Source organism: Macrobrachium rosenbergii, chromosome 7 (genome assembly GCF_040412425.1).
Source record: "Macrobrachium rosenbergii isolate ZJJX-2024 chromosome 7, ASM4041242v1, whole genome shotgun sequence".
Taxonomy (NCBI): Eukaryota; Metazoa; Arthropoda; class Malacostraca; order Decapoda; family Palaemonidae; genus Macrobrachium; species Macrobrachium rosenbergii.
Window position 1 is genome coordinate 8086291 of NC_089747.1, and position 72089 is coordinate 8158379.

Below are 72089 nucleotides of genomic sequence, written 5' to 3' on the forward strand. Positions count from 1 at the left end.
ACACAAAACAGTCAATCATAAGGTCAACATCTTGACAAATATAAGCTTGACCTCTAGAAAATGGTTTCATCATATTGAAGAGTAAATTCTGAAAGAATATACACTCATGAAGGAGACAGTATCCACAATAAATTTTACGGCTGTTTCTTTTCATACTGTTCAAATAAAAACAAAGTATGGAATTCAATGCATATAAGACAAAATGATCCAAAAATTTTGTACTTTCTTACCTTTAGTTCACTAATGACGCTCTGCACTAATACAAACACTACATTATTTGAATCGTTGATGTTTATATATGTTGCAATCTTGCAGAGTTTTACACAAGTAACAGCGGCAGCTTCTGTGAGATGCTTACTTATGTTATGTTGTACTAAAGCTCTTTTCAACTGATCAATGAACTGCTTTTTCTTAAAATGTCTTTGCGAACAAGGAGCACCAGCATCTGCATTCACTATTTCCTCTAAAACTTTCTAAAATGGAAAGAAAAACCAATATTTACTGTACTTCCAATACACTCTTGACTTCTAATGATAACCACTAAGCAAAATTGTTGTGGTCAAATATATTCAAGACATATTCCTCACCCATATCAATACAAATTCTTTCCACCTGTTAAAATTATACAATACTTTCAGAAATAACATGATAAGCAAAATTACAGCATACATACTGCCATATTACACAAATTGTCTTAATGTGAATTAGAAAATCTCAAATATATCCACAAAAATACTCCCAAGTCAGTGTAAATGTACTTGCAGTTTCAGTCCAGTCTGACTCTAAAATCACTTACCGGAGATAACACCAAGAGCATTATCTGAAATGGCCAAACCGCTGCTCTCCGTTTATTATTCTCCGCAATATTATCTAAATGTTCAAACATGACCTCACAGCATTTTGCTAGTTCTTCATTTCGTCTTTTCTGTTAAATAAACAGCAACCAGTCAGTCTGAACAAAATAATAAAACCTAATATTTCATAACTTAGTACAGTACAGTACAGTGTTATGAGTTCTGCCATTTAATATTTGTACAGTTAAGACTCTCTTCCTAACACTTACTGTTATTATTATTATTTGAAAGTAGGGTTCACCAAGCCACTAAGAAATTGCTAAATTCTAATACAACCAACTCAGAGACGTTAGACAGACGGACTAAAAAGGTACGAACAGGAAAGGATGAAATTCCAAAGAAGGCACACCGTATGCATTTAATAATAATATTACTTTAGTCATCACTGGGTTTGCTCAGTAATGGGCTGGGTGACCACATAAACAAAAAGAATGCCCTCAGCACAGAAATTCCTTTAACAGGGGAAAAAAACATTTGGTGGGGAAAAATTATTATTAGCTGATGCAACTAGACAAGTAGAAGACCAAAAAATCATGAGGGGGGGGGCATAACCTCATCAAGTAAAAATAATAATGATGATGATGAGGATAAGAATGATGACCGTGGTGATGATATGCAAGAGGGGTAATTTACCTGCAAATCTGCAAATTCACTGGGGTATGTATCCATCCAGTTCCATATCGCCTTCTCCAATGAGGTCATCAACACAATTTGAGTATTCTTCCGCAAACTTCGAAAGGTTTTTATTGTTTCTGAAACATCAAATGAACTCCATAAGCTTGTTGCAACTAAAGGTAAGTCAAGGTAGAGACAAATACTCTCATGTTAAGCCTTTCACATTACTAGTCCTTCAAACATTGTACTCAAATTTTACTCTAAATTTTCACAAAGCAGAAAGGAATATATCTCACGACTACTTACCATTAAGAAGCTTTACAAGCCTGTCTACATCAACATTGATATGCTGAATTAACTCTATATCACTATAATCTGGATTTTCTTCAGTACTAGAGGCGCTTAATTCCTGTAATCTGCAACAGATAATTGTGAAAGCTCAAGTAACTACATAATATTACAAAATGTTATACCCCCGTGAAGACTAGCTCAAGTACAATACACTAATGTGGAACTGCATAATAGCAATATATGAACTAAGTACAGTATATAAAAGGTGATATGGAAGAGCAAGGATTGGAAAAATAGATGTGACACTCATGTCAACTGCTATTCCAGCTACAAAAAACTTTCCCCTAATCTCAGAAATTTGTCAGAAAAAATCACAACCTCCTTGGAAAACCCAAAGGTTAGTAACTTGGTTCTGGAACAAATTCCAAATCCTTTTGTTAAATCACAGATTAAGTGGAAAATCTTTCAAAAATCTGATATAGTTGTGATGTACTAAATTATCTTTCAATTTAATGACACATACCAGCCACTATTACACAGCCCATTAACATAAGTACTTTATTTCACTGATGCCAAACCTTGTGAGTTTAAAGAGTCTGTAACACTATTTAGAAGGACCAAGTAACTCTGCCTTGGTTTTTCTCACATGCTGTTGTTCCCTGAATACTCTATTTTCATTAATCTGTGATTTTTTTTAATGTCCTTTCTGGCCTGCATTCCTTTCTGCGAATGTATTTACTGGGCAGTATTTGTGTTGATTTTTGGTCTTTTGTTGCTCATGTGCTTTATACACTTAACCACATCGGCACTTGAATTTTTTTAAATCTGGCATAGTTGACTGAAGGTCTCTTGGGCTTGCATTTTAATGCTTGCTCACTTTGAAGAAGAACCCTTATTATATCTAACCAATTCAGATGATAAAATACAATGGGAAATCCAATTTATCAAATCTAAAGCCTAAAAACCCTGAGGTAACAACTTTTCCCCCCTAAGAGGTGGACAAAACATCTTTGCTCACTAGTATTTATGGGGATAAAAGCATAAATGAACTAAACACTTGTAAATACTAGAGACTTCAATTATACTCACCTAGCCGATATTCTATTGAAGACAGTTAAGAAATTATTTAAGCTGAGTGCAAATAAAACCTTCGACGCAAGGTTTTTCAGCTGCACGACCATTGGATGGTCATTTGGCGGATCTGTTGGGATAAAATAACATTATAATTTACAATGAAAATCACAATTTTAAAAAAATTGTAAAAAAAAAAAGAAATTATCAAAATAAGTTCAGCATAGCCATCAATATGGAATACATAAACAGCCGTAAATATGGAATACATAAACATATAACAGCTGTAATTTGTTCATCTTATGATGTGAGTTTCACCTATTTTTCTCCTAAAAATCATTACAACGGCACTGCTATTCTATTCCTTCCTGTTTGTCGTATCACTTTTACCATGTACCTATTTTCCTCCTTTTATGAGGGACCTTGGATATTTCACAAGGCACTTTTAATTCTCACGGATAACTTTATAAGTGTTACCATCAACGGCTGAAGATTCCTCGTTTTTGCCACTCCTTTGATGTAGTTATGAACAGATGGAAAGCAAATAACTGTAAAGCATGAAAGAATATCTAAATCTCTAATTGTTTTATGGCCACATGTAATCAAAAGGCTAGTTCTTGGGATTTTGTAAACCTGAACACTGCACTAACGGTTCATGGTTTCCTACTTTACAGGAAATACAATATAAACATGTAACTATGAAAAACTGACTAGACTATCAGAAGTATATCCTTGGCTTGGCACTGTAATTTTCACATCAGACAAGGCACTGCAATTTTCACATCAGACAAGAGAGAAGAACATACACCCCAACAAAATCTTCTAGTCTACCATTGGCTTTTACACAACCCCTCAACTTTAGAACAGATATACAATACAAGTACATACCAATAAACTGGCAGGTTTCCCTAAGTAGAAGCTTCACATTCATAGCTTCGTCTCTTGTAGTATCCTTTGGTTGTGATGAGAGACATTTTTCTAACGTATCAAGCACTATTAATAGCGACTCATAATAATTTTTTTCTAAGTCAGGGCCGTGTGATCGCTGGAAAAAAGTAACAAACTGGGGATGATGAGTATGTAATTAATGAAGTCTTAATACATAGATTGACACAAAAATGTAGCCAAAATATGAAACATAACATATATAGTAATCAAATAATGCTTAAAATTACCACCTTACCATATCATTAACTTTCTGAAGAATTTTGTACAGCCCAGAAATAACGAGATTAAATTTATATCGACTGATTTGGATTAGGCATTCCTTATTTTGCTCTACATTAAATCTTGAATGTTGTGTCTGTGGGCCTGTCCGACATGGCAACTGAAAGAGAGAAAACATCTGAAGTTTGTGGATAAAAAAAATATTGTACTATTTTGATGCAGAGTACAGATACCACCTTACTTACAAGCATTTAACTGACAAACATTCAGATACAAACAAATGGGATCACAAATTAAAACTGTGTTCAGAACACTCCCCCTTGCCACCCGTAAGTTCAAATTTTGTTTTGCACACCTATTCTGTGTACACAGTACTGTATGTACACCTTGTTTTAGGAAGAAAAAATGTACAGTATTGTATTGATTTTATATCATACTGTACTTGAATAGGCATGAAGTGTACAGTAACCAATTTACAAACAATTCCACATACAAACGGGTTTCCGGAATGTAATTCGTTTGCAAGTAGGGTGGTGTCTGTACTGCAACTTCTTCGTACCATGTACCACAGCAATAAGAATTCTGGGAAATCAAATACTATGACAGATACATTTATGTACTAAATTTTTCTGCTTTGTTCTGTAAAGTCTAAACCCTACATAGTATTGGAAGAGAAAGGGCCAAATTTTACGCAACCAACCCTGTAGAAGTGATCGTGAAATAACATCTTCCATAAGAAACAAACTTATGCACCAAAGTGTTTCAACTTACATTCAAAGAAAAGGGCAAAAATTATGGTTTGGAGTTACTTTTTATGTTACAATTAGAAACATGAACAATAAAGATGACACCTATATGAGTACATGGATACTCAGAAAGGAAGAGCAATACAAAATTTAAGTGAATCAATTACCCACAAATGAGGCTGTACCTGGAGATAAGGTGAGATAGTAGTAATGATGCACAAAAAGGCAAATCTGGATTAGCTTAGCACAGTATCGCAAAGGCATTGGATGCAAAAGACAATGAGATAGCTTATTTTCCCATACAGTATTTGTAACAAAATATACTGTATAAATACTATAAAAAACAAAGTGAATCCCTTTCTCTCTCTCTCTCAAAAAAAAAAACACACAATGCAGTGGGTGTACTGTACTTACATTACACCACAAAATAACACCAGTATCAATTTCTTTTTCCTGTTTTGCCTAAACAATATAAATACCTGTAATAGCACTTAAAAAATAAAAAACTTTTTATCTCTAACTTACCTGTATGCACTGCCCCAACTCAAGAAACTACTGTACTTCCCTGACCTCCCATCCCCTCTAATAAGCCTTCTCAACCTACTTATGCCTTTAACAGTGTTACAAATATTTCATGCCTGCACAGCTTTGCCCACCATCAAAGTGCAGTTTTTTCAAATTTTATGGCATTTATGTATAATACACATACATCTTCGGTTGTAAGGGCTGGCTGCATGTGGATAAAGGTGAACGCGGATAAGAGAAAAATGGATAATCAAGGGATTGCTGTACACTGAATAACGTGTACATCCCAAAATGTTTAACATCTACATTAGATCATTCAATCAGCTGTACAATTAAAATGGGGAAAACAGCAACAGATGGAACTTATCATACTTTGTACTCTTGATTATCAAATATAAAAAAAATCCATTCCCATACTTATCATATATACTGTACATTATCACCTCAAATCTCAATAAATTAGCCTTCTGTGGGAAAATTTCCTAACACATGCCTTACACTTCAAAAATTATGATAAGATTTCTGCAAATTTCGTTCATGTTTTAAACTATGTTCTTCTCATGTCTAATTTCGAACTTAAGGAAAGCAACTAATATCACCTGTAGATTAGTTCCTCCTCTTCAAAAGCATGAGCTTACTTCAATGGCCCCTCCTGAATGGAAGTAGGCATTAATTGCTGTAGTTATTAAGGGCAATGATTTCAGATCTGACTTCAGGACCATATACAAGGTGAAGACTAAGTTCAAATTACACCCTACACTGAGGTCACTGAAGAGACCAGTTACATTGCATCATGATTTACCCAAATCACCCACAAACTGGTCTTACTCACGTTTGAATTTGTGGTTGTTGCAAACACAAGCCCATCAGTTTAGTAATGACTCCAGAAAACACTTAACTGTTGGATGTGCATTCTAAAAATTAATTTTGTTTAAAAAAAAATAATCATGGATTGGGGCTGGGGCCAGAGAGAGAGAGAGAGAGAGAGAGAGAGAATTGTGCCTCTACTAAATAAGGAATGACATTTAGGTAAATACATAACTTCTAATAAAACTCATTAAAATATCTAGCATTAAAGAAAATGTAATAAAATACTGTAGAGCTATTGCACTGCAAAACATGAAAAATATGATAAAAGTGTAAGATTTTTTCTGATTCTAGCCTTCAACTCATCATTTGATCTTTGTCTGAAAAGTTACTGATCATGATGGGATACGGACTTTTCATGTCAAAACAAAAATAAAAGGTCAGAATGGCAAGACAAGTTAACCCAAAAACCAAAAATAATGTATCTATACTGTGCCAAAAATTCTTCCAAAATAGAATACGTAATGAAGATAAATTTATTTTGATATGAACAATGCAAAACAATAGAAAAATTTTAATGAAAGTTTATTGCTTTTTATGACAGCAATTGCATGGTCAAGTGCCAAAAAATAAAAAAGTTCTAGTTCTTTTTTATGCCAGAGAGAGAGAGAGAGAGAGAGAGAGAGAGAGAGAGAGAGAGAGAGAGAGATACTGTAAACTGTACAGTTATCATCCACTAGGAAATATAATTATACAAGTAAATTCATAAACTAATAAAAAAATAAAGTACAGTATAGTATAATAAAAATGGCAGTAAAAGATGTCCTACTGTACACTGCACTCTATATGGATTAGTATAAAATGAAAATGAATCTCTGTGTGTTTTGAACACATCAAAGCACAAGACCAACAAGTTAAAACTTTATCAGACATGAAAACAAGAAATTCTGTCATGTGTAGAATGGATAAAGAACAACCAGTGGGGCTCCCTGCAACTGTGGACTAAGCATCCACCTGCTACTTCGGTGGCAAACAGTTCAAATCCCCAGGAAGGGAGATTACTTTTACTTATAACACAGCACACATATGTAAACACACATACATACACATGCACACATACACACACACACATGAAGTGAGCATTTTGTGATACTGCCATAATTTTTCTTTCCATTAAGTTTACATTCACTGATGAAAAAACTAGATAAAATTAGCATGGCCTAAACCATCCTAATGGTAATTTCCCCTCTTACACAGCCCAGCATATCTATCATATAAGAGTGCACAAATGGCCTGACCTGACTTGCAAAATGGCATGGGGTCTGATTTAGGCTATATTTGGTGCCCTCCTAAAAAATGCCTGGCCACAATCCGCTGACACCATGGAATCCTTCTATAAATAAACTTCATAGCTAATCGAAGGATTTAGCTTGCATCTGGTGTTACTGACTGGCTTGCCAAACTTTGGAATTCAGTTCAATTGGCTAATTGTCTTAAGTTCTTAAAGGAGCCCACTCATATCTCTGGTGATGTTCATGATAAAGTTCTAATAGATGTGTTAGCCATAGCCAAAGGGCCAAAATCTCTTAGTTCACTTACCATAACTATAGGCATCTTGGTCAGCCACATAGGCTATTCCCAGGGAACCTACTAAACAAAAACTGTGTGGTCATGCTTTGTACCAACTGAGAAGTAAGATAAAAATATTGTACAGTTGTAAAGATATCTAAAATTATTAATAACCCCTATCCCAAGAAGAAGCTGAGACTCCATCAAAACTTTTAGCTCATTCCATATCAAGGCAATCATCCAAATTCAGACTAAAAATCAACCTTGGCATGGCCATTCACATAAATGAGCAAACAATAAACTAACAAACTTCAACATGGAAAGACAAAACTACACCATTTAAGCACCTGAATTTTGTTTAAATCCACCATATTTAGATCCAGAACATTCACTATTCCTCCCTTACTGGCAAATACAACCTTGATAGAAAACTGCTAACCAACCCTAAGGATGCAGCTAATCTACTCCACAGGGCATCTGAGAATGAAAAGTTTTTAAATGGCAGTCCTCTCTCTCAAACCAACTGTCCTTAAGCACTTACTCAACATACAGGCTATGTCTTTTATTCTAAGGACATCAATAAAAAAAAAATCATAAATATCCCTGACAACTGACATGGAGAAAATCCTAGGGGTTTTTCACATCATTTCTTCAAAAGAGATCTGGGGTCATTAACCCAAATTCAGCAAACAGTATTTCAGTTTTTATTTTCAAAGTCTTTTCCCTTACTTAGATAGAAAATATGTAATACTGTGGTTATTCCCAAAGCTTGTTCCAATGCTGAAAGCAATCTCATTCATTCCAGTGAGTGTTCTTCAAGGCTGCTGGAAATCTGACCTTAAGCCCTTATACAAGTACCTTGACTCAAGGCAATAAACTAGCTTCCTGACAACCAATTTCTCTACAGGAAATGTTTAATCTCTATGAGGATTCCCCCGCAAAACCTGGGCTATATATAAGTACTGTAACCGAATCCATGACCACTCTGACAATGAATATGATCCTAGACTCCACTCTCCTCTGCCCTGTGCACTATTGGGCTGAATTATCAGGTCTCACTCTTTATGGCATTCCTAAAGGACTGTGCCCTGTTCCTCTGTATCTACAGGTTTTCTGGCTATCTGTTCCTATTCCCTTCTCATCCTAATGTCTAAACTGTCTCAATCTTTGAGATCTCACGTCTATTTTCCATCCGTTAGTCACATCTCTATGCCACTTCCTCACTTCTAATACAGTACAATTATTTTCCCAATGGACTCTGGTCGTGAATCATAATATTCTATAATCACACCTTTATGAAATCTTTACCATTTACTCTGATAGTTTCCATATTCCCAAAGCATTTGCAAGTCTATGCTCTCTTAACTAATGAAAAATTGTCTAGCTACAACTCCATTTCATCCAAACTACAACTAGTCTTTTTATTTCTCTTTTAATCCCTATTTCCCAGACTACAGTGACGCCAAGGCAACAGAAACATTCTGCCGCTTCTAAGACCCGCCCATTTATCACAACCTGGCTCATTTATGGCTTGGATACAACCTATGCCCCATACTGCTTGGTCAAAGTTGATTAAACCAAATGTTTAAATCAACAGTAAAAGTATTAAATGATTAATGGATTCTTATAAGTTAGCATTGCAAAATAAATTGTTATAGCCTAGGTTAGGTTTGACAGGGTAGTTTGGGACTAATCTTTTCCAATTTCCAACCTAGGCTGGGCCTACTCCATTTCATCTACGCTACAGCTACTCTTTTTTTTTTACTTCTCTTTCAATCCATACCTCACAGACTATGGCAACCCCAAGGCAATAGAAACATTCTTCCACTTTTAAGACCTGCCCATTTATCATAACATGGCTCAGATACAACCAATGCCTGATGACTCCATATACTACCTCCCAAATTTGACTACAATCAAATGCTAAAATCAATGTTAAAAGTGTTAAATGATCAACTGACTTTTGTAAGTTTGCATTGCTAAAGGAGTAGTTATAAGCCTAAGTTAGAAAGCCTATGTTAGGTTTGACTGGGTAGTTTTGGATTAATCATATCCAGTGTCCAACCTCAGGTAGGCCTCCATACTAGGCCTATAGGATATATAATTTCCACACAACTTGCCATGTAATAACCTGTTGCGTTATAACACGCAAGTTTCAAGTTAAGTTTTAACACCTGCTTTGAACTCATACGAAAAGTAGCATTTCAGCACGAATTAGTCTACACCCTGATTAAAGCATTTGTTATTGGAGTAGACATTCCTGTACCTTTAGGCCTACAGCAATCAAAGGGGTTACTGGAAGGAAATCCCACTTGTCAGGTCACATAATTCTAGGATGAGTTGGGATAAGCTATACCGATCTTAAGTTCATATTTAGGATGCATTCTGATAAGTCACTTAGGCCTACCTACTACAGCTTGCTAGTCTAGGCCTATGTAAAATTTTGAAACACAACATACTAAAGCGATTATCTGGTTAGCCTAAATCAGCATTACAGGAAACATGGACATGTAGCCTAACCAGCCTAGTCTTGTTCTAGTTATGTTGGGGTAGTCTTGGCCTACGTTAAATTATTTTTATGAGAAAAATATAGGCCTATGCCTAACAAATATAAGACTTAAAACTGTCATATGTCAATTCTGTTAGCAGAAACCTCGTTTTAGAGATTAACGGATCTAAGCCACTTCAGGTGCTGGGCATAATCTATAATACAACTAAGCCTATGTTAATTCACTAAATTAATTTTGCCATGTTCTATCCTAGGCGTAGGCCTATCCACAGAATAAAATATCAAGCTATACATTCTAGTGATAAAAGCTTCAATAAAACATTAAACCATATAAGCTTAGAATTATTCATTGCATGAATTTAAATCCTAAAATACACAAGACAACTGCAACTCAAGCCTAGCTTTCGCAACTTAGGCCTAGCCATTGCAACCCAGGCTTACCCTTTGAAACTTAGGCCTAGGCTTTGCAAATTAGGCCTAGGCTTTGCAAACTGAGCTAGCTTTTGCAACATAGGCCTAGCTTTTGCAACTTAGGCCTAGCTTTGCAACTTAGGCCTAGCTTTGGCAACTTAGGCTAGGCCTAGCCATTGCAACTTATGCCTGTCCATTGCAAATTAGACCTAGCCTTTGCAACTTAGGCATACCCACTGCAACTTGCACCTAGTGTTAGCAACTTAGGCCTACCCTAGACCAAGACCTCTCGAAAAAACAAACAATCCTAACACAAGCTATCCTACAAAAATCCTAAACTGCCAATAGGGTTTTGAGGCCTGACATCCTTCGACAACAAAATCGGTCTTAGGGCACCTCATCCCATCCTTCCTCCCTTCGGAGGGGCACCCCGTCAGGCCTCCCCCTACTAAATGTCCTTCGACGGGAAACTAGGCCTAGGCCTAATATCCTTCAACGGGCGTCTTATAATGTATCCTTCAAAGGCAAACTAAAATACCCTTCAACGGGGCGTCTACGAAACGTCCTCCGACGGGACCCTCGAATCCCCTTCGAGGGGCGTCTCATCCTGCATCCTTCGACGGGAAACTAGGCCTAATATCCTTCCACGGGCGTCGTCTCCTGCATGTCATAACAGCCCCCAGAACAAAACCACCGGACGTAAGGCAAGGGCGCAGCGGGGCCGAAAAAGGGCGTGATGAAAAGGGCGTGAGGATGAATTTCATTCATAGCCAGAGAGAGAGAGACCGATCAATAAATCCTCCCATTCATTCTAAAATATCAAAACAAAACCCTTTAATAATAAGTGCTGCCACTTCCTCCGAAGGGCTCACCACCAAACCAAGGTTAGGGAGCGCCCCTCAGGCCGCCCTTTCTCTCGTTACCTGTTCTTCGAATCTTATGATGAGAGCCGTGACCCATTCTACAGGTTTTTGGGTTGCCATGCTGGGAAAATCGGGCAAGAACATACAGATACGTTGACGCACAATTACTTCGAAATCGCCATATTGAACCACTGGTGACGTCACGGGAGTGGGCGGGGACATGCGTGCGGGCGCCATATTTAAACAGGGCAGACGCGGAATTAAATCGCTCTTAATAACTGCTTCAGGTGAAGGGATTGTTTTTTTTTGAGTTGGCGAAACATCAACATAAATATCCCGGTATCAAAACTTGGAATAAATGCGTTCGGAGTAATGGAGTGGACGCGCTGAGCGGAATCGTATGGCTGTGTGTGGCATCAACTACGGGCGTAAGGCAATAATCACAGGAAGTGAGGTCTATTATTCAATTTCGCCCCTCTACTTTACAATAAAATCCTGTACGAACGAAAGAACTCTTTATCTAAACATATCTAAGAGCGTGCTAGACATAATGTAATAACTGTATGAGTATTATGGAAGGCTATATATATATATATATATATATATATATATATATATATATATATATATATATATATATATATATATATATATATATATATATATATAATATATATATATATATATATATATATATATATATATATATATATATAATATATATATATATATATATACATATATATATATAATATATATGTATATATATTATATATACATATATATATATATATATACATATATGTAATATATATACAGTATATATATACATTATATATATATATAAAATTAATATAAATCATGTGTGGAACAGGATTAAATTCATGACGCACGTCAGGATCGAACCCAGGTCTTTTGATATATATAATATCAATTGCTTATTACACTTACACAAGGGCCTCATAAGCATCTCATCGAACCACCTATCTAGGTCTTCCATTTTCCTCACATGGTCAGACCATCTCAGAACACTCTGATCAGTCCTTTAACCTCTTCACAGCCAAAGCATATCTCTAAATCCCTCACTATTTCAATTCTTGCTGTGCAACACCCTCTATGCAAACGATTCATCTTAACATATTTAATCTATTTTCTTTCATTCCTATTCTTTGCCTGCACTTCACTTCCATAAAGGGGATTTGGTTCAACAATCACTTCATACATTCTATCCTTGGCTTTTTTAGGGACTCCAAGTCACTCTCCTACATTCTGCACAAATCCTGCTACCTTCTTTGCTTCATCAATTCTGTGACTCCTAGAATGGCATATAAAAACAGATCTTCTTCGTTTTAACGTGCTTTTATTCCCATTTTTATATGGTATTAATATTATATTTGACAGGGTAAAACACAAAACGAATGGACCCTCTGACAATTAAAATTGTTAACGTTAGGAAAGGAATGACATTTACAAATCTTGTTTTTCGCAAGATGGCTGATCTTACACTTGGTAATTTCCTAAATGAAAATTGGCAGACATCGTTTTGTTGTCATCTGGACAAGATGAACCACGCCCATAAGATATATCCATTTTACATATTGCTTTGGAAACAAACGAGTCAAATTTGTAATCTACATTACTAGGCTGATCATTAATCGTATCCTTATCAGAAATTTAGTTCATAAAACTAGACTCAGTCATATTATGTTCCAACATAATCTTAAAGCATGTAAACTTTTATCATCTATCTAATCAAAAACAAGATCACTTTCCCTAAAATGAACGATACACTGTTATCCTCTACATATCCTATATATGATTTATGCTTTTCAGTTCTTTTGTCCAGTAATTTACTGGTTTGGCCAATTAATAATTTGTTATTTGATTAACATGGGATTGACCGTATCATTAGTTATTTTCAAGTGTTTTCTTAGAGCATTTTTTGTTTGCGTTATTGCTCTTAAATGCCGCTTTATTACTAAAGATTTTTAAAGCACGTGGGGACAACAGGGAAAGAAAAACAGTAAGAAAATGAGAGATTAAATTAAGGAAAAAACAAATCTTTATTTTAAGGTGAAATTCCACGACAGAAGGGAAGATTATGTACAAGAACGTAAGAGTTGGATACATTAGTCGAAATGAGAGAGAGAGAGAGAGAGAGAGAGAGAGAGAGAGAGAGAGAGAGAGAGAGAGAGAGAGAGAGAGAGAGAAGACAAGGAACTTTAGAGAGAATAGGTACTTTTGCTATGAAACCACACGAAGAAAGAAAGGTTAACAGACATGGATTTTGGATTGAAAGATAAAAATGAAGAGTCTCCCCGAAGCGTGAAGTCCTAGGTCTATGGACTAAAGATTTATATCCAGAAAATTATTTCACTGTACTCAGAAAACCACGACATATTTCACACCACAAAGCCCTGATACATATACAAGAATTCAGGAGCTCAGCTGCTCATGTAATAGGAGTCCTCAATTTTTTAGTAGGGCATTATGAGCGTACTTATGACCTTTGAAGGGAGTTCAGATGCAACCAAGGTCTAGACCGAACTCTATAAGACTATGAATACAGTAAGGTATTATTACTCCGAGGAGTGTTTCTGGTTATTTCCCCTGATACGGAGACCGTTTCTTCAATCTACCTTAAACAAAAGCCTTCAGGCGGTCGTAACGGATTGTTAAATTGAGCAGAATGAACCTTACAAACGGAAGTGGCGTCAAATTCAGGAAGTGGGGTATCTGGTGACGCTTGAATTTTCTGAAAATGGTCTCGTCTTATCTCTTGCAGACACACACAGAAATGAGAGAAAACATACACCAAATATATACATGAGTTTAGATAATGTAACCGCTGCTAGTCAAGTGAGCATAAAGTGGATAACGACGTTTGTTCATAATAAGCGGTGCTAGCCATGGCAGATGACAGACAAGGGGTAGCCTAATAAACGAGTTCCGAGTGGCACAGTTGTGGGTGTGTCTCCACGTGCTTGTAAGTGAAAAGGAACAAGAAACGTCATCATTCTCGAGTAGGAGAAAAACGAAGAGGACTAAGAAGATATCCCTCTTTGTCTTTCTTTCACACACACACACACACACACACACATGCACGCGCCTATCCCCCCTTGTAAGGAATAGGGTGTTGACCTTCCGGTTCTCAACAAATCCTTTCGGGATGAGCTTTTTTTTTTTTTTGTCCTCGTGCCCTTCTCCACCCTGGGTGCAACATGTCGAAGCTGACTAACCACCTGGTACCTAATGAAGGAAACTGGGCTCGAGTTGTTCCCTCCCTCCCATGGAATAGATCCATGGTCTCTCGCCGGAGAAGCCTGCAGTAGAAAGTGTCATTTGATTGCCATTTCCGTCGGCCTATAAATGACAAGAAAAACAGCGAGATCTCGGGATAAAGAGAGAAACCTGTAGTAATATCGGTCTAGCTTTATTTAGCCCAACGGAGAAAAGGCGTGAGGACGAGAAAATTCTAATAACCAGTAAACATGGGCCTACAGTATATACAAACATCGATAGAATCTAAAAAAATCTAATTATAGGACTTCACAGCATCAAATTCAGCGGAGACGTATCCTTGAAATTCCGTTGTTTTTTTACACCGGATGTAAACATCCATTGTTTACGATTCAGATGAAAACTGCGGCGTAAGAAAAAAAGAAAAAAGCCGAGTGGTTTTGGCGGCATCTTACAGGAAACGTTTCCACCGATAAGTTTATGAATGAATCGACGCGTGTTCACAGGAAATCCCTAGTGACAAGAAAACAGACAAACATCAATGGCGTGAGTTCATTCTGTTTTTTTTTTTTTTTTTTTGTACTGACTATCATTCTTAGATTTAGATTTTGCAGAACCTCTCCCCCGCAAAAAAAGTATTAGTAACAGTAATGCAAAAAAAATAAAAGCATCAATACTGATGTATTAAAGAAACACTTAGCATATGTGAACGTCATATATACTCAAACGAACCTAAGTACGGTGTCATGTGGAATATTAGATAAGATTTGACGCCACTGGTTGCGCTGTAAGGACATTATTATTATTATTATTATTATTATTATTATTATTATTATTATTATTATTATTATTATTATTATTATTATTATTATTATTATTGAAGGCGTAATTAACCTCTTGATATTGAGAATTCTGGAATCTTATGAGCTCGATACAGCGAAAGTGCCTTCTTCAATCATTACGTCTTTTCTAAATAGTTTGAATTTACTGAAATTTCACGAAGAACAAAGTTTTCCAATAATAAGGTATTAAATCATTGTATATTTAACTCTATTGGAAATCTCGAAATAATTGAAATGTAGCTAAGTTAATTTCACGTATCTTCTTATACATCTTAACCATATGCAGGATTTGGTCTACATTGAGTGACGTTAACAAGGTGGAAAAGAAAACAAATATTGCGTGTAGTGGCTAAGTTATTTGTACATTTCTTGCTTCCTTACTTTGTTTCCACGACTGTAATTCTTTGCTACTCTGCATACTGAATGTTTATCAACTATCTTTTCTCTCAAAGGTCAAGTGCTTTAACCAATGTTTTTTTTTTTTCTATAATAAACCAGAAAGAAAAAGAGTAAAAATTAGCAACCAGCTGGTGTTGTGCCTACTTGCCGCTGCTTTTCTTCTGAGCTTTTTGCAGAGAGCCAATGTAATGATGAGGAACAGTGGCGTAGCTGGCATTCCATCAGTTGGGGGGCCCTATGTGGGGCCTAGATATTTTTTGGGGCCTTAAGAAAACGGTAATTATTGTACAACACCAGTGCAGTGCGGCGTTTTTTAAACGTTGTGGTTAAAACTCGCTTTCGACCGTCGTAGGACATGATCACTAGAGCGAGAACAAAGGGTTAAAGTTTAGCTAAAAAGGGAATTTCAACTGAGGGAGCCGGGGGAGGGTGGCCCAAGAACAGCACAACGGAGGGTCGGGTCACCCATAGCCCCCCAATAGCGACGCCACTGATGAGGAATAGCGATTATAATGTTTGTGCAGGGTAAAAATGCTCCTAAAATGGTGACGATGTATTGGTATAAATTAGCACCAACTCTTCTCAAGTTTCTAGGGAACTTCTCTTTCAGTCTTCAGAGAGAAAAAACAAAAACGGAAAGGACAAGAAATGTTTCAGTTACTGCTCATATAGCAGGCAGACTGTCACATAAACACTTTTCATCAGTGAAAATTCTTTGATTTGGTTTACTGTCACAGACTGTAGGCCTATATATAGAAATTAATCAAATTCCCTCCAACTGTTCTGCTTATTTAAATATTTATTATGATAAATCCACCTACTATTTTTGTAATATATGCCATAATCATTGTCCCGACAATGCATTACAATGACATTGTTTCTGTAATGAAGAGGTAACACCAGTTTCTCCAGTATGAGATAGATCACAAAATTTAATTTTTTAAAACTTTTATACACCGAGGGACGAATCGTCATCTGGATTCTAATTTATAAAATTTACTTTTAATGATGTTATTGAAATGAAATACAAATGAGCATGAGTGGTTTTCTATGCACATCTTCAGCATAGGCCTATAAAACAGTATCACAATCTTTCAAAAAGAAAAACAACAGCTCCAGTAAGACCACCGGGCAGATTCTTATACAGTCTTACAGTAAAGAGAACGAAAAACCGATCGAAACAGGGTAGAATGACACTATGATGATTAGAATAAAGACGAAAATCCACGATAGGATTTGCTGTCTAAACATGTGGAAAGTTTTCAGGTGCTTCTGGGAGCCACTGAGCTCTTACCGTAGTTATCGGCTGCAGCTGAACAGATTCCTGAAAGTCATTGGTATAATTTTTAAGACATTTAGACAAGAAATTTATAGATTAATTGCATCTAAATTGGTTCTTTATTCTTCTTCTGTGGGTAACCTACACCAAAACCCAAGTGTTAATACGATAATCTTTGGGCAATCTGACTGGTAGCAGGGGTGGCCGGGCCGCGGGGCAGGGATTGAGGGCAACTTAACTCTTTGCCAGTCGCAAGCCCGGATAAATAAAGAGGGTTGGAGTTAGGTAGGGCTTAAATCCGTAAAACACCTGCCAACATCAATCATGAAATTAGCTTTTCAAGACAACAACAGCTTGAGGAGGCTCAATAAAAAACCTTGACCCCGAGTAAGGATTAATCTGAGCAGAAGAAGAGCGCCATTTGGATCCTCTGTAATACTAATAGAGGGTAAATAATACTGGCGTTCTATGGTTATAGTACCATCATTCTGATGATATTAAAACACTAGCAACAATAATAATAATTTTAATTGCTGAAGAAATTCGGATAAGTCACGATTTTACAAATTCTCGCTCAAAGGGGAATCTACTCAGGTTCTGATGGCATCGCATTCTCACCCTTATAACATTAACCTCGTTGAAACTCCTAGAGAGCTGGAAATTTTTGTGTCCAGTTTCACGGAGACTCGATTGGGCTTGGCTATACCAAATTAATTTTGTTATCGTGTTAGAGTTACCAGCTGCAGTGACTTTAGTAACTTAGTAGGCTACCATTATAACTTAGGTTCTCCTATCATAGTCCTATTGTGTGAAGTCAATTTAAAAGCTCTGTCTTCGAAACTGTCATATTCATTCAGTGTGCAATTCCGAAGTAGAAGAAGAAAAATCATACGTGAGATAAGTGGATAACTTCACATTCTTTATGTAACAATAATAATGATCATAAAAACAGAGACTGAAATGAATAGATGTTGTCTTCATTATAATGAAAATGAGATTCCTTAAAAAAACTACAGGTGTTAATATTATTTTCTTCGCTGGTTTGAGAAAGAACGAGAATAGGTATCTTACCTCGAATGAAAATAGTACTACTAATGTTAAACAAAACAGTCGAGTCCAATGGCTTGTTCACTTTGTTATTTAGAGGATATACTTTAAATTTATACCAAAGAATTCATCTCAGAAATTAACTCTTGCTATAATCCATAGTATCTAAGGATCTTGAGTCCTTGACGGTAGTATAAAGACAGTGAGAAACCTAGGACTTCAAATTACTATCACAGATCATACGCTAAATATAAAAGGGCGCGAGTAATTGTAACAACATTAAACTAAAGTAGATGCTTTTATAATGGTCAACCAAATGAGCACATTGCTGTTAATTATGAGGGTAATTTTCATTACGATTTATTGCTTCCCATACGTCTCATTTGATGGAGGAACCTAGATCTTAGAACAATTTTTTGTTCTTCTGAGATGTGAAAAAGATTGCTGGTATTTAGTTTTGTTTTCGTTGCAATCTGTTTAGAGATAAATGACACTTGCGTAGTCTTCCCATTTTCTCTGCGCCTCGACCCTTGGTGTTTCTGGGATAACTATGTCAATTCTTATTTCGAACGAATTAGCTTCCTACGAGTGATCTTATAGCAGAATACTTGCTTGTCTTAGTTGTACATAACGTGATTCACCCTCATTAGTCAATGACTTCAAGATTCACACCACTTATGTGCATAATTCCACCTGTTATTGTGCTTTAGCCAGCACATGCTTTGTGATATACTTCACGTGTCCACGCTTATTATATTTTCTATTTGATCTACTTATGTTGGTAATGTTAAAAAGGTATTTATGACACTCTTTTTTACCAACTATTTATCTGTGATGTATTTTATAATTCATTCTTTTGCTTTACTGACTCTTGTCATACTTTAACAATAAATAAATGTTTAAATAAACAGACATAGTGCTTCTTTATGATTATGGAATCACGAAATACATATACAGACAGAAAGAGAGATAGACACTTACACACATACACGAAAGTTACTTTTCTGAGGTTATTCACATTGTTTAATTTGCTATTCTATATTTGCTTTCGTGTTATCTGAACGCTTACAGAAGTGTGGCTCAAACATTAGCTGGGAAAAGCAGTAACCAAGTATTTTAATTTAGAAATTAGAGTACAAGGAATAGTCTCAGAGGAAGTAATTGTCCTGAAAATTCACAAATAACTTTGCTATCTTATATGAGACAGTTCATCGCACCTGTAAAACACGAAGATGGAAAGGTGAGGGAAAATGTGGCAGAATATGAGCCTCAAGCAAGGGAACTTGTGCCCATGGCCATAGCAGGCTGTGGCAAAATTCAGGATTTGAGAGAATGACTGTGGTCGCAGTAGAAGGCAATATTCATGACGCGTAAGTTGACCCGGTTGACATATATGGTAGTTCACGTAAAGAAAACAAATTATTGATGATAAATAACTTTAAAAAAATGAAGCTTTGATTATGGTCACTGCAGAGGGCAACATTTATGACGCGAAAGTTGACGAGGTTGTCACATGTGGCAGTCACATAAAGAAAAAAATATTGATGGCAAATAAGATTTACACTAAGTAGAAATTATTCAGTCAATATTGTGCGTCACAATGTTCAAAAAGTATCGAAATCATTAACTTCAATTCGCTGGTGATCCAACCGCAACACATGCTGCAAATTCCTATGCACTTGCATAGAAGAGCTGACTGTTCAGTTGTTGACGTCCGGGTGCTTCTCCTCCTAAAACCGAACGCCGAGCCATTTAAGAGATTTTTGTGATGTTGAATTCTAAAATGTCGAGCGAAGTGGACTGGAACGTGGAAAATGAAATCCAGTTATTTTATGCCATGATGGGACATAAGCCTGTCGGTAAGCTGTTTAGGGAAGGGAAGACTAATCTCATCCATTCCATGTTTCTTACTCATAGCGGTCAAGCCTCACCCGGCATTGGATGGTCCGTTGGGCTTTTAGCTATTTATGTTAATTTTCCTTTTTCTTTCATAGGCAATGAATTACTAGATGAAAATGTATAGGAATAACTCGGTTGATAAAATAATCCCTAGTTAAACGGGATTCATTTTCCTCATTTAACTGCATAACTCTAGGCAAGGTTAGCGAATTTTACCTGTTCGGGAATCTGTAGGATTTTAGGTTACGTTAGGCCCGAGTACTTCAGCTAGGCCAATTCTGTTCATATTTTGACTGTATCCTAATCCATCAATTGCTCTGGAAGACGTTAGGTTAATTCTAGATAAAAAAAAACGGGGGAGGCTAATCCTACAGTAGGCTATAGGGTTCCAAATTCACTGCATTACGTACAGTCAATAGATTTATCAGATATTTATTGAATCATGGGAAACAATGAAAAAAAATGAGCTGTTTTTCTGCTTGCAGAAGCAGAGATTGTAAAAATACAAAGGGAATAAAGGGGTAACTTAAGTAAGCAAAAACATGTCCTAGGGGATACTTACCCATACAATTTGGAGAAAATCATGAATCTCTGCTTCTGTAAGCAGATAAACTGCTGATTTTTTCAGATGTATCCAAAAGTGGCTGCTGAAGAGCAAGAGCCCATGCCAGCCAGGTTCCTACCTGGTTCCTGGTTCCTAAGCAGTCACTCCACAAACATGGTTGTGGGCACACTGCACTATTCGTGTGAGAAACAGAGCTTTATTCCCTGTTTGCAGATATGTCAAAAGAAGAAATTGAAAATAGGAAGGAATGTTTAAGCAGACACACACAAAGAAGCAGTGAATTTGGACTCCTAACCTGTAGGATTACCAAAAAAGAGTATATGTGTGTTTTTTTGGAAATTTCCCATGAAAGATGTGAGGTTAATCCTAAGTAAAAGAAAGTTATTTTCTTTAAGAAATTCCCTCTGGGGAATGTTAGATTAATTGTACTTAAAAAACAGAATGAGATTTTATAGGAAATTCCCTCTGAAAGATGTTTGGTAAATTGTAGACAAAAAATGGACTGATTTTAATACAGTATTTTGAGGTTAGGTTAGGCTATCCACAGTCTCTTGGTAAGGTATAATACTTTTGTTTCTAACCAGATACATGACTATTGGTATGTTTGTAGACTGACAGCTAAGTAATGAAATCTGATAATATCATTTTTCTTGTCTATTTTGTGCTAATTCAGAAACCAAAATGAAATGAAAGCAATAGCTTCAACTTTGCACAGCAGTACAAACTTTCGACAACACTCCCACTTCTATAGGTATGCTAATGTACAAGCAAGTTACCCTGGGCCTTTTGAATTTTGTTTTTAAAAAGCATTCACTTCATTTCCCTAAGCACCTTTTCCCTTGTACTTTTCACATTGTAGTGTAGCCCATTTTCCCAAGTACATGGAACTGAATTGTTGTATTACTCATCTCATTCCTCTGGCTCTTTCTCCTCCTCATGTTTTTGTATATTGTGTTCTGGTCAGTATATTAGTGACAGGATTTCCATCTGCTTTCAGTAAGCTTGGTAATTCAGATGATCATGGAGCTTTTCCACTTTTCATTCTTCCGAGGGCTCCAAAATCTTCGAGTTTGTATTAACAGATTTTCAACAAACTCCCAAGCTACATGCAGTTACAAAGATTATCCTGGAAATAGTTCAAAAAGAGACCATAAGTCTCAGTCAAGTTGTCGAATACAAAATGTGAGGTTAGTGTATTCGAATTGGTAGCCAAAAAGCTCAGTTTCTTTGCAATAATGTAGCTCTTTAGCCTAAGTAAAATTGCAGAAATTTATAAATCGTATGTACGCAAATGAAAATTTTATTTATTTCATAGACAAAGCCTTTTTTATTAGTGTCCTTTCATCTGCATGTTAACACATAGCCCATGGGGATGACACAGAAGACTAGGGATGCCCTCAGTGGAGAGGCTTGCTGTCTAAATACCTCTGTTGTTTTGATTGGCTGCTGAGCACTTGTATTGTCTCAACTAACGCAGCATAGCCTACATAAGTGAAAGTTATTGATACATATTTACGTACGTTTTTTGTCCACAGGGGTCAACAAGCATTTTCAAATGATGTTCATTCATGACAAGTTGAGTACTTCCCTGAACTGTGAATTGTCATCCAAAACAATCTGGAAAAAACTGGAAACCTTGTATGATTTAACAGCTTTGGTAGGTTACCATTTGTTTTCGTGAAAAATTTGCCTGTTAGATTTGGTACATAAGATGTTGGACTTGTTCCTGTTATATTGTTGTGTATGTTTAAATTTTATTTTGAAAGTTGTAAATTCTATAGATTAAGTGATTTTGCCATAGTACAAGAATTAGGAGGCAAACTTGCCTCATATTCACAGAGAATATTATTGCTGTTTCCTACCATCTGAGACATTTAAGTAAGAGTATGGTTTCTCTCCATAGATTAGGAGATATGAACGTAGAATCCTCATACAAATGGCATAAAGCTAAAAGTCACCAGTTTTTGGACAAAAAGCAATATTTTACATGGCTTTAAGCTTTGTAAGGGGGTTTAATAGCTTGAATTTCTTAGCATTCTCCCTTATAGTGTAGAGACAAGACATTTGCCATATGGAAGGAACAGAAGTGGTAGTTTTGAAGAGAACCAGATAACCTGATATTTCTTGCTTTCTTAGAGGCTTCATTTATTAAAATTAAACTCCAAGTAGTAGCCACAGTATACCCAATGCTGGGATGATGTTAGAGAAAGATAATTATGAGAAGCCACCCAAAATGCTCACACCTTATGCAGACAGGAAGGAAGCATACGCTAATACCTTTTACCAAGAACACTGGGAACTTTAAAGAGAAACTTCATTATTGGTAGTTCCTTTACACTTGAAGCGTGCAGTCAGACAATTTTCCACAGGTTTGGAGGACAAAAGCAGCAGTTGAGTATCATTTGATCTTAAGAACTCTAACTATGCTGGAATATTGTGTGTAAATTCTTATACCAGCTTAACAGGAACTGCATGCGTACATTAATACTTATACTCAATAGAAATAGACCAGTCCAGATTCTGATACCCAACAGAGAATCAGTATTAGATTTTAATTCCCAACAGAAGGAACCAAGGTTTAGATGTGAGTGTACTCATTTATCAAAATTTGGATCAACTTTTAATTGCAGTTCTGTCATCAAGTGTGATTCTTTTAGAAATGACTGGTGCTGTTGCAATGACTGACTGACCAGTGACTGGGAAACTGGTTAGTAACTAGGCAGTCCCCGGTTAACGGCGGGGATTCCATTCCTGGCCGAGCACCACTAACCGAAAATTGCTGGTAACTGAAAATCACTGATACAGCAAGCCTCTTAACGACACCATTAATCAGACATCGGTGCCGATAACTGGTTGTTAGTGCCAATAAATTGCTTACTGGTGCTGAAAATTGCTTACCAGCGCTGAAAATCTGGTTAACGACGTCGCTAGCCAATCACTGTAACACTGGAATGCAGTTAACCGATGCCACCGGTAAGCGGGGACTGTCTTTAGATATTGTTATCAGGATACTTGGTGAGGCAGTGGTTCAATGACTATGTCTACAGCTGTTTATTTCTTATATATTCAAACTAGAAAGTTGAGTTTATTATTTAAACACAAACCCCTTAGGTGTGTTGAAACCATTAGGTCTCCTTATCTTCAAAATCAAATCCATTCACTCACAGTGTTACTAATACCAGAGTTTCAGCTATGGTAATGGTGTTACTGTGTTGTTGTCACCATTTATTAAAAAAAATATTTGTTCTTTGTCTGCACTTGAAAATTTATCTGTTGGTTCCCCACGTACGGTTAGTTAATAAAGCCTTAATACAGGATGAGAGTGACAGACTTCCGTTCCCCAACGATGAGAATGACTTCAGTCTTCCTGATGGAGAATTCTCAGATTTGCTTGACGAGAGGAATAAGCCAGACCTCAAAGACGATGAGAAGGAAAGCCGTGGTCGTGGGAGACCCCCCAAAAAAGAAAAAGACAGGAGTGATGAAGGTGTGTTTCAGGAAAGATATTGTTGAATAGTCTGTATCTGTAGCTGTATCTGTAGCAGGTTTTAATGAATACATTACAGTTATTCTCTTCCTATAATTCTTTATACAGTAAACCCCCCGTATTCATGTTCTCACGATTCGCAGACTCATGTATTCGTGGATTTCTCTGTGGAACGTATCTACCCATTATTTGCGGAAAATTCGCCCATTCGCGGTATTTTTCACTTAGAAATATTCACTAATTACTGTATTTTCATATTTTCATGACTAAATGCACTTTTTGTGGTAAAACTATTAAAATACTCAGGTATAAGCATTTTTAGAGGGTTTTTCTTGTGTTTAAACTTTCAAAATAGGCACTTCTAAGTGTTTTTAGAGGGGTTTTAAGTATTCACAGATTTTAGGTATTCGTAGGGGGGTTGTGGTACGCCTCCCCCGCAAATACGGGGGTTTTACTGTATAGTGCTTAACAATATAACAATATAATTGTTATATGCACCTTAAAACACTGACTAAAGTTTCCAAAAGATGTTGGCTAGATTGCATGTAGGCCTTACAGTGATTTAGCTACTTAACCCCCACATGAGTATATGGCGGTACAGTAACTCAAATATTTAAGTGACTTACTAGAAACTGATTAATTTACAAATGTATTTTACTAATTAATAAATAGTCTGTCCCAGACATAATACCTCTTGCATGTACCTACAACCATAATTCCCAAGAAATATAAAAGTAAAAAATTAGTTGTTCCAATATTGATTACTCTTGCAAAAAATTCTTCAGCAACTTTTATGCAGAGATTGGTTGGTGTTCATCAGGGTAGGTTTGTTTTCCCATTGACATAAAGTATGGTTTGTACCAAGATGGGAGATTACTCTTGGGCCTTGAAATTACTATAGTATGCTCTCAGAATCATGACTTCTTGAAGTTAACTATACCAAGTTTCCATACGCATGATGTTTCGTCTTGTAGAATTTCCTTGTTGGGTCCTGTGGAAGATATTTCCTATATGAAAGCAGAGGTTATTATAATGGTAATTATTGGCTATCCAAGGGCTTTTGGAATGAATGTATTCGCTTGTGGTAAATTTGTGTTTATCATTGGTACGTCTTCATTTCCAAGTTATATTTCATCCTTCAGCTGTTTTGTCCTTAGTAGTATTTCAAGCATTATTTTAGTATTTTCAAGTGAATGAATATATTATGTGAGACTGGATTGTATGCATGCAGTTATATAGGTTACCTTTTTCAGTAAATAAGTCTGAAGTGATATACTGCATTATGTAAGTTTAGCTTTGCTTGATCATATTGTGACATATTTTAAGTGAAAAAAAAAAAAGATTGACATTGAACATCAAGACAAGACTGTCAGTATTCTGTGGGTTATTTTGATGATGATACGTCACTTTAATTTGGTAAAGATTGGTCTGTTTTGAGTGTTACTCTTTGTTGAATCAGTTTTTAATGTTACTGTTTGCCGAATCAGGCTCTCGACCAGACAGAATCCGAGATATCAGAGATGATGATGATGACACTCCCAGAAGACCAGGTAAGAGAGGCCGCGATTCCAAACCCTCCTCCCCCGCCCACACTCCGTCAAATAAAAGGCGAAGGAATTGATCTTCATGTCATACCACTTCCTCTGATTCTTCAGATGATGAGTGGAAGCAAACAGAAATGACATGAATTTTGGGCATAAACCTTTAAAGATATATGTGCTGGATTAGGAGAAACAAATTCTCCAAATATGCATAGAATTTTGGCTGTACACTGGCAAAACGTTTTGGTGAGCTGGAAATGGGGAACAGCATTCTCTTCTTTCAAGATTTGAAGTAGAAATAAAGTAAGAAATACAGCCCAGTTATTTTTACACTAAACATTAAGGCATTGCTGTTGTAAATGTGTTACTTATTAGTATTTTTTAACATCCTGTTGTATGAACATTGTTAGGATTTTCATGAGTAGTAATAGTCACATTTTTATGCTTACTCCATGAAGCCGTTGATGTGTCCAAAAATCACCATTTTAGACAAGAGACATCATGGGAATGAATATTTTAGATACGTAGTAGCATGAATTTCAGTCTATTGTTACCAAACATTTTTTATTTCTTAATCTGGCATGGATATTTTATTCAGCTTGAAGAGACAGTGTCCTTGTATTTTCTATTTAAGGGGAAAGTATGAAGAAGAGAAATGTGACGTATTCCAGCAGCGGCAAATTGACAGCCAGTAGGTTTACTTATTTGAGTATGATCATTGTAACTGCATAACTGTTAGGGTAAGCATTGGAAAAAGTGTTGACACCAAACTCATGTTCAGCAGTTCCTGTGGGAAGTGAAAATGAAAAGCCAGTGAATGGTTCGTAAAAAGTCTGCGGCATAAAATGGGCTGATTCTTGACAAGGCTGGTTCACTGGGTTTGCTCTTATGGGTAAACCGGTGGAGCTGAAGAAAGTTGAAGTTAAAAAACAGGTGGGAAGAGAGCTGAGGGAAGAGAGAGGAAAGCACATAGGTGGGAAGAGTGCGGAAGGGTAGAAATGAAAAGGAAGAGAGCAGGAATGAGCCTCTGAGCTGCAGGACATTGGGATTAAACTCTGTTATCTATGATGATTTACTCTGAATAATTACCCATGATACTTTACTCTTAGTCTTTGCAGATAACCAGAAATTACAGATTATCATGACATATCTATCCAAATTCCAACAGAGCAATATACTGTACTGTAGTCTGTTTTTTTATAATGCATACACATTGCAGTACATATATTTGTGCATTTTGATGAAGTGCAAATATTTGCAAAAGAGAGGTAGGGGATGCAAAATAAAAACACCCTGTTAAAGACGAGAGAGAGAGAAAATTTCCACATCTTTCATTTTTAATAACCTCCCTGAGTGCTCTAAAATACAATGAGTCCCAATTAATTAACACATGTATTACAGGACATTTCAATAAAAAATGAAATTGATTGGAGAAGGACATCAGACAAATCCTGTCAAATTGGACACAAGAGGGAGAAAGAGAGTGGATGAATTTTCCCTACTGCTGTCATTCCATACATATAGGAATTTGTCTCCTAAACCCCCTGGAAGTGCATGACACACTAAAACAGAGATCATGACAAGGACAGGAATGCCACTGATGCTTCACTCATGAATTTCATTGTCCAACTTAGCTAGAGAACATCACTGAAGCAGAGACACCTTGGCAGTAGAGACCTGTGCATGAAACTGGTGATGCCCAGTGCTGTGAATGATTGAGGGGCTGCAGGCAGGGTGCAGGGGGAAAAACATAGCATAGTCACTGTGATATCGTTACCATTGCTCGCTCAGAGGAGGTGGTTAAACAGCACGTACTTACCAGGATTGCCAGTGTCGATGGTGCCAGTAGCTACCCAGGTTCTTACAGCACCAGTCGGGTCTCATATTTTGAAGTCTTTCATTGTCTGAAGTTGCCATTCTGTTATTGAGCATTTTTTTTCTTGTTATTTGGTGTCTTTCTGTATAAAATGGCATCTTGGATTATAGAGGGTTCCCTTTGCTGATAAGGATTATAATGATCTTTGACTTTGTAATTATGCATTCTTAGGTTTGAGCACAATATATCGTGTTTAGTTTTAAAGTAATAGAGGAGACGTTTTCCATGAAATAATAATGTTAGTGGTGGTCAGAATGTAAAGATTGATTTCCTTAAGTTTGTAAACCCAAATATAAGTATGGCAAGAGTTTTTATATTTAGATATAAGTACGATTTTCTCTGTGCTTTACCAAGCCAGTTGGAAAATTGCACAAATAACTTTTTTTTGGTGTATTGATGTAATGCTCTGTACACGTAATGATGATGGTGTTGATTCACATCTACCTATGTTTCTACTTAATAGTAAAATTTCATGAGCTATATTTTTGAAAAATATTTAAAAAAGGTTCATATTGGAATTACCTTTTTCCCGGATCGATCTTTTATTTGTCAGGTATGTAAATTGTTTGGAAGGAAAGCCAGATTAAATTATGGTGTGCAGCAGCTTTTAGTGAAGTCAACCCTGGTGATATTTTCTAAAATTTTATTTGCTTTTTTTTTTTTTTAGGATATTGGCTCTCGGGCATCTTCATGAAATGCATTCTAATTAATTTCTGTTCCACTGAAGAATATTTTCTTTTCGTAAGTTCCATTCCTTTTGCTGTGAAAGGTACTGTTGCTTATTTCACTCAGTTGATTTGGGTGTAGCAAATAGCTTTAGGTTTTGTTGTTTTACGTTGTTATGAGAGGGAAATATTATCTTCTGTGTATCTAGTGAATATTAAAGTTTTTATAATATATGTAATTTTTTTCATGTAAACCTGTCAATCATATGGAGCCCTCTTACACATTCTTGAATGTCCCTGATGCATAAATTCTTGTCTTGTACAGGAACCAGAATAGGTAAGAGCAAGTGTTCACGCAGTATACCTATGATTGATTGGTAACTAGTCACTTTAGTGCCATGAAGTTCCAACACATAAAAATGTTGCTCTAAATCCATCAATTGCAGAAGCTGATACGTTTTCCAGGAGGTGTAGGTAAAGAGAGAAATTTACAATTCTGGGAATAGAGGCATTTATGTTCTTTTCATTGCACCAGATATTAAAATCTGTTCCACTTCTCCTGGCAGGATTAATAGTTGAGGTTTGCTGGAATGTGAGATGGCTTTAGCGACCTCACATTGTTCCTCTTTGCAGTAAACAATATCGCAAAACAGTTACTGACACACCAACCATATTCTCTACATTGCCATCAAAGAGTAGATACCTGAGCTTCAGCAACAGTCTTTCACAGCTCTCTGTAGAAAAAACTGGAGCAGTCGTATTTTGTAAAGGTATTAGTTAGAAAAAGAATTGAACTAAAATCGAGAAACTATAATACTTATCTACCAAACTAGAAAGTTCATAGGTTTAATCTTTGATACACATTTGAACTGGAGTGTACATGTTGCATACAGAAAAGTCAAAAGAAGTAAACCTGATAATGTAGATATCACAAACAACTTGGGAAACTGACTGCCATCTATTCTGGACATGGCAGTCAAATATATGGCTCAGTGTCAGACTACATGAAAAAGCTTAGATCCAGTACACAGTGAGGGACTTGGAATCTGAACCAGAGTATATGGTTTTCCCTCTGGTAGCACCATTGGTCACTTGTTCAAGTGATGATGTAGGTGTTGAAGGATAACAGTAAGTAGTAAGTAAACTAAAGTTATCCATATATCTAATCAGTACTGAACACTTGTATTGTGTTCTGTGCTCTTGCCACAGGTTACTGCACAGTGCAACCTAGCCATGAGTGAGTTTAGACCAAGTTGACCACCAGACTGCAATTTATAGTATATAGAAACATCACAGAAATAAAAGGAAACACAGAATTACACAAATAAACAAAATATGTCGAGGATATTTGCAGGAAGCCAGCCAGGCACAAATCGCAAGTGTGATTATTAGGTCACTTAGCAGTTAAGGGAGAAAAAAGAAATGATATATACAGTAGCTATAATAAGTAAGTGAAAGGAATAAATCATTGTTAGGCAAGCAAATAACGAAGAGGATAGTCACTAGCCACCAGTGGGTCAAAGGTACATGTGTGAACAGTCACTATTAGCTCTTGCTTCTTCAGTTGACAAGACAAAATTCTGTTTAGAGACATTTGGACTAAGAATGAGTGCTGTTTATGATTGATGGGTTGGGGAATGAGACAGTGGGATTGTCATCATCATCCTTATCATTTCCACCAGTCATTTTGTGCTTATCCATTAATTAGTATCAGTTTGTTGTAATGATTTTTCATCGGTGATTGAGATGTTCACACGAAGTATGTATATTTTTTTTTTGTTTCTGTTTTGCAGCTACAATATATATTATAGTACTGATGGGAATTTGTCATAAGTAGAGGTCATTCTTGACAACTGATCATGCAGTGCTTGGTCCTCCTGCAAAGTGAGCATCTGTTTAAAGTTTAACCCCTTTCAACAATGCCCTTGATATGTATGTTTTGGGCATTCAAATCTGGGTGGCTGTATCAGTGTACACATGTTGTACTCTTGTGCTTGTTGTTTATGTATTTCATTGTTACCATGCGTCCTGTATGGTATTAAATGTAAAAGCAAGAGTGGTAATATTTCTAGTTGTGCAAAGAAATGTAAAATTACAGAGGGAGTGAATTTTAAAGTAAATTAAGAAAAAGGAACAAATGACAAATGTATTGAGTGCTGTTTGGTTGAATCATTTGGCTGTTGGAGAGACCCCTCATGATTACTGAATGAATTACTTGAAATGGTCAGTGTCAGTGTTGTAAAGAATAAAAAAGACAAAATATGCCAAGTGAGAAAAGAGATTGGGAAAACTAGTGACAATTTGAAAGCAAAGCAAAGTGAGAGGAAGTATTTTTCAGCCAGACGCAAAAGACTTCAACACTTCAAGGTTCATACCAGTCTTCGTGGTTTTAAAGGAATGGCAAGATTGCAGTGTGGGTGCAACATTTGCTTAAGAGCGTCGTGAATATTAAAAAAAATCAATAGGGAATGTGGAAATCAGCTTTAGTAAATCTGTAATCCGAGTAAAACGAATCTCTCTGAAAATGGTACATAGAACAATTATCAGTGAGGAAAGAAAGATTAATATATTGACAGTACTGCTTGTAATTTTAAACTTAAGCCACTTACAGAGAAGTATGTTGAGGAGTACAGAACCTTTGAGAATATTGCAGAAGTCTCTCTCCCTGTTGTTGATGGTTATAACCCAGAACACAGATGAGGACTGCTCTTTCCATTTTGGCATGAGGATGGAGTGCTGTACCTAGAAAGTACCATGCTTTCGAAAACCCTACATATCTAAGACTTGGCATGTTGCAGTAGTTGAAAAAATGAATGCCTAATGAGAGAAGTTATGTCTTTAGTACGCAAATGATGTATGTGTATTTGCACAAAACAGACTGTTGGACAAGTTCAGAAGCTGTAGATGATGTACTGTGAAGCTGGAACTATGCCTGAATGAATGTTGAAATTATGAAATTTTGTTAACACAAGTCCAAGCATCTGTGAATGAATGAGTTAGTATTAGCCGGTCTTTGTTAATAAACTACATGGTAATAGTGAAATCAGAAGAATAAGCAAGTGAAAAAGAAGAAATTAAGAATGCAAAGAACTGTAAAAGATAAAACAAAGAAATGTAAAAGAAATTGCTACCAAATTGTATGGTTTGATTAAAAATGTACTGCTGCTATTTTAATCTTTGAGTTTGTTCGCCAAGATGAATCTGCTGTCCACAATGCCATTGCTTTTTGTGTTTCTTGCTGTTATGAAATGAAACTGAATCTGACTTCATTTGATTATTGCTTCAAGATGAAGAGAAGTTTGGACCTGGAGTTGACATTTCCCACCCAAAACTTACTATGAATGCAGACAAGGAATATTTGCTCCGTACATTGCTGCCATTATTTATTTTATTACTGTAATTTAATTTTAAGCTCTTCAGTTTTGTTTTAAGTTGGTTATATAGTAGTTATATATTCAGAGTACAGGGTATGAATAACTATGTGAAACAGTACTGGCTATGTAGTGCTGGATATCTAAATGGAATGTGGGATCCAAACCTGTTCGTAGGTAGAGGATTGTCAGCAGTTCCTAAAGCATTTCTTATTTGTTTCTTGCATTGAAGATGATTCATGGATAAAACCATTCTTATCAGTGTAGATATTGGAGAGTTGTATCAAGAAGTAGCATTTCATTTTTGTTGGTCATCACTAGTGTATTTATTCATTTTAATTGTCATGGATTTGTGTATGTTTTATTGTTATGTATATATGTTGAATAATCTACTTAACACCACAGTCCTTGGATAATTTAGTTTTCATATGAAGGCTGCAGCATAGGAATCGCAACTTGCTCAGGAATTTTTTAGTTGACTGTAAATGCTTTTGTAGTAGTTCATGACTTGATTGATTTGGATGTGGTAGTAACTACTAAATCATCTACTTTGGTTATAAAAATAGTTTAGTCAACTACTGAGCTGCTGTTTTTTTCATAATATTTAGTTAAGGTATTGTCCTTTGGGATGTGATGCATTTTCTAGCTAAGCTCTTGATCCAAATGCCCTGCTTGCCAATGTCTTTATGTGCTTTGCGGCTTGCAGTGCAAGCTGTGCTTTGTTTACACCCCTTGCTACCTCCAGTACCATTATTTTAGAAGTATTTGAGGCTTTCGGTTCTACGCAATAGTGCTGCTTTGTATCCTATTACCAGGGATGAACTTGCTATAAAGAATGAATATGTATATTTGAGTTTCCTGAAAAGTCAAAGAACTCACAACACCAGCCTTGGCTTTGCTACCAGAGAAACTTACTGTGATTGCATTTCTCATTGTAATATTGTTCTGCTTGTGCATTGTCGTGCAGAGCGGTACTGAAAGGCAGCATCCTGAGGAAGTGGCTGGAAGCCTGTTGATAGTGAGTCTCTTTCTTCCCTCCTTGTGAAAATAGATTTGATAGTTTCCTTACTAGACAAGACTAGTGCCCACACAAATATCTTTCCTTGAGTTTCTTTTGAAGAGAAGGAAGGTAGGTTTCCCACTGCAAAGCAGTATTTGTATTGAAATAAAACTGCACTTATGTTATTAAAAGGTGCACAGTTTGTTACTCCAGTGCCTATAGCCTAGCATACAGTGATAGAATTGTTCAAGATTTTTGCTTGTTTTCACATGTCCTATATACAAGCTCCCTCAGGACTGTCAAGTAAGTTATTTCATTTGTGATCAGTTTATGTATATTTGTGCATTATGCAAATTATATGTTGGTCAGACTAGCTGCTAGTTTTGTAAGAGAAAACTAGTGGAATGAGCAAAGTATTGTCCTTATCTAGGCTAGGCGAGTATGAAAATAGTTCTATTTATAAAGGTAGTATATATGTGGCTAGTAAGCCCCCACAGAATCAAATGCCCACATGTGAAAAGAAAAGGCTTGATGAGTGCAGAAGACTGGCTTTGTTAATTCTAACCCAAGATGACCTGGCAGCCTCAGATTGTAGCACAAATCTTTTTGCCACCTGTGCCGATCATAAGTGAAAGGAGACTGTGTCCCCTCCCCGAGCAACCCCATGATGGGAAAGAAAAATGGAGTCACGTCACAATTTACAATTTCCACAAAATGATTGAAGAAGTGGCAGCCGTTTTGATACTGATCGTTTGTCTGTGACGAACGGGCTTTGGAATGTGATATCTCTTCCAGTTTTAAGTATGGGATGTCTTTGCTGTTAGACTTCCTAGTTGAAAATTATATTGGTCAGGAAAACTAAGGACTTTTAACCCAATCACTAATTAATTTTCTAAAAAGTGGTTCATCCTTGACTTTGTCTTCTGAAAAATTGGCAGGACAAATGTTGGTTCATGAATTATCTAGTTGTCAACTAGAGCAGTACATAGTACTTAATTATCGTTGTTGCAAGATGGTGGAAATTATGGATTTGAGTTTGAAGCAGCCAACTGCAGTAAGAGGGTCTGCAGTAAATGATGCTGAAAGGCTGGCTTTCAGATGCTGACAACAAAAAGAGTTTGAAACTGCCAAAACCTTTGTATGATGCAGAGAGGCTGTCTTTCAGATGCTGACATCAAGAAGATCTGAAAACTTCTAACAGCAGCAAGATGGTCCACAGTAAATAATGCTGGAAGGCCGACTTTCAGAAGCCAACATCAAAAAGGTTGGTTAATTGCTAATTTATCAGTACAAAAGTCTTGGAATTTTGGTTTATTTGCAAATCTTTCTCCCAACCCATAATTCATTTATTACTGTTGACTTAAAATTTCATAAGAACCTAGCTGCTCTACAGTCTTACAATAAGCAGGATGTATAGAAAGTGGGAAGACGATTACCACAGTTGGTAATGGGAGGCAGAAATGAAAGTGCCCAGGACCAAAGTCTCAAGAGACAGAGGATCAGGGAGGGCTGTGGTGCCTGTGAAGAGAGGGGGAGAAGGTGAGGCATGATAGACAGAGCTGTTAATATGCACACTGTGACCAGTAATGCTTGATGGAATGAAATATAGAATTTAGGTCAAAGGTCAGTTGCTAGGGCCTGTGAGGTCATTTAGCGCCGAAATGGAAATTGGGAGTAGAAAGGTTTGAAAGGTGTAACAGGAGGAAAACCTTGCAGTTGCACTATGAAACAAATGTTAAGAGAGGTTAGATAGAAAGATGAAAGAAAGAATATGAATGGAGGTGCAGTAAAGGAGTGAAAGGGATTGCAGCTAGGGACCAAAGGAGTGCTGCAATGAACCTTAAGTAATGCCTACAGTTTAATGCGTTAGGTGCACTGACAGCACTAACCCCCTATGGGTTGTAACACTTGATGCAGTCTGTAAAAAGAATAGAGGAAAAGTGTAGTGCCTCCTGGAATGGTGTCTTGCCTTGGATGATGATGGTCTGAAAGATACTGGCAATAGTGTGGGATTTATCATTAGGATGTGTACAAGGAAGTTCCTTTTTTTTTGTTTTTAAGAATAAGCCTAGTCATCCTAGCCTCTGGTTTAAACCCAGTAATCTCAGGTGTTACCTGCTCATAGCTCCATCCTTGGAGGACTGTCATCTGCCACTGCCACTCTCTTGAAGAGAAAAAGAGCCTCAGCATTAGGAAACAGTAAAGTCCTAACTATAGTATTTGTGCATGGCCCAATAATACATAGATATTGGGCGTTATAATAATTGTTGCCTTGTATATGCGCAGATGTCATGTCTTTGCCTACTGTTCTATTATCAAATTGCCACAGCCGTATTCTACCATTATTGAAAATAGTTGGTAGGTTTCAGGGATTGTATTAGTGCCATAAAGGTGTCTAAGATTTTGCAGTAGTGTTGCCACTGAAGAACATGGTCAAGCTGCCCTTATAAACAATACTTTGAATCTAGGGTATGCTGCTTTTTTTTTTTTTTATTTTATGCTCTTCCAGTTCTGTATTGTCAGAATTTAATTCATGTTAGTAAGGAGAGCCTTCTCTTTGATGTTTAATTTGACCTTAAGTGACATCTATAGGAATACCACTCCTCACCAGTACCTTCAGTTGGACTAGAATTCTTATTAACAGCAGCAGCTTCTTTGGTTATGCAGATTCTTTTACTAGGTGAAGTATGCTGAAAGAAATTTACCGATCTGGGCAGATCGTGTCTCACTGAAGGCTTACATTTATTGGTTGTGGTCAGCATCCTATGGAAAGCTTGCGGGTGCGAAAGCACTTTTCAGTACCACGTTTTGAAGTTGGGAAGTTTGTGCATTCCTGGCTTTTGCTAACATTTCACCAACACACGTGATGATGTAACTTTTACTGCTGAATGACCATTTCCAAATTTTTCTCTGTTTAATTTGGATGCTTATTTCAAAATTATCAACAAACATCAGTTAGACATGCTGCCTTTCTGAGTCAAGGTACATTGTCAAATGTATATATTGCCATATTTTTCCAAAGTCTAGAAGCCATGCTGATGCTAACTGTAAGAGAAAGTGCACAGCAAACTTAGATGAGGCACATTGTGGTAAATGGACAAATTAAAGAGATTACTGGTGGTAGTAATTTACTGTATCATAGACAAATTAAAGAGATTACTGGTGGTAGTAATTTACTGTATCATATAGTGAAATTGTTTACGAAAGTTGTCAGTATGGATCTTAAGGCAATTCAGTGGTACATATTTAATTGCAAGTGGTTGAGACAACCATTTTTATCATGAAATTGCTGAGAATATGGCTACTAAATTTTAGGTTTCTGTAAATTCCGGTATGCAATGTAAAGCTTTGTAAATACTGTGCTCTTCCACCCATGTATGCATGCAGCAGTAACGTGCAGATTTCTGATTCCGTATTGGCTACTTTTATATACACTATATATGCATAATTAAGGTGCTTTGTGCAAAAGACTAAAATCTATTACAGAAATACTGTAAAGATTTGTTTTTCACTTTTTTTCTCAGATGTTCTTTACACATTGATGAAAATGTTCAATTGTATGAAAATTAGAAAATATGCAGCGACCAGTAATGCTGATTTGGATTATTTTGATATTTGGTAAGGATGAAGAGACTGGTAACCAGTAGGTATAGGATTCTGTAAATGTGGCAGTTTTGTATAACATGTTGTGAAGGTAGGTTACAAGACTTGCTTGTGGTTGAAGTGGATCATTGTCTTTGTTTTGAAAGTTATGGTATGTTTGGAAAGTTTTAATAATTTCAAATTGTTGGGTATTTTTTAATTTTGTGGTAGGTACTGCTCTAAAATTTAAAATCTAGATTTAAAACCTTTGATTCCAGGAAGAAGCATCTTTAATGTTTATAGTTTTGTGTTGTATATACCATTTTAATGTGTACATAAACATTTGTATATGGATGTAAATAAAATGTACAATTTTTATATCCACTTCAATTTCCATTCTTGTAAGTGTTTATATGTAATATGGTAGAACTGTGAATAGTCCCAACTTTTTCTTTTTATCATGCTAACATACAGGTCATATTTTCTGAAACTTTGAACCTTGGTGGTTTAGGTAAACCAAATGTCAATGTTAAACACTTCAAATGAAGTTCAAAATCTATCATGATGGACAGTGTCCTTTCACATTTATTAAACAAATCCAATTCACAAATTCTCAATCATTCCATGTTATATGTAAAAAAAGGAAAATGAAGACACATTTAGTTTTATTAAAAACTTATTCTGAGTTCTTGTACAAAACTGCTCCATGCTATTCTAGATACAAAGCTACACCCCTGCGTATACTAACCTGTAATAAGGGTACCTGGGTGTGATTTGGTTGGGAGCCTGTTTAGCACTCCTACTTCAATTATGGCATAAGTTTCACTTCACAAATGTTTTCCAGGTTAAAGAGACTATTTCCCAACAATGCATTTAAAATTAAGTGTCCAAGAAATAATATTTATTAGGCCACATTCTGCAAATACAACCTTGCCAAACAAAGGAAGAACAAAACTGTGTATCATGATCTGAAAACATACTCCCTGCCATCTAACAATCTTGAGCTAAATATCTTTATAACCGGCAAAGTGGGAGTCTATAGCCTCACAAAAGAGAACATCCTAAACATAACCACCAAACAGTAAATGGTGATCATGTGCTTGCTTACCACTACCTTCCTTAATTTCATAAGTAGCTTTTATTACTTTATCATGTGCTTTTTATTAGGCATAAAACACTTACATTAATACAGTAAAATCTGTGATAAGAGACAAAAGAGTGAGCTCTAATATCCAAGCATGTACATATGCACAGGTGAATTTTTAATAGAACTGGCCTTGAAGTAACTGAAGTAAGATTTTGCTCTCCTATTCTGAATTTCATATCCAGAATACTGTAATGATAAAATATGAGAGGCACACGTTGAAAGAAAACTCCTAAGATGAAAAATTGAGAATACTGAAAAATTTTTTACGCCATAAAAGGCATGAACTGAAAAAAAAATCTCAATCAGAAAAAAGTACAGTACTGTATACATCCTTCAGTAATCAAGAGTATGTAAAATATTAGCTCCCCAATGATGATGTTCAAAGTAGCCACATTTACAACCAACACAGTGATTTGCTCACATTACGCAGGTGTGAGAACAGACTCAAAAAGGGAGCTTAGCAGCAAGAGCAAGAATCTCTGCAAATCATGTTCGAAGTTTGGTAATACTAAAACTAGTATAAACTGCTGCCATTAATTGGAATCGAGTAAATTTTGCAAAATGTGTTTTACCTTGATCTCATGAATTAGCTAAGTATAAAAACATCCATGAATAATGGATTTACGGAGAAGTTTACTGTACACTCTTCCTGTGTAAAGTATGACAAACTGAGCGTGATTCACCACTGATGCTCCTACCAATCAAAACTAAGGGGCACGAGTACCTTTTCACTGGCTCAACCATGTTGCCCACAGAAAACTGTGCTTCCCACAATTTTGATAAAGAAAAAAACAAAAAATTAATAAATAAAAATATAACAGTTCAACTGATTCCCACTGTCACTGTTTCATTTTCTTTACCCTGTGTTAGGATAAGGTTGAAGCCCATTCTTTTTTATAACAGTCCCTAACTAAACAAGACTAATGTAAATATCAAAGACCAAACAAAGCTTACCTAATGTAACCTTACAACTTCCTGTAATTTCAAAAGACAACACTATGGAAGTACAGAGGGAGTGTGCTGACCATCAATGCACATTATTTTCAATTGTAATAATGTTAACATTTGAGAAAAAAATGTACACAAAGGGAAAAACACGAATACATCCATTTCAAAGATTCTTTCTTCTTAAATTTTGACTAAAAACATGAAAATCTATAGCCTGGGATAACAAATATAACTTTTTGTGACTAACATCCTAGATACTCAAGTTTATGAAAGAATACCCCATATACAGGGGAGCAATAACAGCGTACTTTGTGGGGCCCACTGTAGATGGTACTAAGGGTACTTTGCAGCATACCTTTGGTAACAAATGCATTGTTTTCTGGCTTTTATATTCTAGTTGCTCTCTTAATTACTTCACTGTACATTTTAGCTTTACCATCCTCCAATATCTACTTATTTGAAAACTAATCCTTCAAGGCCAATGATTCTACAAATGACTCGGTGTTCAAGTTCAACTAATTAAAAATAACATATGAGAATACTAACAATACATAATGTCGATTTAATATACCACACTGTAATGTTACAACAGCACGATACTGCATTCTTATTAAATAATTTTGGCAAAATGCAAAACTGGGATAAAAAAAAAAAAATTCACCAAGCCAAAATTCATAATTTCAATTTCATACTCATTATGCCATAATTAAGCAGGAGTGATACTGACACTCATGACATGCTTATGACCTTGGTGGGAATACATGTCAGTATAAATACTGACAAGAGACTGCCTGCCATAAAAACCCAATGAGACCAATGATTAACCTTTCAACTAGCAGTTTCAATTCTTTACTAGAAGTCCCATCATAAACATATGACAGTCAGTCAAGGTGTGATAAGCAAGAAAGACTAGCGCCTTCTTAATGGCTGGTCGAGTGGTTGATGGGAAGTTACGCAAAATCCTTTCTGATGTTGAAATAGGACTATCACCAAACTCTAACCAGAATATGAAGTAAATAGGTTAGGCTTCTAAATGAACCACCGCCCCCAAATGAAAGAATAAAAGTTTGATTACCATTCAACAAAGGGGAAAATGACAACTCAACCTTTTCTCCCAGTGCAAAACTTGCCTTGTTAAGAGGCACGCAGTAATAAAATAAACAGAAGCAAAATTTTTAAAAGTCACCTTTGTTGAATGACAAGCAAATCCACACTCACATTGCCACTGACAACCAACATCTATGAGCTACATACCAACAAAAAAGAACAAAATTTCATATTTCAATTAATTGTCTATAAACTCCTGAAATGTTCAATGCACTCAAATTATATCTATTTGAGCATAAGGTAATTACTATTATCACATGAAGTAAAGAATGTGCCCTCAATAATGTAGGTTTTTAAATCCATTCTGAAATTTCGGACATTTTTTTTTTTTTTTTTGACAAAGATCCCTTCACTTTCTGTAGCAAAAATAGTCAAAGCAAATTTCATCAACAAAATAAGAACAAAATACATATACTGTATGTATGATATATACGTATTAAAGCAATCAGTGACTAAGATACAGTAATGACATATATAAATAGTCATCCAGAATGCAACAGATTCTTAATGTGACTGCCTGCATGCCCTAAATGATATCAATCGATGCATCCACCCAGTTACCACTGCATGATAAACGACTGCAAAAGCTGAGCAAGAAAATCTTCAAGTGAATTAGAACTTAAAAATAAAATAAATTAAAATTTAACACAATTTAAACTTTCCTGTGAATTTAAAAAAAGGCTAGATGGTGATTATGCTTGAAATTTCATTAAATATTTACTATGAAATGAAAATGTACCCAATACTGCATTCATGGATGAATACAACCTCTCTATTGTGCAATACAAACACACCAAGTGGTTTCTTCAACCTTGCAATGGATTGTACTAAGTAGAAAATACATTACAATATCCCTTCACCTAGACAATGGGAAGTGTAACTGACACTAAATGATCTTATATTCTGGAATAACTCTCACTAAAACATCCAACTGGAAATGGCGTTGCAGAAAACTGAGACTCTGTGGTCATCAAATCGCACATTGGTCATGAATGAATGAGTCTCCGATACAATATGCAGCCCAAGTAACAGGTTGCTGTTCACTCCTCTTCCCGGTGGCACGCTTTGTGAATGATTAACAGCAAGGGGGCTGTGCCCATTTTTTGTTAATTCCCACTGAATTTCTAGAGCTATAGTATATATATCAATTCAATCTGGATTGACCCTATACTCAACCCAAACAACCAATCTAATTTCAAAATGACATCAACACAGCCAGGGTAATTAAAGCAGAGCAATGGGGCTTGAGCAGCATAAGAATAAAACCTGAATTAACATATTTCCTAGGCAAAGTTTATAAAACAAAGAGATGAGAAAACTGATACATATATAATAATAGATTAGAATAGTAAAAGTTATGTCTTGAGCAGATGCTTCCCATATTGGTAGCAGTGCCTGGTGTGGAGCATAGCATTTACTAACATTACATCAATTATCCATTCAACAGCATCTCCTTGTATCATTATACCACACCCAACCATGGGTCATGTATGAATATTTAAATAATAATAATAATAATAATAATAATAATAATAATAATAATAATAATAACCATCAATAAAAAAATAAAAAAAAAAAGATATCCTGAAATTAACTCCTTGACGAAGATCACTTTAAGAGGTGGCCTTACATCACTACACCTTCAAAGATGTGGTTATACAATACTTCATCAGTTCTATCAAAACAGTCCTTGGTTAAAATACCATAAAATATCTTTCACATTTGCTGCCTGATTGCTACTGTAGTACAGTCTTTATGATGACCATGACTATCTTTAGAATCAACAAAAGAAGAGTTCTGCTGGCTACTATGTACAGATTATAAATTTAAAACACCAATTCCCTTAAAATATTCCCAATAATAAATAGCTATTACACAACTGAAATACAGTAATAAGAGGAATGTCTTGGAATACATGTGCAAAAACATAAAAGCTGTAGTAAATAATTTGATGTTATTAGTAGCCTCCACAAGATTTTGAAAAATAAATGAGAATACCAACAACTAGATTAATATTCACTTTATATTACATACATAAACAGGTAGTTATAAAAAAAACACCAAATATAAATACGTTTATGTGCCATTATGGAACCTCAGTACTAATGAGACTAGCCAACTGAAGCCAGCAGTTTTACATGGTTAACTGGAATTACCTTAATAAGAACGTCATATCTGGGAAAAATAACTGGGGTACACTGTGTGTATAAAACTGTGTGCATAAAAACACATACAATCTATGTACATAGATAAAAATTATACACACACTGTACAGCTGATGTCCAAACAACTAACCCCAAACTCAATGTGTACATACACACAAAAGGACAGACAGATGTAGTAAGATAAGAATGACAGATGAAGATCAAATTTACTTGTAAGTATACTACTAATTCTACAGTTCAAAAAGAAAACCACTAACTGCACTGATCTTTGGCTAATTTGAGCTCATAAAATATGTATTTTCCATTCAACCATTGTAAACACATGTAGTAACAAGTTGCCTTCATGCATATTACAATATTGTTGACCCAATGACCAGTCTCAAGTTAAAAGGAATCCATCAACCACTACAAACAAATCTCTTTTCACTGAGAAGTCAGACTAGGCCAACTTTGCTTACTCTCATGGAGAATTTGTCCTTTTTAAGTAAACGCATCCACACTACAGGCTCATCATCAATATTTATCCAAGTTTATCTATTTAGTTTCAATATTTACAAGTCAATTTCAGGTGGATAGTAGCGCACATCCTGTAAGTGCCGAGAGAAAAGCACATGGAGTCCAAAGATGAAAAGAAATAAATTCTGGAAAATAATTAAAGTGTAATATTCAATACAACTGTTTAAACAAACACACAGACTGACCCTCCCTCCCACCCCAACCTCCCCAAAAACTAGCAAAGGTGCTCCAAAATGTAATTTACTGGTCAAGATCATGATTATCTCAACTAGCACTTCCACTATGACACAGATCTGTCAATGTGAACCAACCCTATGTATCTTCTTTTTTTTATCCTTTTCCCAACTGTTCACAATCAATTGAGAGACAGTACTTACATTATACAGGGATGTTCAAAATCACAGACCATGTCAGGGATAAAATGAAAAACCTAAAAAAGGAACAGACAGAACTTATAATGCCTAACAATTACAAGGCTCTATGTTGATGATCAATGTAGTAATCTTCAGGTAAATGGCCATGGAGGCTGGCTGGGGAAACACAAGAAGTCGAACAACTGCGATGACTAAGGAGCTTGGAGGGAAGTGCATAAACAGAGGGTGGGAGAGAAGACAGCACTGAAGGCTTTTTGGCTTCTCTTAAAACCCGTTTTCCCAAGCCTCCTATGACCTGTTTTAAAAGGGTTTCTTGTTAAGCTCAAGTTAAAATTTCCAATGAGTACAACTCTGAAATCTTCTAACATTACAAAAATGACCAAAACTGTATTTAAAAACTTACTATGTCAACAAATTTTAACTACAAATTTTTTTGTACTTGTAGTGCCTTGAAAAAATGCAACAGAGATACAAGTCAAATTCCTGCTCAAACAACTCAATCAACAAAAAGATATCAAGTAACCTTAAATTGTTCTGAAACATGAAAAATAGTCTATATAACTATGGTTATATAATGCTAACAACTGTGACCATAACATTAATACTTCCAGCCTTCGGGCAACATACCTGGGCGGTTCCTCAGCGATCCTGCCGCTCGTTCTGATTCACTTCTGCCAGGCCTTTAACTTTGAGTCTTTCAGCTGTCTTGAGGAAGTTAGGTAGATCTGCTTGAGCGACATTTACCTCTCCAGCATACATATATTCAAGAATTGCTTGAAGGTGACTGAATGGTACATCCTTAAGAATAATTATAGGATGTTTAGATGGGTTCTCCTGTAGACAAATGAATAAATGTATGATTGTGCAGGCACAACGAGCATTCTAACAATATTAACCAGTGGAGTATGTGGTAACTCTCAAAAAGTAACATTTTCTTTCTCTTAGCATTATTTTACAAATAAGTTTCTTTCTCTTAGCATTATTTTACAAATTACAAATACTCCTCCAAGCTTACTGGTTTTCTATAATGCACAGTTTTCTTTCATAGTGTACAAAAAGATACTTAAATTTAATAACTCATACAGTAATACCTAATCCTACCATTGTTAACCCATACCAGGATACGAGACTAAAGTAAAAAAACAACGAAAGGTCAATAAGTTCTTTACGAAACAACCTAGACAACCTATAATACCCCTGACACTACTGGGTGGGAGATCAAGACCAGAGGTATCCCAATAAAACATGGTTTATATATCTAGGAAAATGCAAATTGTCTCCAAATTTGTGATGCGTACCACACCCTGCCTCGCGAATAGCTAAAATCCCCGAATACTTAAAACCCCTCTAAAAACACTTATAACTGCCTATTTTGATAGTTCACAAAAAAAAAAAAAAAAAAAAACCTAAAAATGTTTATACCTGAGTATTTTAATAGTTTTATCACAAAAAGTGCATTTAGTCATGAAAATGATATGAAAATACAGTAATTTGTGAATAATTCTCAGTGAAAAATACAGGTGTTGCCCTACTTACGATGGGGTTAGGTTCCAAAAAACCCATTGTTTGTTGAAAAAATCATATCTTGAATATGGCCTAGACTGCACTAGGGTAATCAGTACCATCTCTACATATATGGTGGCCTAGCCTACACTACACAGTATACTCTATACATAAACGGTATAGTAATTATTAATGTCAGCTAATTCTGCAGGTGCAATGCAGATTGACTTACGATAATTCAGTATAAAGAGAAATTGAATAACAAACAAGGCTTAGCCTATACTATGTTATATCGTATAGGCTACAAGTACGGTAGCATAGCCAACATTACACTGAACTCTATTCACATATTAACAGCATTATACAAACATCAACATAACGAATGTGTATCATTTTCATGGATCTTTTAAAAAGTTAAGCTTTACTACATTGTATCCAATTGCGTATATTCTCATACTGCTTTTGTATTATAAATTGTGATCAATGTTTTGTTTTGGGAATCGATCACGCTGTGTTTATTTCGCCGGATTTAACTCAGTTCAGAGTGCTTTTCTTGCTTCTAGTTAGCATAAATGAATATACTGTAGATGCTTTATTTATTTGGGACAAGGATGTTTTCGTTATATGAAGTGTTTTTAAGTTGAAATATAACTTAAATACGCCTCGTTGTGAAATTAATTTAGCTATTTTTTTCCGTTAATATATGATGTTCGCGGGAATCGCGGCTGGCCGTTTTGGGGGCATGTTTGTTTTGTGTAAAAAAAATCAAGATTCTGTTTGCTATTTTCTCTTGATTTCATCATAATACGAGCTTTACGTATTCATCTTTTATCTGCGTGAAAACAGCAGTAATTTGTGTTCTTTCATGCCCAGTAGTTTTGATTAAAATACATTCTCTCCAATTTTACTTAAGGTCGAGTTTCATCCATGTTGCCGATGCACGATAATTTAGTCATTAGCAGCTTGAACATCGTTTTCTCAGCTTCAGCTACAACTTGCAGCCTAAAGTTATTGTAGCAGTATATTTCCTTGCCGATCTTTTCTCCAAAGCGAATAAGGGTATAGTGTAAAAAATATATCAGTCCTATTGTACTTAACGTTATTTGTAACATAACTACAGTAATTGTTTAACCGTACGACGGTTGAAATACAAGCAAAACAGTTGTTATCCAATTCGATTACAGTATTAGTAAAACAACAGTTTCTCGTTCGGTTGTTTATGGCTGTACGCATTTACGCAAGAGTATAATGTTACTAACAATACTTTTATCATTCTCTTTTACTTTTTTAACTAGAAGATGGAATAAAGAGATGGAGGAAAAGAAGTTGGTCTATTGTAAGTTGGTCTCTCTCACTGCCTCATTGTACGCTGCTGCCTGCGCCCATGTGAAATCTAAAAATATTTTCTAGATATTTTCGTATCGGTATTAACTGCTAACCCCATCGTAAACTCGAAATATCGTGAGTTGAATTATCGTAACTCGAGCACCAACTGTACTGTGAATGGGCGAATTTTCCACGAATAATGTGTATCTACGTTCCACTGAGAAATCCGCAAACAAGTGAGTCCGCGAATCGTGAGACCACGAATACAGGGGGTTTACTGTATTGTAGTAGGAGCTAACAAAATATTACTGGGGTATATAATGGGGGGATATGAAAAATAAGCACTTCTTTTTTCTAATAAACCAGACTGGTGGGTGGGATTTACTTTATGGGAATGAAGCCTCTCAAAAAAACTAGGGTTGTAGCATTCAAAGATACAGTATTTGCATATTAATAGTTAGTAATCTGTATGAACAAAGTATTAAAAATATCAATATTTGGCACAGGATTTAAGCCAAACTTTTCATAAATGAATGTATAGAATTTACAACAAATGCTGATACTGTATTAAATCAAGTGTCTATCTAGCTAAAGTGAATAAATGTATGGCTGTGCTCCACTAGTCCATCATTAACAATACATTACAGATTTTCCAAGTGTCAATTAAATTCATTACAGAATGATTTTCACCTTTGCAAAATAGTCTAGCTGTAGTAGTTTCGTTCAAGATCAACAGTTTTGTCATCTTTAAACCTTTTCTATGCCTACCTTGGTCAAATGTACATTGTTCCTCTACACCGGTCAGTTTACCTCAAGTAGCACAATAGTCCCTTTGGTGTATTATTATTATATACAATACAAAATTCATACCTTAGCCATCAATGAAAATCCGTATCAAAATGTTTGCTGGTAATAAACTTCATGTATGGCATACTATATTACCCTAATAGGAAACCCACCTCCAAAAGAGCTTTGAAGTAAGGTGAACACGCTGACAACACCATCTTGTGTGCCTTACACGTCTGGCCGTCACAAGCCAAGGTAACATCTGTGAAACTTTTTTCTTCTCGTAAATGTTTGAACGAGGATACCATGTTGCTCTGGAATTCATTCCAGCGCAAACAAAACTGCTGATCATCTGCCATCGTGAATTTGTTTTCCTTCAGTCTGGAACAAGTTAATACCATATTGTAATTACTAATAGTATAGAACATAAAACACAATTGTTTAGACTAAAGAAGTTATACACTCATTAACATTGCTAAGAACATCTGCCATTAAATGTTACTGAAGAAATATATCAAAATACAGAATTTTTTTTCAAAGCAATTTGCAATTTTTGAGTATCCACAGCATGAGCTGAAGTTGCTGAACTTGGTAACTAGGATGTTAACTGGTGATTGTGGGAGATGAGTTGGGGAATACCCCTCGCTCAAAAAAAAGGCACCCCCCTCGAAAAACCTTGGCTGCAGTACACTTTTGACAACTAAGAGGGCTTCAAGGAGACTGCACACTTGATCAAGGTGCCCTAGTTATAAAAATGCCTCATCACTGCCTCAACTGTACTCTTTGGAAAGCATGAAGAGAAAGCTAAAACAATAATTTTGCTGAGCAAAACTACTCACTGCCAACACTTACTGGGAGAATAATTGATCTGAATATAGAGTTTAGGCCAAAGGCCAAGTACTGGGACCTATGAGAGTAGGTGGGTCTGAAAGGTGTAAGAGGAGGAAAACCTTGCAGTTGCACTATGAAATATTTGTTAAGAAAGAGTGGATAGCAAGATAAAAGATAGATATGAATGGAGGTACAGTAAAAAGGAATGAAAATGGTTGCAGCTAGGGGCTGAAGGGACAGGGCAAAGAATCTTTACTAATGCCTACAGTGCACCGCATGAGGTGCACTGATGGCACTAACCCCCTATGGGGGTTGGTAGAAGAGCACAGAAATACGAATACATCTGAAAAAGTTTGCCCATAGGTTAGACTTTGGTCTGAAATTAAAGACAATGCCTTTCCTAGCAACAGCAACAACCTCAAGAACTTCATTTCCTCATCCGCAAATGAGCATCCAGCGATGAAGTCAGCAAGCATGTTCAACCAAAGGTCGAACCACAATGCTGCCTGGAGGGAAGCTATGGCAACTGACACTGAGAAGAAATCTTCCGAGTTTCTCCAAGGGGAGGCTGTTCGTCAGTCAGCACACTAAGAAAGGGAGTACAGTACCGTACTAAGCATCCTCTGACAAACCAACAGTAAGGAAAGTAGCTTACTCAAGCTGCTGGACAGCAGGAACCTTCTGATGAGAACAGTGTCTCACATCTAGAGTGCACCCTACAATACATTCTATTGCTAAGATTGGTTTGATGATAGTGCTGTAATAACTTACCTTCTCTAGTATCATTAAGCTCAAAGATGAACCTAACAATTTTGAAAAATCCATTCCAGCTCTGTCTGAAGCGGTTCTGAAGGAGAGGGATCCTTAGACCCTAACATATTCCATAAACTAAAAGTTGGATACAGCCCTGGTGACCAATCTCTGAACAGTGGAGACTAATGGCTGGTCCTGGCGGCATCAATCATCGAGTCACAAGGCAAGGTTGACTCATAACCATAAGAAATCATGAGGTCTGTGCTCTTATACAGAGGATACATCTCCACATGCCAGATGTGCACTATGGGAGGCTCAACAGCATTGAGTTCCTTAGTGGGAGCAGCAGTGAAAGACAGGTCTCTTGGAATACTGAGGGGTGCAAACATCTGTCACTCACATAACTGCCACTAGGGAGAGTCAGAGGAGAATGCAGAAGGCAAGGATCAAACAAGAGCAGTCAGAAGGAAGATGATGAAAAGAGGTGGCAATATCAAAGGCAGAGTAAAGCAGCCAAGCACCTGTTCATGTACTTCACACCTTTTGTTGTTCACTTTTCTTGTTCAAATCTATGGTGAAAAAAAAAAAAAAAAATGCATACAATAAAAAAAAATCAACCTAATGGTCCATCAGAGAGCAGCAAGATGTCTTAACCCAACCAAGACCAAAGAAAAGTTCCAGCTTACAAGTGAATGGGGTTTCCCTTGACTCACTCACCTATTTCCAATCAACCAACTTGTCATCAAGTTTCAACAACTATTTCCAGCTTGTGCTCAGGAAGACTCAAACATAATAGATGGTTTCATTTCCTTTGGAACAAATCTTCCATTAACTCCCCTAGCTTTTAAGGGGTCCTAAGCTAAACGGAACTAGCCTCCCTTGCCATAGTTAAAGATTTTTATGGGGAATAAACCTTGCCATAGTTAAAGTTTTTTATGGGTAATAAACCTACAAAGAGAGAAAATATAGGGTAATATTACCAACTGACTCTTTTCCTGGTAGTATTATTTTCCTTTAATGCTGATTGTCATTAGGGTAAGGTTTATTAAAGGTTTGTAAAGTGACATCACAAACTTGGCAAGTACAAACCTGGTAGCCTTCGTTATGTTGGTGGTGGCAGAGAAGAGTAAAGAGCTAGCACCCTAGGATAGATTTAAAGTGCCCTGGAGATTAATTTGTAACAATCTAGGCTCTACCTAAAGTTATGACTTTCACATAGTCTTTCTCCCTCCCTTGGCAGCCTAGGTTAGGTTGGGTTAAAAACATCCTTGTACTTCACAGATTTTGTCTTCCCTACTCAAAACCCTGCTTTCCCAGTGGTCCACCAGATCAGTTGATAATAAATGGGGAAGGGAGCCAGTATCTCTAAAACTAAGAAAATGAATGAGAGAAATGTTAAAAACATGAATTTCAGCATAAGAACACCTTATCTTCGGCATCATAATGTGATATGATTTAAAGAAATTTAACTTTTTCATTTCCAAAGCATTTATAGTCAAGGCCTTTCAAAGATGTGCTTATAAGTAACTCTTTAGAATGTACACGATTGAACCTAATACAGGTAGCTTTCAGGTCTTTGCTTATCCCTACCTCTAATACCAGAGTACATCACAATAAATTAATGCAATGATCTGCAAACTTCTGCTACCTGCATTTCCCAGCACTTCAAGCATAGCTGATTGTAGCTCTTTCCCACAACTGCAATTGATTTAACCAGCAAATGGTTTCACTGATAGCTGTGTTTTTCCAAGGCTTCACAAAAACAAAATTAGGTTAATTAAGGTTAGTAGTAGTTTCATGGCAATTTTCAAAGCCAAATACAGTATTTCAATAATCAGTATACAACCTCTGCATAAACAAAACTAGGATAGCAAAATGTGACGAACTTTCTCAGGACGACTACATAGAATATCGTAGACTGCATGCCTAAGAGGAATGTAAAAGATATCAGGCCTACAAAGAGAATTTCAAACATGACAGAAACCAAGAAATTGCAGTGCAAGTGAAATTTCAGATCTGTAACTAGCAACGTTTATGTTCATATTTAAGCCACATCTGAGAAAAGTTTATTCTTTAATATGCATAAGTCCTGTATTATGATAAAATCCATTATCTGGTTAACATTTTGAGAGGGCACTGGCTACAAAATCTATTCAATCAACCAACAACTAATACCACAAGCAAGGTCTAGTCAGAATTCTTCTGAACTCTGAGCTTAATTTAAACCAGGTAAAAGTCATAGCCTAAGTTAGGCCACAGACTGTAACAATTTACACCAGCCTATTAGCTTAATTTTGCCATAGTCTATGCAAGTGAATGCAGAGTGAGGGGTCACAGTTACTGTAGCAGGCATTTCTATATACTCGGTAGGGATCTCAGAGGGAATATGACCTAACCAGGATTACCTTTACCTAACCTAACTTTGTCCCCCAACCCCACAGACCGCCAATAAAGACCGTGACCCCTATCTGCATTTAACCATATGACATGCAACTACAATAAACTGAAAAAGGCTGGGCTAAAGGCCTAAGTAAAACTGAAGACTACTACTATGCTCCTCTTATTCCATAACTACCAATTTAAGTGGGTGCAATGTTCAGAATCAGCTCCATGGGGATAGTAAATACTAAACAAAAGATGGAAAATATGATACACAAACAAAAGGGTAGAGAATAGAGATCATTAATTACTTGGGGGCTACAGGGGGGAAGCCCCTCAGCCAAGTTAGGACACAATGTCCGAGGATAAGTAAAAGTAATTCTGGTTACGTTATTATCCACTTCAAATGCCTACTAGGCTTTCAGTAGCATGGACCTACTACTCTGTATTCACTACAACAAAAGAAAAAAAAAAAAGGTAATTTTTTGGAAGACTCCAGCCAGCCATTTTGAGACTCCAAGCTAGCCATTTTTGCATGAAAAACCATTTTGGATTTTTCATGCAAAAATGGGCTGCCCTATGTTAGGTTACGTTGGTTACATCTGGTTAGGTCAAGATCTGGCACTATAGGAAAAGTCTGTCTTGTTTGTATTCATCTGCCAGTTTCCTAGTCGGAACCTACACGACAGCCTTGGCCAACTAAACTGTAGGCGCTCCTGGATAAGAAATGACAGGGCACTAAAAGAACTAAAAATACCCACCTAACCTTGGGGCGTTGACCTGTTACAATTCTGCCATAGTACCTATGGAGGGGGATGGTATTGTCTTACCTTCAAAGTCGTAATTTGATTAATCATTTTTCTCTGTTATTAAGCATTTGCGAAGGTTATGTATTGAGAAGACATTATTTATTTTGATGTTTTACCAAGTAAAACAAAAATTACAAAGTGGTAGGTGGCTGGAGTCTTCTGAAAAATAACCAGAAAACATTAACGAAAGTCGATACATATTCCAGTCAGTGACTAGTAGGAACAAGGCTGTGGTAGTACTCTTCAGTTTCACCTGAGCCTACTTCGACTATATCTCGTACCTAGTCTACTTGAACATTCCGCATTTTCGGCAAACCTGAAGACCACTACTGTGACCTGATTCCTGTCAGCTGGTGACCATACCATTTACAGACTCTTAAGCTCATGTTTTTTGTTTTACTTAGGTTATTCCTCTCTTCTGTGTTTATGATACACCTATTTACAGGTTTTTTTTATGTTTTGACATTCGTCCCCAAGGGGTTAGGTACAAGACAGTGCCCATTTTGCACATAAACTGACAGTTACAGAACTTGAGGGGCGCGGTAGTAGTCTTCAGTTTGTGATAGAGTATAACATAAGTAAGGTCTTTTGTGCTTCCACAGCCCACCATAAATTAGGCTAGCCTACCTTAACCTAAAGTAGGTCTAGCCTACCCAACAATAAATTTTACACATATAAGGCTCAAATACATCTAATAAATTTCCCAGACTCTAGAAATTACGTACGACCGAAAATCTACCGAGTAAATAAATGGGGCGCCGAATAAAAACATTAAATCGAGGTTCAGCTGGCGCCAAGACATCGCGAGAAAAAAAAATGTCACTCCTATTTTACCCCCGTCATTTAAACTATATCCACCATACTCAGGTCAGTTACACATAGCCCATTATATCTCTGACCTCTCGCTGACCCACTTACACCCTTCGGTCACGCCAAAATGACCCCTCTTTCAACAGTTACCGGCTATCAAAGTTAATTCACACGACCACAATGTTTACAGCAACACACGTCAGGTCACAAAGCTCGGCGGTGATTGGCTGGTTCCCACGGCGACTCGCGATACTGAGTTCTGATTGGCGGAAAAGTATAAGCGAGTTGAAAAGTTTGCCTGCTCACAAAGTTCAATGCTGATTGGTCGGTTACGTCCACTACTTCTGATATTAAATTATGATTGGTGGAAAAATATAGATGCAGCGAGTAGCATGCATGTAGAGATTTTGATTGCCCTTTTTTAATTGTCGTTTTGTCAAGGTACTTATACAGATGATAAAAAGTACGTGAAATAAACAATACCGAATCATTTTTCCGTAGCTCATTATTGTTTTCATAAATAAAAATGTGCTGTGCAAAATACGCAGTGAAAGTTTAGAAGGTATTTTGAGAACGAAAAGTGAAAATTCGTTTCCAAATATAATTTAATTCTATTGCGAATGCTACTCGAATCCTAAAATCGGTGACTGTTCTAATGACACTGAGTACGGCTTTTAGAAACTGCGTCTGTCGTCGGATAATAAAGGTCGCAAGTAATTTATCATTCTGATAAATTATTAATGTAAAGACTCAGGATTAAAGTATTGTGCCTGCTAAATCAAACGTAGCTCTCACAGCTTTGGGAGCGTTTTACTGTTTGCGCTATCCAAACACGAATCTAGTTCGTGCTAAGAAGGAACAATAAGGCTTTATTAATGTAAATCATCCAGCAACGTGGAGCCCACCAATGCCAGTCTCTATAAAAGATGCACGTCACCTCAGTTTTTATGACTTAAAATTTGCATTTCTTTCAAAGATAATACTAACCATTCCTATAAAAGAGGTACGGTCCATGCACCGTGCTTTATAGAAATATATACCTGATTTGCACACGAACATGGAATCAACTCTCACTGGCAAAGAGAAAATAGTTGAAAGGTGTAATATTATATGTTCGTTTAAATTTGAATCGAATAGGCGACGCGCCAAACGGAATCGCGTGACCGGAAGACGTCAGCGGCGGACTACCTCTGGTGCTCACCACCTGTGGGTAACAGATGAGTGGGAAGATCCACACTTTTTATGAAATTGTGAAATGTGCAGCTGTGGGTAAATGGAGATTTATGGAAGATAAAGCACAGTGAAGACTTGAATTGCGAAATTTCACAGAGCCCCTATGCGTCACAATACGTTGGTGATGATGGTGATATTTGTCTTGTTATTTCGCCTTCGAAAATGGGAACACCTTACCGTGGAAAGTTTTTTTTCCACTACGAAAGCTTATTATTTTGTATTCTTCACTTTTGAAAATAAAAACATTGTACAGTGGAAGGTTTTTTTTCTTCCACCAAGAAAACTTATTTATATTGTTATTTCACCTTCGAAAATGGAAGCTTTGCACCGTACAAAGTTTTTTCTCTTCCACCAAGAAAGCTTATTTGTATTGTTATTTCACCGTTGAAAATGGAAACACTGCACCGGGGAAACAAAATCTTTTTTTCTCTCTCCACCAAGAAACAATGATTAATTCCCTGGTCACAAATACCCTACACTTCTAGGTTTGGTGTAAAATCCTATTTTACGATATTAAAGATCAGGGGCAAGAAAATTATTTAAGTATAACACCTTCACATGACAACTTTTAAATGGTTAAGGATATGATTCGTCGTTGTTATAGTCTGGTCGGCTAAAGTTAGACTACAGCTACGTGAAACTCATCTTGAGGCATTCTTGTCGAGTGAACTTACAGTAAATACGCGGATGATGCTGTTTTAATCAGTAAAACGCCATAACATTTACAAAAGTTGCCTAGTGTAATGTATCATATATTTTGAGAGAGGGGCAGAAACAACGAGGACAGAGTATGCACAACGTCGATAAAATTACACTTGCTGGAGAAAGGATCAGTGAGCCCTAATCTTTCAAAAATTTAGGAATATCATTATCTGATAAAGGTTCTTAAAATGCAATTTTGTGAAAGACTAAAAATGTAAATCAAACAGTGGGCAGGGTTAACATGATCTGGAGATCAAATAGACTGAAATTACATATTAAAGTAAAATGAAACACTTTTATAGTCAAATGTACTCTGCTTTTCTAAACGTACATCAAAAATGATATGAAAATGAAACTACACCCAGGAGATTTTGTCGATTTGAGAAAGAGAAAGGCCTCAATAGGTATAGTACGAGTCAAATGACAGGATAACACGAAAAATTATATAATAACGGAAAATGTGGAGGTTCTCTGTGAATGGGGATGGATGACAAGAGACGGAAATTGCTTAGACATATTTTTCCCTAGACGCCCGGAAGAACAGTGCGTGACAGTGTCAGCTGGGCTCCTGTAAGCACCTGAAGAGTTGGAAGACCCGGACCTACTTGGATGAGAACTACGAGAAGGGAAGCAGGATGTGAGTGGAAGTTTGGGAAAGATAAAGCACAGGAAAGACATGAGTATCGGCGTTGGAGCAGATAATAATGATTACCTCTCTCACTTTCTTTCAGAAACACACACACACACAAGCCACAGTCTGAATATGTGGAGAAATTTAAATGTGATAAGATATTTTGCAACAATAGTACCAATAAAGTAAAATTAACTAACGGTACAGTAAATAAGTATGCACATTTTTTAAGAACAAACCATGCGGAAAGGACCACGTCTTTTATATAAGATGTTTTAAAACTGGTCTTAGCAGTTGTGTAAAAAAAAATAGAGCTATCAACCCCATGTCAAACGGGAATAAAGACATAATTAGAGCAAAAATTGCTAAAATATTCCAGAATATGCAAAACTAATTCTGAACTTGACTTCCTCTTTAACATCATGCCATCCAAAATCTTGTTAGCTGACTTGGTTTTTTCGTGTGATCGATATAATCTATTACAATAAAAAGAGGGTTAGGACAGCGGGTTGCTCTTTGGCCAGTGCGTCAATCGTTCATATTGAGAATTTTCTCGGCGAGATAAGTAATCACTGCAGTATCTAGGTTGGTGTGATAAGTAGATTCTCTCTGCCCACAGTCATTTCCTAAGCCTCTTTGCATATTAGTTGTCTGGCGCATACTCAAAGCATTTGCTAGTTTCAATCCCGTTGAACAATTTAAACACACACACACACACACACACACACACACACACATACACACACATATACATATATATATATATATATATATGTGTGTGTGTATATATGTGTGTGTGTGTGTGTGTGTTGCCTTCAACTAAGCCGTTCTTTAACAAGGACAGCTTTAGAGTAATAGAGTACACTCGTACTTCGACTACTGATTAGCATAGTAAAATCACGGTCTTTCTAGATCGTTAGTAGAATTATTATAAACCCTTTCACCAACATAACTTCTTTTATTTTTCTTTCTATTTCATAGTGCGCATATTTCGTACGATCTTTGAGTCATGCACTTATTGTTTTTCGCGGCTATGAATTGGTATCATTAAGAAGGCAGCAAATAAACTAACGTTCATTTTTAGGTATAAGTAACTGCAATGTTTTAAGTCATTTTGGAATATATATGATTCGTCCGTGTGCTAATTCAAACATTTAGTATTTCAATTTCGATATCCAATTTTAGACTTCGAGACAATAAACTGCTTATAAGCGAGGATGAAAAAACGTTATGATAGTAAAGCTAAAAAAATATCAAAAGAAATATATAATAGGACAATTGACAACTCAAATGAGCGTCAACTACAGACTCAGCTGCTTAGATTGGCGATTGTCCTTAATTTTTAAACTGCTCCGAATGTTCGTTTATAACTGGAGTAGAATGATCCGTTAATGATTCTCAACAACGTTTATTTTCCCCACTGGTAAAAGAGAATATTACACTTGAATAATACAGTTACATTAATTTTATTGCGGTTTCATTTCAGATTAATTGTCATTGATAGTTTCAATTTGGGAGTGCTGAGTAAAATTTCAGTTGCTTGAATGCTTTTCCAACTAAATGACGCTGAGTAATCGGAAAACCCTGTGGGAGGATGACTAATAAGCTTTGGGGGTGGAGCAAAGGAGACCCGTCGTTATTTATATTCATATAATAAGAGGAATTATTAATTAAATATTTTCTTATAGACATTCACCTTTGACATGACCTATGAGAACATGAAGAAAATCTAGATAATTGTGTCAAATTGTTTCTTAGTGATAAGAACTTTGTTGAGACGAAAGCTTGGGGTGGAGCAAAGGAGACTTGTGTATATTTACATATTAGGATTGGTTAATTAAAAGATTTTCTTATAGACATCCACCGCAGGCTTGACTCAAGTGCAAGAAAAGAAAATGTAGAAATAAAATGCGTCAAATTGTCTAGCGATAAGAACTTCGTTACAGAGCAAGCAGAATCGAATGCCTTTCTAGCGCAAGGGGATTTAAAGTGATAAGAACCTTGACAGTGGAGGGGAAGGATTTAATAAATCTAGATGCAAAGTGTGTCAGATTGTATCTCAGTGATAAGAACTTCGCCAAAACGCAGGCAGAGTCGAACGCCTTTCCAGCGCGAGGGGATTTAAAGTGATAAGAACCATACCTAAAGGGAATCCAAACCTACTCATTGATAAGACTTCACGTCGTTTATACGCTGCCATATTGTCGTTGTCAGTGTAGTGTTGACAGTAGAGTGGACGATACGAAATTGAATAAGTGACCCCGCGTAATTTCTCAGGAATAATGTCCACTCTGTCCGAAAGAGAGAAAAATAAGCTAATTCAGGAAAAATGCCAGAGTATTTTGACGGAACTCCTCAAAGACGAAGATAATAAGTACTGTGTTGATTGTGATGCGAAAAGTAAGCATTAGGTCCTTTGGATAGGCCTGAGTCTTTTATTTTTTTCTCCCACGTCGTCTTAACGAGCAATAGGTTCTCGGCCTGATTCGCATCCTTTATTAAACGTTTAGGCCTACGCTGCCGTCCCTTGCCATTTCGGAAAGTATTGGAGGAAAGTAGAAAGGAGGAAGTCCAAGCTAATCGGCCTTCATGGTGTGGTTCCTAAGAAGGCCAGACTGAGCTGGCTGGACCTTGGTTGTCACGATACCGATAGGCCTAAGCAGTAGGGTATTTAGGCTGATCCGATGATTTCCAACAAGAGACAAATGCCAGTTAGGCTAGGTCCATTTTTCCTACTAGGTTACTTAACTTTAAAACATATTCTTTGCCTTTTGACCTTTGTTATTTGTGCAAACTGCATTGTCTCTTTGCTTCTGCTACCGTAAGCTGTAGGCCTATCTATTAATTTTGAGGGAGAGCTAGTAAATTCTACCAATGGTAATAGGAAAATATCCTGAAACGCAAGAGAACTGCAACAGCAGCTGGGAAAATATATGGTTCTTCTGGGGAATATACAACAAAATAAGCTTGGTTGGCCGGCGAGGAAATGTAAAACCCTAATCATGAATCTGTGGCAAAGGTTATAATAGGCTTGCGTGCCTCCCCCACTCAATCCTTAACCCTTAACCCTCAACCTTTAATACTATATTAGACTTGGTTTGGAATTTATGAGGCTTTGTCTACTGAACTCCCCCTTAACCTTTTTAAGAAAGCATGGTGTGGTACGTGCAGTGATAAAATAAGTCTAATCCTTCGGGCCAGCCCTAGGAGAGCTGTTAATCAGCTCAGTGGTCTGGTTAAACTAAGATATGCATAACTGTTGTTTCATAATGACTGCAAGGTTTTCATCCTGTTACACTTTTAAAACCTTTTTACTCTTGATTTCCCTTTCAGTGCTGAATGACCTCATAGGGTGCAGTGCTTGGCCCTTGACCTGGCTTTTATATTCCATTCCATTACTTCCTTGCAGGAGTACGAACCTCAATATAGCCTAATGCATGCATTGCATACCTGAATAATTTTTTGTATTACAAAGTACAAATAAGTAAATGTTGCTATTTGGATGTTAATAATATTTGGTTTAAAGTGAGCAATTGAGGTTCACTCATAACTGTTTCTTTAAATTTTCAAGTATTGTACTTAAGGGAAACTGTGGTTCAGACATGGGTGTAATTTTCTCAGAAATGTTTTTTTGAAATAATGAAGATGGGTTCCATTTTTGGCGAAGGTTGTACAATGACTGTTAAATTCATTATGGCAAATTTAGTTGAGTGAATGTGAACTGATCACAATTTAGTTGGCCAACTTGTAATTTATAACATTGATAGTATAGTGTTTTATGATTTGTTCTTTAATGCAAATTATGCTGCTGGAACAGCAGCCAGTGTTATTGAACACTAGCAAGGAAGGATAGGCCTAATTGAGGAACCTGTAATGAAAGACAGATCTATTTTATATAATTGGTGTGGCAAAACTATTTTGGGGAAGTAAGTAAGTATACCTTAGTTTTACCAGACCACTGAGCTGATTAACAGCTCTCCTAGGGCTGGTCCAAGGATTAGACTTATTTTACGTGGCTAAGAACCATTTGGTTACTTAGCAACGGGACCTACAACTTATTGTGGAATCCGAACCACATTATAAGAAATGAATTTCTGTCACCAGAAATAAATTCCTCTAACTCTTCATCAACCGGCAAGGAATTGAACTCCGGCCCATCGAATGACAGTCTAAAAGCTCTGCAGTGTCGGCCAACAAAGGGCTTCTATTTTGGGGAAAAATGGGCATGTACTACCTTACTCTTGTGCCCAAGAGTACCAGCATGGTGTGAAGTAAAAAATACCATGCAACACAAGGAACCATAAGTATGCTGACTTTGATGGCATGATTTTAGTTTGCCTTTACAAAAACAGGAAAATTTGGCTTGTGCATATCAGACCTATTTATGCCTTTTTGTAAGCATCATAAAATTTGTAAACATAAGAGAGAAGGGAAATTGTATACCATTGTTTCACATGCACAGTTATCGTCAATGAAAATATTCATATTCAAATCCAAACCTTTTGCCTTCACATCGTAGAATGTCTTATGGATTGCTCTATTTGCAAGAGCCCATGCTGGCATGAACATCAATGATAAACAGCAGCAAGAAAATTTTTTTGTTTTAATATATAGTATTTAAAGATGCTGCACTAAATAAAAGTCTAAACATTGCACAGTGATTTTGTTGATAGGAATGCTTCATATGGATACAAGAAAAATTTATCGTTGGGTAACGAGGTGCATTTATAGTAAAATCTTATTGTCATAACGTAGAGTCGTCCCTATGGCAATACAAACCATCACCTTTAATGTAGGAGTATTCCTCAAAGTGAGCTGGAATTGTTATTGAACTTGGTGAGAAGGTGTTGAAGGAGATGAGTGGGAAATATCACCAAGCACCTTTTCTTCTGCCACCATCTAGTGGAGACATAGTACAGGCAGTCCCCGGTTTATGACGGGTTCAGCTTACGACGTTCCGAGGTTACGACGCTTTTCAAATATATTCATCAAAAATATTTCCCGGTTTACGATGCATGTTCCAGGGTTATGACGCGTCGTATGCCGATCCAACGGAGGAAATGTGGCTCCAAAACGGCAGAATAATCAAAATTTTGATTTTTTTTTTTATGAAAAACTCAATAAAAATGCAGTTTACATTGTTTTCAATACACCCAAAGCATTAAAAGTAAGGTTTTCTTAGGATTTTTGACGACTTTTGACAATTTTTCGGTTTATGATGTGGCGTAAAAACGGAACCCTTGTCGTAAACCGGGGACTGCCTGTATTCCGCTCCTTGCTAGACTGATTGTTGTTAACACGAGTATTTAATTATCAAATTTTTTTTTTTTTTTAGTGAAATTGAGAAAAAAAAGTGCAAAGGCATTGGAAGGGTCTAGAAGAGAGAGTGCATGACACATTCTCATAATATCAACCCACATAAATATTGTTCTTCCCTCAGGGGTAGGGGTTGGTGCTTATTTCTCCCTCTGTATGGAGAGGTGGAGTCGGAACGGGAAGGATAAGTGATGTTCTCCAGCATTCTTGGTGGTGACTACTTCCTCGGATAAATGGCCAAATCCTTAGTTCTTGTCTTTCTGCCCTTGGTGTGCTGCTCCTTGTATCTTCTGTGTTTACTGTTTCCTTTCGGGGACAGTATGGGTTTTAGGGAGAGAGCCCACCACCTGCTCTCACTGATAACAAGTCAGGTATTTGGGGCCTGGTCTTATCCAGTAGAACCCAGACTTTTGTACTGGCTCGCCACCAATAACATTTACTGATACTTAGCTAGTGTTCCAGGAATGTCATCATCATCATTCAGATACCATTGTAAGATTTGGCCTTCTCTTAACATAGTAAGTCCTTCCTTTGCAGCATTCCTCTAATGTAGTACTTCCTTTTGGGGATACACCAATATCACCCAAGTCCTTAGCTACGATGATGCCTCCTGCTGCGACCAGTCTCCTGGCGCTTGAGACTGATTTCTAGGAAACCTTAACCAGCTGTGCAGCCTCTTCCTACCCCTTGGGAAAGGTCTGCCTTCCTAGGTGTACATTTGCTACATGGAGGATTGGTAGTTGCTCCAAAACAGATCTGCCTCCTTGCATTTTGCCATGATTTGGGGAGATCATGATAAACTGGATCTTTTGCCCAAGCTGAAGATGCAGTAGCCTATCTGGACATGCTGATTGACATGGCAGCAGCGAGAATCATCCTGTCAGACTCTTGCATTAGCAAGTTCAAGAAGGCATCAGAGAAAGTTCTGTCATGAGGAGAACAACCAGCTTGGGTTTGGCAGGTTTGGTCACCTTTCTTCTCTGGAGAAACTTGTTCCTCTCAGGCACCTCCACTGATGCTCACTTACATTGCATCTGAAGTGTCACTTGGGTATCATTGAGTGACCCTGCCTCCCAGCTACTGTCTGGAGTTGGACAGGATTAGTACCTGATGATAGATTCAATAGTTTCTTTGTTCCCTCTCTCTGGACTTTGTTAATGGTGATCTGAACAAGATGCTGCTGTGCCCAGAGGTAGCTGCTAGGTGCTAAACAAGATGGATCTGATGTCTTAAGCTGGAGTGTTGGCTTCTCTTTATCAGTATCAGCAAGTGCAGGGAAATGTCCAGGAACACTGTTTCTTTCTGGCTTTGCCATGCAATCAGACGGGCATAAAACTAAAAGGTCTGGAGGTTCTTAGCTAATACCTTACAACTTGCACTGGACATAAAAACATCTTGTTTGGGTCTTCCATCATCTGTGAGGCAGCAGCCTGGCTGAATGCTTGCTGAACTGCACCCAGATGCAGGTAAGCTGTATAATTGAACATCCTGTCTTAAAACTTTCCCTCATTTCTCCCACACTAACCAGGGTCGGGTTGGGTTTCATAGCTGTCATCTGAATCCATCAGTGATATTAACCAGATCTTAGCTCTTCTCCAACTTGTATCACCCCTCACAGGAATACACTTGGTTCTTCTTGATTTGTGTAAACAAGTGAAAATACTGTTCAGGCACTTCTCACTCTGACCCAGGGGCCCTATTGATTTGGTATCCTTATGGCAGACCATATATGAGGTTCTAGGAATCTTGCTCTCATAGGAACAAATAACAAATTCTTTAAATACGTCGTGTTTTTCAGAAGTGTACAATCCGGGGCCTTATATCATAATCCCACTTCAAACTCCCAGTGTAGCACCTGATGTTGAAGGGAAAGTGCCTAATGAAGTTAGGTCTGCCTCTAATTAACCACTTGTTACTAAGCTTTATTGACTGACTCCAGCTCATGCTAAGGAATACTCTACATAAAAGACTGATTTGTACACATAGAAAAGTACAAATTACTGTACTTCAAGACTTTTGTAGAAACTTGAGTTCTCTATTTTTATCACCTATCCTTATACATTATATACATATGAATTACAGATATTAAATGTATGAGATTTAAAGGAATTTAGCACTTAAATGTAAACTTCTAATATTTCCAGGTCCAAGATGGGCATCATGGAACTTAGGCATTTTCCTATGTATCCGCTGTGCAGGGATCCATCGAAACTTAGGAGTGCATATATCAAGAGTAAAAAGTGTCAATCTAGATACGTGGACACCGCAGCAAGTAGCTGTAAGTCGTCTTTATGTATGCCAGTAGACATTGATGATATTTATACATTACATTATCATTTGATAGTCCTTGTCAAGCATCTAACCTCTTGACAAATTTGACAATTAATTGTACAAAACTTTGAATCACTGCTTGAGTAGTTTAATTATAAGATAACTTGTTGCAAGATTTGTCATCATCATCATCATCATCATCTCAACGCCATGTGACATAAGGGGATAAGGGCATGTGTGAAATTCTGCCCTTCCTGTGCTTTGTCTTCCACAAATCTCCTCTCATCTCTTGCCTCCTTTGTCATTGTTCTCATCCAAGTAGGTGTGGGTCTTCTAACTCTTCTTGTGCCCACAGGATCCCAGCTGACAGTGTCACATACTGTTCTCCCATGAGTTGAGCGAAGGACATGTCTGAGCCATCTCCATCTCCCTCTCATCATTATCTCATCTACATATGGAACTTCTGTAATTTCCTTTATGGGTATCATTTCTAACTCCTTCCTGTCATTTGATTCATTCTTTTTAAAGCTTTGTTTTCAAATGACAAAATCTTTTAGTGTTTTCAAATGACAAAATCCTTTAGATATAGTTTCCTGGTCATACCAGGGCTCACTAAATTTTATATCAAGAAAACCTGTACAGTACTAGTTGATCATTGTTCCTAAATACTTGATAGATTCAACTTCTCTAATCCTTTCTCCATCTAATGTTATTTCAACCCTTTTGTGCATACTCTGCCCTTGTTACTTACAGTTTTCTTAGGTTTATTTTGAGTTCCATCTCTATAGATATGCAGTCTGTTGAGCTAGTATTGTTAATCTTGTGGTGTTAAAACATCATCATCTGCATAGTGTAAGTCTGTCAACTTTCTTCTGGTGTTCCAGTCTAGATATTCTCTTCTGTCTTGGACCATTTGTTTTTTTTTTTATAAAATTGATAACAATAGAAAACAACTAAGGTGAAGTAATATTCCTTTGTAGCACCCCAGTGTTCATTGCAAATTCACTTAGACCTCATCAGCGTTCATTTTTGCAACAAGTACTTTGTTCATGGATAATTTCATATTTAAGAGGGATGCCATAATGATGCAAGACCCTCCATGAAATGGGTCTGTGGAAGGTGTCAAATGCCTTTTTGTAATCGACAGAAGCCATCAGAAGGGGATTAAATTCTACACACTGCTGCACAATATGTTCTAACATAAACAGTAACTGATCTGTGCAACTCCTGCATTTTCCAAAATCAACTTGTTCATCTCCAAGATTTTTATCAATTTCTTTCTCCAGCTTATTAAGAATTAGCATGTGGGAAAACTTTCAAGTACAAGCTGCTCCAGTGCAGTGCCTTTATAGTTGCTGTACCACATTGTCAGGTCGCTTTCTTCAGTACCTTTTCTATGACTTCCATTTCCCAGTCGTCAGGCTTTGCTTCCTCATTCCATTTTCTGCAAAACTGTTTAGTTAGTATTTAAGGTATCATTTGAGTTTCACCTAAAGTCATTTATACAGTGATTCCATCTGAATCAGGTGTTTTCCATTTCTTAAGTTGCATTGTTATTGATTCCAAATAAAAAACTGTGAATTGATTTATTAGTGCATAGAGGTCTTCTTGTGCTTATATTCATGAAATTATCATCCTTATATCTGATGTTCATGACCTTGCGAAAATATTTGACCTAAAATTGCCTTCTTGTTCTTATGTTAATATTAACTCATTATTCCTTTTGACAGGTATTGTCCTCTTTCTTTTCTCTCATGGATATTTTGTTATTAATTCTGTGGACTGTCCTGACACCAGTGCCTCTCCTTGAATACATGGCTTTGTCAACATTATCAGAGTGCTTGTCCAAGTGTTTTTTCTAATCTCATCTTCATCTTAATTTAACTTCACTAACTAGACTTGAGTAATTAGCACATTCTACTTTGTGTTCTTCTTCTCCATGAAATTTGTCTACATGTACCTTTTGTTTCAGTCTGTCTTAAATGGTATCCCAGGTATGATTCAGTATCCAAGGTTTCCATGTTATCCCATATCCCAGTCTGTATTTTCCAAGAGATAAACATTCTTGAGTTGGAAAAGCTTCTTGATGTTCATCTTCAGGAAGTTTTACTGTATTAAACCTAGGTAATCTGTCAACTTTTTAATTCCAACTTTAGTCTGGCAATGACAAGTGGGTGATTAGTGTGGCAGTGACAAGTGGGTGATAACAGCTGACATCTGCTGCTCTGTAGCTTCATAGCTAAGTTTGCTTTTTCTTTCCCAGTTAATGGCTGTGTGGTCTATTGTGTTTCTATGATTGCCATTTGGAGAAGTCGAAATGTATGGATAGATGCCCTTTATGAAAAGTTTATCTCCAGCCAACAAATTATTTTTAGCACAAAAACTAATAAATTACTCCCTATTTTTGTTAGCATTCTTTCCTAGGCTCTTTGTTTCTACCAACTTTAGCCATTTATGAACTAAGTGTTCCTTTCACCACTGTGTCGTCTTCTATTCTCCCCACATAAACAAACCATCTCAAAGCACTCTGATCCCTACATTCATATCAGCAACAATTCCCTTATCCTTTTTCAGTTTTTCACTTATAACATTCTGCAGCATTAGGCCTATAGGAAATTCATTTTCTTATTTCTTTGGAGACGTCTGTTGTTAAAGCGTATCACCCGATAATACTCATATTACATTTTTTTAATTTAAGTTTTTCCAGCAGTAATCTGCTGTTCACTGTTCTCCAGTCGATCAGTGCCTTTTCTACATTTGGTGTCAAGTTTGTGCCTACCTTCTTTACCAATTCCATCTTTTCTTCTTGAAGAAATATACATCAAACTCATCCAATCTCTCTGTCCCATTCCTTTGGACCATGATGCACAAAGATAAAATGTTCAGTCCATATCTCTTGAATTAATTTTGTTGTATCGTTACAGTTAGTTTCAGGGTTTTACATTCCAATTCCACATTTTCAATTTATCCTTAGTACTGTACTTAAAAACCGGTTGATTCTTAGCACCTCCATATGTCCAAGAGTGGGGGCCATAGCTAAATCTTGCTGCTCTGTTTATGCTGCAGAATCTGTTGAGGATTATTGGCTAAAGTATGCTAAAGTCTAACAAGTAACTTGAGGCCAATAATCTCTGCCATTGTTTATTGATTTATAACCAAGGTTATCTACCATGTATATAGGGTTGAAGTTGAAGAGATTAAAACACTTAGCGCCTTAACCTTAACCATCATCCTGCTGCCAGTGACTTCCGTTGCTGCTCCTGAGCAAGGCCAGAATTTTTGACTGTGAATCTAGCCTTTATGTAAAGAGATGTCAAATTACAAGGCAGCAGGTGCTCGCACCTTGAGCTCCAAACCCTATTCCAGGTATTACCAGTTGGGGCTGCTGGCCTAGTGCTCATTAAAGGGCAAGGGATTGCTGATTTCTTTACACTGTCACCAAACAAGAGTTTATCAACCAAATTGATTATGAACTAAGGTACTATGTCTTTGTAAATAACTATATACTCTATTAGATTTTCAAGTTGAAAGCTAGTTGATCTTGTGATGCACTTGCGAGATCAATTGAAGATAGTAGATTCATACCTATTTTATTGGTGTAGGGATTTAATTTAATTTATATTCATGCGTTATGTGCTACTTGTTTAGACTCTACAAAGATGGTCAATAGAGGAAGCATGGATTGAATGTCTCTTGTATGATGTATGGACAATTCTAAGTCTACATAAGTCTTGGATATACCTTCCTATATTTTAGTGGTGTACAGTACAAAGTTTGTATATACTGTACAATAATTTTTAGTGTAAATTAGAAGCATTATTGACAGTTATCCATTTTAAGTGGGTTGAGTGAATTCAATATTTCCAGTGCATTCAACAAATGGGTAACAGCAGAGCACGAGCAGTGTACGAAGCAAATTTGCCTGACAGCTTCAGGCGCCCTCAGATGGATTCAGCTTTAGAGCAGTTTGTTCGGGCAAAGTACGAGGCAAAAAAATACATAGCCAGAGAATGGGTTCCTCCAGCCATGCCCAACCCCACTTGGGATTTGGAGCTGGAAAAACAGTTGAAGAAGAAGAAACGAGAAAAGGTAAGCTTTGTAATTTCTAGTAAGTGAAATATGCCTTATGAAGTTTTACGTTGTGCAATATTAATGATAGAAATAGACAGTTCCTCTTTTTTTTCACTTTTATTTCTCAAAGTTTTTTAGAATTGAAAACATTCCTTTGACTTGAATGTCATGTTTCATAGCCCAAGGATTCATTTGCTAGGAGATAATGAGTAAATGCTCTTTTACATGCAGACTAGTGGCACAGTTGAACTGCCAGCTCCAGTTAGTTCACGTGGGAATACTAGAGGGGCAAGTGTGTCGCCAAAGCCTCTTCCCAAAGCCCCAGGGAGCAAAAGCTCCTCCCCTTCTCCAGGAACAACTGCAAAGGCTTCTACGGCGAAAGCTGCTACTACAACCACCTCTTCGAGCGCTACTCAGGATCTGTTAGGTTTAGGTTAGTTGAATGCTGCTTTTTGGATGCTGAACTGAAACCTGTAACCTCAGTCCAACTTGAGCCCAAAAACTGTGAAGGATGAAATTAAATCTGATTTGTTGTATGACTAAATTATGTCCAATTTTATTTGATATGTTTGTGTTCTGGTTAGGCCATTTTATTTTACCTTAGTTTTGAACATTTCAGTGGATAAAAGCAATCCCCAGTATAGTACTACTGTACACAGTTTTTTGGGAAGTGAGTTGGTCAGATTCATAAAACTTAAATGCGTCTGTTGCTGCTTATAGTATTATATGATGGAAAGAAGTAGAATGTTTTATCGTTAATTATTTTACATTAGCTTCTATTTTTGTATTGCAGATGCACCATCTACTAATGGTACCAGTGCAGACAATTCTGATCCATTTGGGGAATTCTTAGCAGCCCCTGCTAGTCAAACAAATACTACATCATCTTCACCAAGTCAAACTGTGAATGCTTCCCCAGCAGCAACTGAGGGATCTTCCAAAACTGAGGAGGAAAACTTTTTCAATCAAAAATTACCCGAAGGAGGCTCGGACAAACTTACTAAAGATTCAATACTTGCCCTGTATGGACAAAATCAACCTCAACCTCAGCCAGCAAATATGTTTCCAGGAAATGTGTACTTAGGAACTCAAGGTCAACCAATGGGACAGCCTCCACCCAATTTACAGAACGGAGGAGTTTTACCCCAGCAGCCACAACAAAATATAATGTTTATGCCTCAAGTAAGAAATTTATAGCTCATGTCTCTGACTTCATAGTTTTTTATGATTATAATGACATCTCGGTAAGTTTCATATTGCTAAGTAGGGTTTGTGCTGAACTGAAACTAAAAAAAAAAAAATTAAGGAAATTAAGTAATATTAAAATGGAATGCTTTCAGAAATAATAACTCTCTTTTATTGCCTTACTTTTATGTGCGTTTAAAAATTCTAACTATATTATGTAACTGAATTTTTTACTAATATCAAAATTACTAGTTTTTACTAACCTCTTGTTGTTACAGGTCTTTTATCTCTTGTTTCAAATGGTTGGAGCTGATTTTTCTCAATATATGATGTAACCAATTAGGCTTTCACTGAATCATATGTTTAAATTATGAATGGCAAGCACAAAATATTTATCTACAATTCAGATTTTGGTTTATGAAATTCTCTGTCTGCTTTGACATTGGATTTTATGAAATTTACTTTATGTCTGATTTGACTTTGGATATTTTAAAGTTAGTTATTACTACAACTGTTGGTAATAAGGCTATAAAAGTATAACGTGATCTTTCTGATTAACATTAAGTAAAATTGCTATGCCTAGCTAAGGCTATGTTCCATATTTTTAGTCACGTATTGTTTGAATGGCATCTGTTATGTTGAAAACAGTTTGAAATTGCAAATTGAAAATAAAACTTATGTAGTAGTCACATGAACATCCTGCTCCTTCATTTTGGAGGTTGACTTAGTGGTCTACGTACATTTTAGCAGATGCTGTACAGTCATGGCAATACATAAATTATAGCAGGTTTTTTTTTATCAATTTTATATAAATATTTAAAGTTCTCTCTTCTTTTTATCATTTTGCTTTTTTTTTTTTTAAAGTAGTATTTTCTTTGCAGGGCGGAATTCCAGGGGGAGCTGCAATGCCTAATCCTTTCTTTGCAAATGGTATGCCTCAGGGCGTTCCAACTTCAATCCAGTTATCCGCAGCAAACCCTTTTGCACAGGTACAGTAGATGGTCGCTGTAGTCTTAGTTGCTTCAGCATATAACAAGTACAGTATACATTATCGTGATTTTTGAAATATGTTTACAGTACATGAAATAGGTTATAGTGAGCTGTGAATTTTGGAAGAGACAATTGTATTTTTCCATAGTTAGCACATCATTCACAATTTATGTTGTCACCACAGTCAGTCTTGAATGTTGTCTTCCAAATTATCTTGAGTTCTGCAAATTCTTGTCTACTTACGTTTATGTGTGTACTTTATAACCACTCAGGTCTTGAGTAATTCTTGTTGTTACTTTTTCAATATACAGCTAGCTCCCATGCACATCTTCTCTGCTCCTTCTGATTCCAGCTACAAAGCCTTCTGTCAGGTAGTTTTGATTGAACTCCATTTCCGCTCTTCCTCTCGCCTTATACAATGCGTTGCCTTATACCATAGTTTCCTTCCTAATACTGCCATAGTTTTCTTTTGATTTTGCTTATTTCCCTTTCATTTTGTGCAGCTATTTTTCTTTCCTACAAGTTTGCATTTTAAGTTGAAAGTCCTTTGACATGCTTGAAATTGTTGCCTGGTTTCTTATTTGTGTTGTTTTTTATAAAAAAAATTTTGTAGTTCTTGTAACATTTACATTTTGCAGATTGGCTTCTCATTGGAGCCTATTTCTTTGTAATTTTCCATTCTTTTAGGTCATTTTAAAAATTAAAATTTGTATCCCAGATGTTATAGAACTTGGACCCTCATTTATGGCCAAAATTTCAGTTAATCATAAGATTTTGGTGATTCATTATATTTGAAATCTGTTACTGTATTTATGAACTGGAGCTACAGCTACCCTTTTGTTTTTCCTCATTTTGTAATACTGTACTTCAGAATCTAAATTTTCAGACAGGTTCTTCTTCCCTTGCTGCTATAGAGAAGTTCTAGTTTTATTAGTACGTAACTGTATGCTGTGAGAATTAGAAGGCTTTTTATAGCATTTTTGTCTTGGCCTTGGTATGCCTCAAATTATTTGCTCTCCTTCCCTTGCGAGTCATGGGACATTGAAGTTTGTAAGTGTGAGAAGACTTCTTTACCAGGTACTGTGAAGGGAAAAACACATTTATTGTCCAAGAAATGTATTGTTGTAGTTGTTTCTGGTCTTGAAGCCACAGTGCTACTGCTGAATCATAAGTTTTTATAATTTTAAATTTATCAGGGAATGGTGTAAATTTTCTGATCATTGTTTTTACCAAGAAAACCATTAACTTATGGATTATACAAATGATTATTTAGAAATTGTCTCAAGAAATGAGTTTGAAAACAAAAATCTTTTCTGTGTCCCTTTGTAGGCCTCCAGCTGCATTGCATTATGTCTTGTACTTTTCATCTGTTGCCTTTGGTGCTAAACTTTTGTATTGCTCCAGTTTTCACCATTGAGTCTAGATCAATTATTTTGGGCAAACCCTGAGTCTGGATGTGAGACACTCCTGGTCTTGTTGAAGTACCTCATACTAATAGTAATAATGAGTCTTTTGTTACCATCTAAATTGTTTGTCTAGTATTGATTTAGTGTGGTAGCTCTTGTGATTGTTATATAATTCCTTCATTGTTTAACCTTAATGAACAGCAGACACTCCCAAGATTTAATTGCAGTTGCTTGGGTACTTTCTTTCGCTCCGTAATGAACTACTAGTCAATCATTATGGGAAGTGTTGTATGTAAAGAGCCAAATAGTTTTTAATCATTTCTGCCATAGAAGTGACTTAATGGCCTTAAAATGTGATGTTAACGCTTGGTAAGTAAATAAATAGCTATTTTTACCAAGAATTGTTCCCTCTCCCCCTGTGAACTTGTTGAACTATATATTTGTGTACATGCAATTAAGAAGTAAAGCACAAGAGAAAATTCCCTTTCCCCATGACTGAGATATAAATATAGATATAAAAAAAGGGGGGTTTATAAATGCTTTATGTTCCTTAAAACTATGCTACATTTTCTTAACAGTGTAACACAATATATTCCTGCCATTAACATCGGTTACTGTAATTTAAAAAAAAATAAGGAAATACAGGCTAAGATGTTAATATAATTATCTTTGAATAGCTTCCACTTGCTTGGGAATAGAGTTAAATTACCCCCCAACACACCCCAGATGTCGTCACAAAGCTTTTAAAATATTTGTGGTTAATTTTAGATTTTTTAAATTTTTACATTAGCAGATGATATTGTGTGATATTACTGGTATCTTAAAAGATGGAATTATGTACAGTATAGCAACATCAGAATCTCAATGGGTTAAGCTCGTGTGAATTATTGAACCAATAAAATTCTTTTCATAAGCCAAGATGGCTTTCTGTTGAAATTATTTTTAATTTTATTATTTCATGTGGTATTCAATATAGGAATGCAATGATTTGTTCACCAATTCTTTATTTGTAATACTGTAATTTGATATGTAATTTTTTAAAATCAAAATCTTTCCAGTAAAAACCAATTACTGTACTTTAACACAGCTTATTTGTGTTGCTCAAATCCCAGACACATTTTTCCCTGTAGAATAAAAAAAAAAAAAGATCAGGTAGCACATGTAGGACGGCCATAGTTATATCGTCGCTTGGCAGTTAACTCAATCATACTTTCCGTCGTCTGATCTACCTGTGACAGAACTGTGGGGTCCGGAGGAGGGTATTTTGTCCAGGTACAGTAATGGGTGTGTACAGCTGTATGAAAAATATCAGTTTTATTAACATTTGTTTCATCTTCAACCCATTACTGGCCTACACTTAAGAGTGGTTAGGGGCCAAGCCCTGAGCATGTATGAGTACGTTCGATCTTTAGGACTTGTGCAACAGGTCAATGACCTTTCCTATGCTTTTGCTGCTCATTGGTGATCTTTAGACTTGAGAGAATGTGCATGCACCATCCTGCATGAGGTACCTGGTCATTATTTTTCTTCAATAGCAGGAATGGTGCGTCTGGGATTCACACGTGATGCACTAACGTGTGTTGAAGGAATTGGTTTGTGTGGATTTCTTTTATACTTTATAGTAAATATTACCCCTTAATTTTCAATAACCAACCATGAAAATTGCAGTTCATGACATTACAGTGGTTTTATAAAGGTTGGTATCATTTCTTTACCACTGCTTTTCATGCAGTAACTGCTTGTGTGAAGATGTAGATTTTTAGAATGTAAGTCCTTGAAGATTTAAGTGTGATGAATGTTGTAAAAGGAGCAGGTTAATAAAAATCACGGAGTTTACATCAGATGGAAACCCCTTTTTTTGGTTTGATAAGTTGTAACACTTTCTTTTGTTTTGTAATGTTTTCCATCTTTGTTTTGCATGATTATTTCTTGGAGAGAACATTCAGTGAAGCCTTTTTTAAAGTGTAGATTTCTTTTAACTGTATGTGTATTTCTCCTCAGATGCAGTCACAGATGGCAAGTCTGAATCTGGGTGGTGTTGGCAACATTATGGGAGGTCAGCCGCCAGTTCTCTCTCAAGCCCCAGGGATGGTCGGTCCTATGCAAGGAATGGTGGGACCTATGGGAATGACTGGAGGAGCTATGCCGACTACTGGTGTCATGCCACAAGCTATGGGTAGTGCTGCCCCTGCCCCTGGCCTTGGGAGTGCTAATCCCACATTAGCTACTAATTTGTGGCAATAACTATTATGCACTTAGGATGGTATTAACCTTGCGGTGCTATGCGCTGAACTGTGAGGATGGGGGTGATGATGGGTTGTTGTGGGCCAAGGAAGGAGGTAAGCTGGAGCTTTGATGCCAGCGTGGGACCAGTTGTTATGATATTTGTGTATCTGTACCCATCAGCTGCTAAGTTCACCACCTGCCTCCATCCATTACACAGTGAGTGAGAAAGCACGGTGGTACTTGTTCTGCTAAGGAAGACCCTTTTAGAGAAATTTATATATGGACATATAGATATACAGGTTTATTGTTCCCTTTGTTATTTAGTGGATTTTGATGCATATTATTCCCTCCTCCCTAGTGGCAGAGGAGGATTGTGTAAGGCG

The 72089-nt window shown here is 36.6% G+C and overlaps 4 protein-coding genes across 10 annotated transcripts in view; 2 read left to right on the plus strand and 2 right to left on the minus strand.

Annotated features, from left to right (window-relative positions):
- Nf1 (neurofibromin 1) overlaps positions 1 to 11818 on the minus strand; it is a 73813-nt gene extending 61995 nt beyond the window's left edge. For 2 of the 6 annotated variants that reach the window (XM_067106453.1, XM_067106451.1), the window contains exons 1-9: positions 11489 to 11818; positions 4015 to 4158; positions 3720 to 3876; positions 2850 to 2961; positions 1776 to 1885; positions 1488 to 1606; positions 797 to 925; positions 231 to 473; positions 1 to 88 (exon numbers count right to left, since the gene is read on the minus strand). The exon at positions 1 to 88 is cut by the window's left edge and continues 103 nt beyond it. In XM_067106453.1, coding sequence (XP_066962554.1) covers positions 1 to 88; positions 231 to 473; positions 797 to 925; positions 1488 to 1606; positions 1776 to 1885; positions 2850 to 2961; positions 3720 to 3876; positions 4015 to 4158; positions 11489 to 11665 — 1279 coding nt within the window. In that variant the 5' untranslated portion in view covers positions 11666 to 11818. Of the gene's footprint in view, positions 89 to 230; positions 474 to 796; positions 926 to 1487; positions 1607 to 1775; positions 1886 to 2849; positions 2962 to 3719; positions 3895 to 4014; positions 4159 to 11488 lie in introns of all 6 variants that reach the window. The other 4 variants (XM_067106452.1, XM_067106448.1, XM_067106450.1 and 1 more) reach the window with 4 other exon arrangements.
- An 8098-nt stretch (positions 11819 to 19916) lies between these two features.
- On the plus strand, positions 19917 to 36599 carry MrgBP (MRG/MORF4L binding protein). Its single transcript, XM_067106454.1, has 4 exons — positions 19917 to 20094; positions 22235 to 22356; positions 24015 to 24186; positions 25674 to 36599. Exons 1-4 carry the CDS (start codon positions 20004 to 20006, stop codon positions 25805 to 25807), a joined length of 519 nt encoding a protein of 172 aa, XP_066962555.1. The 5' UTR covers positions 19917 to 20003; the 3' UTR covers positions 25808 to 36599.
- Positions 36600 to 36879: 280 nt separating this feature from the next.
- LOC136840072 (longitudinals lacking protein-like) lies at positions 36880 to 51972 on the minus strand. Of its 2 annotated transcripts, none has more exons than XM_067106455.1 (4): positions 51826 to 51972; positions 46267 to 46474; positions 43106 to 43312; positions 36880 to 42773 (listed from the first exon to the last, which is right to left on the minus strand). In XM_067106455.1, the coding sequence occupies exons 2-3, from the start codon at positions 46450 to 46452 to the stop codon at positions 43118 to 43120; spliced, it is 381 nt and encodes a 126-aa protein (XP_066962556.1). In that variant the 5' UTR covers positions 46453 to 46474; positions 51826 to 51972; the 3' UTR covers positions 36880 to 42773; positions 43106 to 43117. The 2 variants fall into 2 exon arrangements, with proteins under 2 accessions (XP_066962556.1, XP_066962557.1); XM_067106456.1 differs by having other exon boundaries at positions 51784 to 51903.
- Positions 51973 to 56227: 4255 nt separating this feature from the next.
- LOC136840074 (stromal membrane-associated protein 1) overlaps positions 56228 to 72089 on the plus strand; it is a 16257-nt gene continuing 395 nt past the window's right edge. The window contains exons 1-7 of the mRNA XM_067106457.1: positions 56228 to 56641; positions 61702 to 61835; positions 65696 to 65917; positions 66131 to 66332; positions 66693 to 67081; positions 67966 to 68073; positions 71482 to 72089. The exon at positions 71482 to 72089 is cut by the window's right edge and continues 395 nt beyond it. Of these exons, the coding sequence (XP_066962558.1) occupies positions 56524 to 56641; positions 61702 to 61835; positions 65696 to 65917; positions 66131 to 66332; positions 66693 to 67081; positions 67966 to 68073; positions 71482 to 71724 (1416 nt within the window). The 5' untranslated portion in view covers positions 56228 to 56523 and the 3' untranslated portion in view covers positions 71725 to 72089. The remainder of the gene's footprint in view (positions 56642 to 61701; positions 61836 to 65695; positions 65918 to 66130; positions 66333 to 66692; positions 67082 to 67965; positions 68074 to 71481) is intronic.

Bases quoted from the DNA above. Each gene is read 5' to 3' on its own strand.
- MrgBP (XM_067106454.1), top strand. From the start codon at position 20,004: ATGTTGAATTCTAAAATGTCGAGCGAAGTGGACTGGAACGTGGAAAAT. The intron at 20,095-22,234 runs GTAAGCTGTTTA...TTTTGTCCACAG, and splicing joins GATGGGACATAAGCCTGTCG to GGGTCAACAAGCATTTTCAA. The intron at 24,187-25,673 runs GTGTGTTTCAGG...TTGCCGAATCAG, and splicing joins AAAAGACAGGAGTGATGAAG to GCTCTCGACCAGACAGAATC.
- LOC136840072 (XM_067106455.1), bottom strand. From the start codon at position 46,452: ATGGCAGATGATCAGCAGTTTTGTTTGCGCTGGAATGAATTCCAGAGC. The intron at 43,313-46,266 runs GTGGGTTTCCTA...ATTTGTCTACAG, and splicing joins ACTTCAAAGCTCTTTTGGAG to GAGAACCCATCTAAACATCC.